The 72,089-nt window shown below is 36.0% G+C and overlaps 2 protein-coding genes across 2 annotated transcripts; both read right to left on the reverse strand.

Annotated features, from left to right (window-relative positions):
• Positions 1 to 4,431: 4,431 nt before the first annotated feature.
• LOC109010369 (aspartyl protease family protein 2-like) lies at positions 4,432 to 6,036 on the reverse strand. Its single transcript, XM_018991182.2, has one exon. It carries the CDS (start codon positions 5,957 to 5,959, stop codon positions 4,520 to 4,522), a length of 1,440 nt encoding a protein of 479 aa, XP_018846727.1. The 5' UTR covers positions 5,960 to 6,036; the 3' UTR covers positions 4,432 to 4,519.
• An 18,405-nt stretch (positions 6,037 to 24,441) lies between these two features.
• Positions 24,442 to 29,266, reverse strand: LOC109010370 (protein DEFECTIVE IN MERISTEM SILENCING 3-like). Its single transcript, XM_035683246.1, has 6 exons — positions 29,174 to 29,266; positions 27,898 to 28,003; positions 27,487 to 27,712; positions 26,872 to 27,063; positions 26,478 to 26,798; positions 24,442 to 24,950 (listed from the first exon to the last, which is right to left on the reverse strand). Exons 1-6 carry the CDS (start codon positions 29,195 to 29,197, stop codon positions 24,755 to 24,757), a joined length of 1,065 nt encoding a protein of 354 aa, XP_035539139.1. The 5' UTR covers positions 29,198 to 29,266; the 3' UTR covers positions 24,442 to 24,754.
• Between the last annotated feature and the right edge of the window lie 42,823 nt (positions 29,267 to 72,089).

Raw genomic sequence — 72,089 nt, forward strand, 5'->3', positions numbered from 1 at the left:
AAGCGAGGTTCCTCTACTAGATTTGCATAAAAAGAAAATGAACTGAGATTGATTTGTAAAAATGTGTATGTTGTGTTTAGAAAGGAAAATGTGACAACAACCTTAGTTATGTGTTTTTTCTTGTATGCACATTCGGGATTCCTAAAATGAATAAAGGGAAGTTTCACAATATGATACTGCCTGGTTTGGTCACCGAGGATAGCACAACCCTATCATGGGGGGTTAAATATGGTATATGATATGATATGATACGATATGATAAGATGAATATGTTCAGTTATGTTATGCCAAAACGTTTTTGAATATAAAAATGGTCTTTGAATATGAATATGATCTTTGAATATGACTAATTGGTTTTTGAGTATGAAAGGATTGAAAAGTTACTCTGATTTTCTAATAACACGTTTTTGAGATCTGCATATGAAAATGAAATGTTTTATTTCTGCATACCGAACTTTCTGAAAAGGCTCATGTTTACATACTAGTATATGTTCTCTACTTATTGAGTTGTTGATAACTCACCCCTTATTTCTATAACGTTTTCGGATAATTTTAATGGTACAGCTGGAGATCAAGATAAGAAATCATGTATAAGGCTACGTGAGTATAGTGGATTAAGTACAAAGATAGTACAAATAAATCATGTTTTGCTCTGTTGACTTGGTATCTTGGAAGGTTGATGTTAAATTTGAGGTTTTTTGTGGTGTTTAGATTAATCTTGTTAGAGTAGTTTATCTTAAACAGTGAGTTGTACGTGTCATTGAAAACTTTGGAATCCATAACTATATGGTTGAAAAATGATTTTGAGTGACATTGAGTAACTCTCCAATCCATCCGGGACCGGGGTGTTACATTTGGCCAAAAGAATCTTTCATTTAGTTTTGAGTACTGTTTATTGTTTAGACCTCCATAACACAGTTTTTGTGCCTTCTATGAGGCGTAATTTAATTTCCTTATCCAGACTAGACACTGATGGTTATTCATTTTCATTCCATAATGATAGTTTCAATTTGTTTAGAGACACCTTATCTATTGGTTCTGGGTTTCTTACCAATGGCCTTTATCAATTTTGCCTCAATAATACATTTGTTAAAAATACCTATACCCATCATCATGAAATATGATGAATGAAAATTCTTATGACTTGTGGCATAAAAGATTGAGGCATATCTCCAAAGAAAGGTTACAAAGATTAGTAAAAGAAGGGATACTTCTGCATTTAGATTTTACTAATCGTGAAGTGTGTGTGGATTGTATTAAAGAAAAGCAAACCAAACATACTAAGAAAGGTGCCACAAGAAGTAAGGAATTTCTTGAAATAATCCACACAGATATATGTGGACCATTCTCCACTGAATGTTTTGGTGGAGAAAAGTATTTTATCACCTTTATAAATGATTTTTCACAGTTTGGATATATCTATTTGCTACATGAGAAATCTCAAATTGTTTCAGTACTTGAGGTATTTCTCATGGAGGTGGAAAGACAATTAGGTAGAAATGTGAAAATCATCAGGTCAGATTGAGGTGTAGAATACTATGGAAATTATGACGACTCGGGTTGTAACCTTGACCCATTCGCCAAACTTCTTGAACATCATAGCATTGTTGCACAATACACGATGCTAGGGACGCCACAGCAGAATGGTGTTGCTGTAAGGCGTAATCGCACCTTGTTGGATATGGTCAGAAGTATGGTAAGTAATTCCATCTTACCAAAATCATTGTGGGGTGCAGCCATTAAGACGACAATTTATATCTTAAACTGAGTTCCTAGTAAGTTAGCTCCAAAAACTCATTTTGAGCTATGGACTACACCAAGTTTAAGGCACATGCATGTTTGGGATTGCCCACCCAAAACGAGACTTTACAATCCACGTGAAAGGAAATTGGATCTTAGAACAGTAAACGGATACTTTATTGGGTACCCATATAGATCCAAAGGGTATAGGTTTTACGTGTCATTGAAAACTTTGGAGTCTATAACCTACTATTTCGACAGACTATGTGGTGTATCTCCAGGAATTTGAATTTGACATTGGAACAAGTAAAGATCCACTAACGTTTTCATAAGTCATGAAAGAAGAGTTGAAATCTATGGATCAGAATCAAGTATGAGATGTTGTTGAATTGCCTGAAGGGAGTAAAAGAGTCGGGTGTATATGGGTCTTTAAGACCAAATGCGACTCAAAAGGCAATGTTGAACGATATAAGCCCAGACTTGTTGCCAAGGGTTTCACTCAGAAAGAAGGCCATTGATTACAAATAAACTTTTTTTCCAATATCTAAAAATGATCAGGATCATTATGGCATTGGTGGTTCATTATGATTTCGAGTTACACTAAATGGATGTGAAAATGACATTTTTTAATGGAAGTTTGGATGAAGAAGTCTACATGGAGCAACTAGAAGGCTACTCAGAAAAGGGCAAAGATCACCTAGTATATAGGCTCAAAAAATCAATCTATGAGTTTAAACAAGCATCCCGACAATGATACTTAAAGTTTAATGACACCATTACTGCTTTTGGATTTAAGGAAAATATTGTCAATCGATGTATATATCTAAAGGTAAGTGGGAGTAAGTTTATAATTTTGATCCTGTATGTTGATGATATCTTGTTGGCTAGTAGTGATCTTGGTCTACTTTATGAAATCAATGATTTTCTCTCCAAAAACTTTGAAATGAAAGATATGGGTGAAGCATCCTTTGTGATCAGAATCGAAATTTTTTGAGATCGAAAACAAGGACTTTGGGGATGGTTTCAAAAAAGTTATATAGAAAGTGTTCTTGAGAGATTTGGCATGGAAAGTAGTTTATCACTGGATACGTCTATATTAAAAAGTGATAAGTTTAGCCTATCACAATGTCCTAAAATTGAGTAAGAGCGTAAATAGATGAAAAAAATTCCCTATGCTTCAATTGTGGGGAGCTTGATATATGCACATATTTGCACGAGGCTAGACATTAGTTTTGCAGTTGACATACTTGAGCGCTACCAAAATAACCCAGGGATGTCTCATTGGAAAGCAGCGAAGAGGGTATTGTGATATCATTTGCAAGGAACTAAGGATTACCAGCTTACCTTTAGAAGAACTGACAGTTAGGAGGTATTAGATACTTAGACTCTAATTTTGCTAGTTGCTCCGATAGCAGGAAATATACTTTAGGTTATGTTTTCCTATTGGTTGGTGGAGCGATCTCATGGAGAAGTATGTAGCAAATAATCACTGCTTTATTTACAATAGAGGCTGAGTTTGTGGCATGCTTTGAGGCCATAATGCATGGTTTATGGCTGATGAGCTTTATCTCAAGACTTTAAGTTGTCGACTCTATTGGCAAGCCACTGAAAATTTATTGTGATAATTCCTCTGCATTATTTTTCTCCAAAAACGATAGGTATTCTAAAGGTGTTAAGCACATGAAGCTCAAATACCTAAGCGTTAATGAGGAAGTACATAAACAAACAGTGTCCATATAACATATTAGTACTATGCTTATGATAGCAGACCCATTGACTAAGGGTCTAGTAGCGAAGCAGTTTAAAGAAAATGTTGATAGAATGTGTCTTATGATGTGAACACATTCATGAGCTCATAGATGCTTTTGAATTCTATTTGGATACTTAATGATATATATTATAGTTGTTTTGTTTCTATTTTCTTGTCTTTCCATTTTATATGTATATTAAATGGTGTAGATGAATGATGACAAGATAATGTCTACAATAGACATGAATTAGAACCCAAATCATTACAATATTAGCCTTAATTATCTCAATTGAAGATCATGTTAAATTAAGTTACTGATATTGTGGTATATGGAAGAGAATTTGTTAATTATATAATAGATGACTACCATGACTCGCATTAGTAGCTGGTTTGATATTGATATTACGGAACTCATGTAATGTATTTTGAGCTATGAAAGTTTTCTGGAAATAAATTTGCACAGTATGGTTAATTTCCTGTAATAAATCCATGAACAAAAAATGTTATGGACGTATGAGCCAAGTGAGAGAATGTAAGAGTTTTATTTAAACTATATATCCCAGACACCTATATCTTGATAGGCTTAAGATAGCTCAATAGTTATCACTTCATTGATGAGTCACACTGGGATAAGAACAACCTTATTTCTAATCACAGTGGGACACTAAGTTCATACATTTCTTAATGATCAGAAGTCTATAAATGGTGCTGAGAGGTTAAGGGTTCTCACCTAAAACATTATTGTGCACTAGCCATTGGAAGACACTTGTGAGACTAAGTTGCTAGAGTAATCATTTTCTCATAATCAGATCAGATTCTTCATCAAACTGTGATGAAAAAATGTATATTTTTTAACTATTATTATTTTATTATAATAGATTATAGAATATCAAAGATCTGATTATTAATATTTATGTTAGAATAATTAACGCATGTCAATTTAAAAGTCTTTCTTTTTCTATTTATTTTTGCAGTTAAACCATTTCTAAAGAAAAATAATTTATTTTTCATTAAATAAGGCTTTTCCAATCATTCACACCCACGCGGAGTAAACCCGATCCTTGAACCCGCCAAATCATAGACGACACGGAATCCTTGCTGCTGGATATTACCAACGATCGACAAACCGCTCGTGGTACCTGCAAACGCGAAACAAAAGCTCCCATCGGTATCCACCGGAATCAGATAATTAGTCGCCGGCAACGACACGTCGGCGCCTCGAAAATGCAACACTACTGTTGGTACCTTCACCTCTGCCTTCCCGGACAAGTCATAACAAGTGTCGAACAACGAGAATTCCGGTGCCCGCTTCAGGCTGGATGTTCCGGCCCGGAAAGCGTTTCTCAAGGCTATGTATGCGGGTCTGGTTAAGCGGGTTACGGACGTGCCCGAGTCAATGATGACACCGCCGTTCCCAATCGAGTCCAGTTTGAACAACGAAGCTGTAATGCCGGTGACGCGCACTCCCCCCACACTGATCCCGAGGAGTTCGACGTAGTAGAAAGTGTCGAGCTTGGGGTTCACTATCAAAGGAGTGAACCGGGCTGTCCGAGAAACGGCTGCGTCGCCAAACACGATCGAAGACGTTCTGGACTCGGAGGAGCGGTCCACCAAGCAGTAAGAGAACTTCCGGTTAAACTGTCGACCGGTCTGCAAGGGAAACGATAACTTCCCCCGACCGAGGCCCAACAATCCCGCAGCACCGACGAACAAGCCCTCGTTATCGTGGCCACATCCGAGAGCCACGCGTCCCACTTTTTCGCCACGGAACGTCAGCGTTTCTGTGGAGAACTCGCCCAGTGTGAAGGATCCATCGCCGTAGGAAACTTGATAGAGACACCTGTCGCGTGAGTTGCAGCCCGGAGAGTCGAGCTTCCGGCACAAGGGGGAGCCACAGGATATGCCGACGAAGGATCTGGATTTGGTGGGGTCGAAGACCGGGTCGACCTGGGAGTAGCATTTTCTACATGGAGCACACTGGATCCAGATTACATCGCTCCCGGTGTCCAGCACCATGTACACGTACTTTGGAGGAGTGCCCACGCCGATGCGTGTGAAGTACTCCCCGCTGCCCTGGGACAGGCCGGATATGATGGAGCTGCTGAACCCGCCGACAGTGCCGGCCGCACGACTCCCGTTTCCAACAGCTGCTAGTGAGGTTAGGGCCTTGACTCTGAGAGCGTCGCGTTGGAGCCTGAGGTGGAAGAGTTGCTCCGGACTTTTGTCGAGGGACAACGAGTCTAAATGGCGCAATTGGAGGGTGGTGGTGGAGGCGGCATCTGGGTCGTGCACGGTGGATTCGGGAAGCAGGGAATCTGATTCCGGCCATGAGAGGGTGTGTGTGTTGGAAGAAAGTGGGTTGAGGACAAGGTTTTGGTACTGAAGTGGGGCTGAGGAAGAGGTTGAGAGAAAGAAGAAGAGAATGGTGAGTGGAAAAAGGAAAGTATTCGTCTTTGGGATGGGCTCCATTTCGAAGACACAGTCGAAGAGGAAGGAGGGCGTCTTGCGAGAGAGTGCATGAATGTGGTGGTGAGAGAGGATATAAATAAATAATGGAGAGATAGTGGTCGGTGTCGAGTTATTAGTATGTTAATATTTTTTTTTTTCCTTTTTCTTATTAATTTAATGCAGATAAGAGGACGCAGCTACCGTCAAATCTCGCTTGGATTTGGTAAAAAGCTGCTTTAGTTCAGTTTAACTTTCATAGATAAGAGTTTTGCAAGCAAGTGAATCCAAATCAAGCCTCTATCTATCATATTCCTAACTCCATGAACCAAATAAGAGAGAGTGTTTTGGTGTATTCGTTGGCATTTTCTTCTTCCGGCACCTTCAGTTCCTCGTTATTAAAGAACATCAATATGGCGAGAAAGCCAAGATCGAAGAGTCTAAAGTCTAAAGTACTAGAACAACATCCAAATAATACACGATTGTGCCGGCACATGTGCATCATGTGCAAGTCGAGAGGGAGGATTGGATCTTGAAAAGCTGAAATCGAGGAAGTCGACATGCGGTCACTGGATTTATGGTTTTATGGTACTGACGCTAAGGTTCTATACATAGTTTGGATAGTGCGGGTGCCCCACTTGTTGGTAACATGACGAGAATTTTAGGTACAATATCTAAAAGATCAGCAAGTGAGGAATGTTGTGGTGCATTTTGTTTGGTTGCTAAAAGAACGGCTTCGGAGTTTTCCAACCTGGCCAGAGGAGTAAAAAAGACAAAAAATGCACACAAAAACCTGTGAACACGAAGAGACGGATGGGAGAGGGGAAAAAGGGATATTGAGGGAGGAAAAGAGAAGCCCCAATTGGGTTTTGACTTGGAGTTTTATTATAAAACTATTTTACAATTTATGTTATAATCCATTATATTTATAACTGTGCCACTTCATTACAAATAATTTTAGTTTTATATAACTACGTACTCTCTTTTTCATAGGTCTTATTTGATAGAGATATTGGACATGAAATTCCATTATCCGATACATGATAGTAGGCACTTTGAGTTCGGGTTAATTTCTCCAAAATTTAAGTGACTTTTTATAAATCTTTGGGGAAAGGAACGGAAGTTGGGGGTTGTAGTGTATGACAGCGTGATAGTTGAGAGACAAAGATGCGTAATTTTTCTTCTTTTGTCGGTGGAAGTTGTGTCCGCATTGACTAATATTATATTCAAAGTGATTGGAGGTTTGGCCTTTCTAGAAGGACACGTGAAAGGCACTTTGCCCAACTCTCTCTATAAAAATTATTTGAAATTTGAAAAAAAATAAAAATAAAACAAAAAGTAATGTTTTCAAAATACCATGGGAGGTAAGTGCTCATACCCAAGGACGAGCAAATAATGCTGGGACCTAGGGCGAGCAAACAATGCTCAGACCTAAGTGATAGGTTTGAGCAAGCGCTATGAAAAATGAGGTTACCATGAAAAAATGGAGGTAGGACTGAAAAATGGATGCTCATCACCATAATGAAATATGAGATCTTGTTCCACTACCACCTGGTAAATAACCTATTGGTTGTAAATGGGTGTATACAATTAAATTCCATCCTGATAGCTTTGTGAAATGTCTGTAAGCCCGCTTGGTTTCCAAGGGTTACACTCAAATTTATGACATTGACTATGAGGAGACATTCTCATCGATTGCCAAAATCTCTTTTGTTAGAGTGTTGATTTCTCTTGCCGCTAATTTAGACTGACTCTTATTTCAGCTGGATGTTAAAAATGCATTTATATATGGCGACTTGCATGAGGAAGTTTATATGCATCAATCATCATCTGGGTTTGTTGCTCAGGGGGGTATCGAGGTGCTATATGCAAGTTAAAAAAGACATTATATGGTTTGAAGCAATCCCCTCCAGCATAGTTTGGAAATTTTTTGGATGTCAGCTTCAAATAGACCATTCGGTATTTCACCTACACTGTGAGGTATGTCATATTTTGTTGGTTGTATATGTGAATGACATTGTAATTTCTGAGAATGACAACTGGGATTTGCAGGCTGAAACAATTTTTGCATAATCAGTTTCAGGCAAAGGATTTGGGCAAGCTTTGAGATTTCCTTGGGATTGAAGCTGACAGATCTAAATAGGGGATTAGCCTATCTTAGAGAAAATATGTACTTGACCTTTTGGAAGAAACTAGCTTGCTGGGTGCATGACCTCTTGATACTCTTATGGATCCAAATCGTAAACTCTTGAAGGAAGAATATAAATTGTTTGAAGATCTTGGTAGGTATTGGTGACTTGTTGGAAAACGAATTATATCTTACTATCACTAGACCTGACATATTTTATGTAGTGAGTGTAGTGAGTCAATTTCAAGAAACACCCAGGGTCACATTGGGATGTTGTACTCCATATTCTTCATTATCTTAAGTGAGCTCCTGGTCTTAGATTGTTGTATAGGCCAAATGGACACCTTAGAGTGTCGATTGAGCAGGTTCTCCTTCAGATAGAAGATCTACTATTGGATATCGTAAGAAATAAACAGTAGTAACTTGTTATAGTGTAGAAGCTGAATATAGGACAATAGCTCACACTACTAGTGAGTTGACATGGTTACAACACTTCATTCAAAAGATTGGATTTCCAACTCTTATTCCGTTTCACTTATTTTGTGATAATCAAGTTGCAGTGCATATTGCCTCTAAACCTGTCTTCCATGAGAGGACTAAACATATAGAGATTGATTGTCACTTTATTCGAGATAAGATACTGAGTGGTAACATTTCTATACCTTTAGTGAAGTCTACTAATAAACTTATAGATGTGTTTACTAAGTCCATGTGTCATAGTCGGTTAAAGTTTATTTGTTCCAAGTTGAGTTTATATGATATATAGGCCCCAACTTGTGGGAGAGTGTTAGAGGGCATTATTGTAACATGTATAACTTATGAGCGTATAACCGTCATTATATGCTTAGTGTGTGTGTCTATATATATATATATATACTTGGAACAATAGTGAATCAAAAGCAATCAAAGGGTTTTTTTTCCCTTTGGTGTGGGTTTTCTCCATGTTCCATAACAATGATAAAATCATCGCCTATGCAAAAACTTGAAGCATGTAGGGAAAAAATAAGCTTGGTGGAGCTCTTCACATATTTGGGAGGAGGAGATTTGTTGGGTGGGTCCCTCTATGTGAGGGAAGCCTATTGATCCACCTAGTGGCAATCTGGTAATTTTTGAATAAGTAGGGTTTTGTTTAAAAATGTTATGTGCCATGTGTGTGGTGCGGGAGAGAGAAAAAAAAAGATAGCCGACCACCTTGAGAGAGTAAATTAAATTTCCAACTCGTTACCTTATTTCTGGTTTTGGTCACTAAAGGTTCCAAATCCCCAACAGTAAGTCGGCCCACAATAATTGGAATGCCAAGATAAATCACCTGGAAGCTTCCCTCCCCAAAACTTGACAATCTCTTCAAACAAACTCTTCAACCCAAAGAGATATGTTTAGAAAATTAAATAGCTGACTTTTCCTTACTAATCAACTGTCCTGACCACCTCTCATATATCCCCAACACCTCTATAAGTCTTCTCAGCGGCCGCTTTTTCCCATTCAAAAAAACCAATAGATCATCCGCATAAAGAAGATGGGATATCAAAGGAGCCCTCGATGGATGAGAAAAAGCCTTATTCTAACCCTTATTCTTCTAAGGCATGTTTTGACAAGCATGTAGATGCACCTACTTACTGTTCTGAATATCCTGAAAGTTATTCATCAGAAGATTAATTCTATTTTGGCTTCATTCTTTTGGGGTGGTTCGAATGGAAGGCATAAGAGGAAATTGAGAGCTTGTGGGCACTTTTGCAAGCCGACTAAAGAAGGGGGATTGAGTCTGAGAAATTCTCTTGAGGTACAAAGAGCTCTTCATATGAAGTTTACATGGTGTTTGTTGTCCATTGAAAATTTATTAACTAATTGTTTTAGAGCCAAATATTTGAAAAGGGGCCATGTGGCTTTGAGTAGTCTGAATTCTAATGGATATCGTTTATGGAAATCATTTATGTGAGTAATGCCTTAGGTTTTGGATAGTACAAGGATGAAGGTTAAGGTTGGAGGAGGCTCTTTCTGGCACTACCGCTGGCTCTCTAGTGGGCCACTTAGTCATTATGCTATCTTGAATGTGAACCACAGTTTGCGCATAAAAGATTTGTGGGTTGAGAATTCTTGGGATTATGATCATTTGGTGGAATTAGTAGGGGTTGTCAAGGTAGACGAAATCTATCAAAATGTTGTTGCAGGCCGAGAGGGTGATGATATGTTGGTATGGATGTTGAGTCGTGATGGAAGTTTTTCGTTTGCAAGTGCATGGGATGTCATTAGAGTGAAAGCTCCTTCTGTGCAGGGTATGAACTGGATTTGGTAGTGTTAGGTACCTAAGAAAATGTCAGTTTGTGTATGGAAAGCGAAATACAATTGTTTGTTGTTTGATGAGAAAACTTGATAAGTGAGTATATCGATTGTTTCTAAATGTGACTATTGTTCTTCAGGTCACTATGAAACATTGGACCATGTCTTGAACTCTGGTGAGTTTGTGGATAATGTCTGGAATCAAGCAGAGTTGGCCTTGGGTATTCCGAAATTACGGCATACGACTTGGTGGTCTAGGGTCTTTCATTGGTTCTCTTTTGCTAAAAAATCCTCCAGGCGTGGGTTACTTATTGGTATTCTTCCATGTGTAATTAAATGGAGGCTGTGGTTCCGTAGATGCAAGGCTTGCATGGAGGGGAAACAAATTATAGTGGAGAGTGCATGGTTAGCGGTGAAGGTTTGGCTAAAATGCATCTTGGATAAATTGAGAATTAGTGGCTTCAGCTTTGGCTTCGGCTTCGGCTTCGGATGTGATTATGTTGGGGGCACTTGATATTGCTACCATGGCATCTCCTGTACCACGTCCTCACTTGGTTTATTAGTAGAAGCTGAGTTCAGGCAGGTTCAAGTTAAATATTGATGGCAGCTGCAGGGAGAGTTATTCAGGATTGCCATGGTAGGTTCCGAGGCGCTTTCATGAAGCATTTTGGTTATGGTACCAATAATGAAGCCGAACTAAGAGCATTAACGGAAGGGGTAAAGTTGTGTAAAGCTTTCGGTTTTTTGCATGTTGATATTGAATGTGATTCCAAAGTTGTGATAGATTGGGTTTTGGCTCGGCGTTGCACGGTTTGGTACTTGTGGGATTTTTGAGAAAATTTTGTTGAGGTGTCATCTGGGTTTTCTTTCTCTATTGCTCATCAATATAGGGAAGGGAACATGGTAGCTGATTTTTTGGCTAGGCGTGGTGGGGAAGGTTGTAATGGTTTGATTGAGGATTATGAGTTGCTTCAGAAAGAATTGAAGGGCCTGTTGCGTTTGGAGAGATTGGGTTTGCCTTATATTCATTGGTAATTTGTGGAGGGCTATATTTTTTCTTTTATTTTGTCGGGTTTGGCGGTTTGTGGTTTTTTCTGTTTGTTGGTTTATTGGTTGTTTTGTTTTTCCATGGTATTCCTTCGCCATAAGTAAATGTTTTATTTCAATAAAGCTTGGACGTGCCATCCTCCTTCACTAAAAAAAGAAATTCTCTCCATTCTAATTGCCTCCCCTTTTTTGTCTTTTAATTTTTTTAGATAAATACAGACTCGGCTTTCATTGATTCACATAAGACATTACAAGAGTTTGGATACAATCTAGAACATTTTTCATGATAAACAAAGTTCATCTTTTGGTAGAAGATGAGCCACATGATTAAGATCTCTTTTCACATAACAATACTCCCATACAGAGAAATTTGAAAGCAAAAAGGCTTAGTTTGGATACACAAACCTTCTTATCTCATCTCATTTCATCATTACAAACCCAACCATATAAAAATATTAAACAATTCAACTTTTTCAAATTCTGAAATAAAAATAATACTAAAAAATATATTCTAATAATACGTTATTCAACTACTATTCAGAACATATCATCTCATCTCATCTGAACTGTCTATCCATACCCAACCTAAGTATCCTGTAAGAGATGACCACAATTGTTATAAAAGCTTTTAGGTTTTTGAATGAAGTCCACCACATTTTTAGCATCACCTTCAAAGATAACTTTGTCAAAACTCAGCTCCAAACAAAAAGCCGCAGCCATGAAAGCTCCATAACTTTAAGCAATCTGCGATTTAGGTGTTCCATGTTTTGGGATTTGCTTTATAGCTATCACACATCGATTTCCACCACATAATATAATACCAATGCCCTGTTTCTTTATTTTACAGTCTAAAGCTATATCCCAATTGGCCTTAATACAATTTGTTGTTGGAGGATGCCAAGATTGAGCAGAAATTTGCTATTGAAGAGTAGTGGCGACCAAAGGTTGAGTAGTAGTCTAAAACTCCTCCAAAAAAAAGTGTAGCCATTTCAAACAATTGAGTAGGATGCTAAAAAATATCATCATACATAAATTTATCTATTTGGATCCATAACATCCTAGCAGTAACCTTCAACTCTTCTGAATAATCCAAAATTGTTAAGTTCGTCCATTAGAAGCTTCTATTCCAATTCCATGATCTGGACAATTGGGCCATGTTGCCTCTATTCTGCGGCCTCTGTTGTCACGCTTTCCTACTCCAACACTTTAGTTTATTCAAGCCTAAATATCGCCAATTCAAGCCCAAAAAGAACATTGAAATTCTGGTACAACTCCTAGGGGCATGTGGGTTTAACCTAGAGACGTATTGCTTTAATGCTACCTATGACGCCCCTAGATTTTCTCTTGGGATCGGATAGATATTTGAAGAGTAGAAACATGCAATACAGGTTACTTGTCCTCGTTCATGACAATTAAAAAAGCAATGCACATAGCATATAACTAAGAATATGCAATATTTGCAGCGGATAATTTTTTTCTTTGAGCAATACTATGTACCAGAAGTAATGTATCTCAAAAACATAAACATACTTTATGACATTCACAATATAACTAATATCCAAAAAGTTACAATACTTGTCCAACAGGTCTGTATAACAGATCTCCCTAAGTATATGCAAAACTACGGTAACTGCTAGAAATCTTCAACTTCTAAACACCCCTCTAGATAAATAACTATTTCCATAAAAATTTTGCCAACAAGACTACATTTCTAGAACTTCTTACAACAAATACTCCAAACATTCTTGGTAGAAGAGCATTCCTAAATAATATGTTCCACAGTCTCCTCTACTATGACATAAATTGGGCAAAGAGTGTCTTGCACCATATGCTTGAGCTTAAGGCTGTTTTTGGTAGGAAGAATATTGCAACAAGCTTTCCGCATAAAAGTTTCAACCACTCGTGGTGTATTGGAATGAAAAATAGTCATCCAACATTTGTCATTAAAACTATCCTTAGAAGAAGTTCTTGAATTTCTGGTATTTAACTCAAGTTGAAGGTGGTAAGTACTTTTTACAGAAAACATCCCATCAATTGTACACCTCCATACCAATTTGTCATCAGCAGCCAAAGGACTAAGGCAGATATTATAGATCATGTCAGTTCATCTTCACTAAACACAGACTGCAACAAAGACTTATCCCATTCAGTTGTGCCTGGAAGAATAAGTACTGCAACCAAAGCATGTTCATCAAGTATTGAGATTTTTGATTGAATTCTATAATTGATAGGTTTTTGGATCCATTGGTCTTTCCAAATACTATAATACTTTTACCATTCCCTACTCTCCTCCACAGACCTTCAAGCAATAAATTTCTTGTTGGAAAAATACTTTTCCATGCATAAGAAGCGTGTTTAGGTAACACTGCCTCAAATAGTGAAGAATTCGAAAAATACTTGGCTTTAAGAATCTTAGTAGACAAAGATGAAGGTTGTTGTAACATTCTCCACAGTTGTTTTGCCAACATGGTTGTATTAAAACACTCTAAATCCATGAAGCCTTTCATTTGTCTCACTAATCTATTGGCACCACTTTTTTTCTCAAAAAAAAAAAAAAAAGGTTAAAATTTCATTAAAATCACCCGTTACAATCCAAGGTGAAGAAATCCCTCTGCTTAAGAATTTGAGTATGTCCCAAACTCTCTAACCTTTTTTTTGTGATTGGATGCTAATAAAACCAGTGAAAAACCAACATGATGAATTTCTTTGTTGTTTAACCAGAAGATGAACATGTCTTAGAGAAAAATTAATAAAACTTACATTAAGGCCTTGTTTGTTTTCCAAAAACATCTCATCTCATCTCATCTCATCTCATCTCACCTCATCATTACAACTTTCCCAAATCCCCGCACAAAATAAAATAAACAATTCAACTTTTTCAAATCCCAAAACAACAATAATATTAAAAAATATATTTTAACAATATTTTATTCAACTTTTTAACTTTAATCTCAACTCATCTCATCTCATCTCATCTCATCTCTGAAAACAAACGGGCCCTAAGAGAATTATCCCAAAATAAAGCTAATCCACCACCAAAACCCACACTATCAACAGTTATCAAATTTTCATAACCCTACTTCAATTTTAAAGGCTGTATGCGAATACCAATCAATTCAGTCTCCATTTAAAAAAAAAAAAAAGCAACTTTGGCTTATATTTCTTTACCAGATGGTAAAGATTGCCAAGCCCTCGACAGTTTCAACTTCTTAGGTTCATTTTTTTATGGCGGGGCTGAGAATTAGCCTCAACTGATAACACAACAGAAGATCCATGATCACCTGTATTAAATACATAGGATTTTTTTTGTAACACCTTTGGAAGAAACTGTCAAGGGCAAAGACAGATCAAGATGGGTCTTATTTTTCCTTTTTGTAGGAAACAAAGATTAGCTTCTCGAATTGGATGCATGGTGTGGAAACTTGTGCCCTATGCTTTCATCTCTTATTACTTTCCTGCTGGGGAGAAACTTCACAATTAGCAAAAGCCACTGTAATGCTCAAAGAATCATTGACATCCACAACATCCATTTCAATAGGGGAAGGTTTAGCATAGACCATAGGAAAATGCTTCAGAGAAGGGACAAAAACAAACTTCTTAGTATAATTTGAAATATTCTTATTTGTCGTAGATAACCTAACTGAAAGACCGCCCAACTTACCAGTAATTGTTTTGTGACAATCACTCTTATCCACAGAAGGAATAACTGCCACTTCATCAGCAAACTGCTCCTTTGACTTTGCAAACTGAATCTCATCAGAATCTTGAAAGATGACTGATTTTTCTACTACCATAGATGGAGCCTAATTTGTAGCCCTCAACCATGTCCCATATTGAGACTGAGAACCAGCACCATGTAAGGTGTTAGCATTTGGAACTTTACATCCTTTATCGGCATGTTTAATAACCCTACATTGAAAATAGAATCGTGGCAATCTCTCGTATTATAAAGGAATTCATGTTGATCTCCTTTGTGTGATCACAATCCTTCCACGAGATAATGGTTGGGTAACATCCAGAAGAACCTTGACACGCAAATACTTACCCCATCCAATGCCACAATCATCAACATCAACTTGTTGTACAAGACCAATCATTGAGCCATTTTGTTCACCAACTGTCCTATTCATGCAACCCAAAGGCAGATTATGAGATTGCACACAGAAGGAAACCAAATTAAAGTCAACATCTTTTGATAACTAAATCCATCAAAATCTTAAGACTGAATAATAATCGATCAAAAAGCCAAGGACAATCCTGCATAACTTTATCTCGATCACTTTCTGTAGAAAGTTTAATAAGAGATTGGCTCCAATGACAATGAAGGAAAATCTCCAGAAAGCCTCCAAACTTTACTAATAATTGTCTGGAAGATATTCTTATTCATAATCTTATAAGAAAATAACTTTCCAACCAAACAACAACGACGCTTATTCAGAGTATCCTCAATTGCCAAATTAGTAATAAGAAGGCCACTCCTTTCCTCATATGTTAATGATAAATTTTCACACAAATGAGACAAATCTTTAGCCATCTTGACAGAAACTATCGTCTTCCCAGAAAGAATCCAGAAGAATAGTCTTGCCTAAATGCAAACAAGAAACCCCCACCCTTCCGTGAGAGAAGTTGCCCTTGGCAAATTGTTCCTCTCGCCTTAGATATCCAAGAGAGAGACTTTTTTTTTTCCCTAAATAACCGTTTCTTGAATTGCTAGAGCAAGACATTACTTTTTCTTTTATTTATTTTGTCTTATTTTGTTAGTTTTGTACTTTTTTATATTAATAAAAATTTTAATGTAGCAATAATAGTACACGTGTCACAATTGTACACAATTTGACTTGGCTTTATAACTTCATACACATTACGCAATGCACCTTTCATCATCACTATTATTATTTCTTTATACCACATATATTTGAAAGCACTGTTTTGGTAAACCCCTTTCGAAATTTTTACAAATCCCTTAGAGTTATTTGTTTATATAGAATAAAAATCTAATACCAATTAAATATTTTTTTATAAGTTATACACTGTAGTATAAAAATTATTTGAAATTTGAAGAAAACAAAACAAGAAGTGATGTTTTCCAAATACCATGGGAACTAGATGCTTGTATCCAGGTATGAGCAAACATTTCTCACACCTAGGTGCGAGCAAAACCGCGTGAATCCATGGCAAGTAAGGAGTGCTCGCATGGATGTATCGGCATCCCAAACGAGTAAAGAGTGCTTGAATCCCGGGGTGAGCAATTGATGGCAGGGAAAAAAAATGTTGGCGAGCATTGCGTTGATCAAAATTGCTTGTTACCCTTATGGATGATCAAAGCTTTCGTCCCACACACCAGTGGCGATCAAAGCATGCTCATACCCAATGCTTGCGTCGGGTGAGTAACTATTGCTCGTAGCCTAAGTAAGCAAATAGTACTTGCCCGATGAGGTGAGAAAAAGTGATCGTTTCTGGGGCCACCAGAAGTGCTCGATTTGGATGATGAATATGTTGATCTAAAGTTCATGTTACTCTTGTGGGCAAGCACTATATTAATCAACAACACCCAATGTAATAGAGGGCAAGCAAAGCTCTCATCCCAGAGAGTGAGAGAAGCGCTCGAACTCCAAGCAAGTGACAACACTAAAGAAGTGCATGTCCCTTAGTGGCTAGCAAGACACTTTTCCTTGTGCCCCAACAAGGCTAATGCTCACACCCCGAGGCGAGCAAAAGTATCCTAACCCTATGGGAGCTAGGGGAAATTGTACCAACTTCACAGGAAGTGCTCATCTAAGAGCAAACATTCAAGAAAATAAATGATGTGATGTTTATAAAAGTGTTAGCCACCCAGAGCGAGCAACAACATCCCTCTCCCGAGGGCGAGCACTTTGCTCGCATTACATGTTCGAGAATTGTGCCCAATGCATATGGGAGCTCGAAAAAATCGTACCAGCTTGACTAGATCTTATGCTTATGTGGAAGCTTAGCTCTTAAGCATGTAAAGCATACTCGATCTTCAAAAGTATCCGACTCTCAGTCAAATTGGTCGGTTAACATGGAAGCTTGGCTCTTGAGCATGTAAAGTGCACCTGATCGTCAATAGTATCCGACCTTCGATCAAATTGGTTGGATGACTTGGGTTATTAGACTCTCAATCAAATTGGTTGGATTATGTGGCGAGCAACAACATATCATTGGAAATCTTCATCTTAGAACCCATCTTAGAATCATCAAGCCCACAACATAAATACTGCAAAAAATATCCATATAAGAATCATCAAGCCGACCACAAAAATATCAACTAGAAACATCCATCTTGGACCCACGACAATGGTAGCGCCATGGGTCTCTAGTGCGAAAATTAAGATATTTATGGTTGCTCTATATTTCCATCTCTGCTATGGCCATGGGTTGCATCGTAGTTAGATTCGGTCATGTTGACGCGGTCATCCATTTCTATAATTTCTCTAGAGAAGAAGAAGTTTGAAGTAGAAGGAGAAGAGAAAGAACAGATGAATGAAGAATAAGAAGAGGGTAGATGGAGAATGGCTATGCAAGATTAGATGAAGATGAAGCTGATTTTGGAGATTTTTGGTTGTTAGCTAGTTTGATTTGGATTAGGGTTGTTTCTATCTAATTTGATTTGTTATAGGGCATTTTAGTCAGTTTGGACATGCGGCAGGGGCATTCAGTTTGAATATGCGGCAGGGGCATTTGAGCCTAACTCGGGTTGCTTGTAGGGGCACATTGGTTGGATCACTATATGTAGTAAGGGTATTTTAGTCCAACATGGGATCTGTAGAGGGAAATTTTGACCCAAGTGATCGGTAGAGGGACATTTCAGTTGGATCAAAATGTAGCAAGTCAAGACATTTTGATCCATGTCTTATGGGGTACGGTAGGGTCTACACTCGTTCTTTTATTAGAGATAGATACTAATTGTTTTTGAATAATTAAATAATCAACCTTCCAAATAAAGAATCCAACCTTTTGAATGAAAGGATACTCAACAATTTATCAATCATGGACAAGTGATTAATTTTAGAGTGTCCGTGATTGATTAATTTTAGAGTGCAAGTTGAAGAAAGAAAAATACAAAACAAACAAAACTTGAGAGTACATGTTGTCTCGTGTGCAGTAAATTACTATATATAATTGACTTATAGTCATTTAGGTCTCTCATTTTTTAACGAGGCAACAAACATATTGACATCCTCAAAGCATGTTCACTTTGAAAGCATGAAAATCTCCATCTTTCTCAACCATAAGAAAGTCATTGATTGAAGAAAGTTTTCATGTTCTCAGTTCCCAACCACAACTCCTCAATCTATCCAAAGGACGTTTATGTTCTTTCTATACATTGTGTTGTCTATATAGTGGCTTTTTGTTCGGGGTGTTCCACATTCTCTCCTCTTGCATCCTTTATTTTATTTTAATAATGTTTCCTTGTTACAATAACAGTAAGGAAAAGAGCTAATTGAAATCATACTCTTTCCATGCAATAATGATGCTGTTTCCTCGTGACTCTTCGTGCCTAATGAGTAATGCTATACACTATATTCTCGTCTTATTTTAATTATATTAAATAATCTATGACATATTTATTATTATTAAATAATAAATAAGTATATAATAAATAATTATTTAATAATAATAAATATGCCACATCATATTTAGTGATATATGGTGTATAAAATTTTTAATTAATTATTGTGTAACATTTTTTATTCCTATGTGCTTATTATTGGTGTTAGATATTTAAGAGGGGAGAGACTATTTATTGCAAGTTAGTGCTCACGGGATTAACTTTTGTCTGAGACCGAATTCACAACTGCTCATTTTGTGGACCAGATTCACACAATGTTTGGTCGCTTTTCCTCGCAAGTCAATGAATGGTACGCATCTGATCAAACTCCCGTGCAAATTTGATGACAATAGCTAAGTCAAAGAAAACATAGTTTTATAGACATGCATGCTTGTAAAGCCCCCCACCCTCGTGAAATTAAGATTGGACAGCGAGATGGGATGAAATGATTTTAGATGAGTTAAATAAAATATTATTATTTTAATATTTTAAAAAATTAAATTATTTATTATATTTTATATAAAATTTTAAAAAAATTATAATAATAAAATAAGATGTAATGAAACTATCTCAATATCTAAACAAGATCTAAACAGACATGCATGACAGAGTGCTAATTCATGTCACTAAAATGGTGTTGGAGAAATTAATAAAATAAACGAAAAGGTTTGTAATAAAAAAATAAATTAAAATAAACTAACTATTAGTTCTGCAGATTTATTAGTCTTTGGCGAGGCCTACAAGGCTACAACCTCATGCCTAGGTGGACCCAACCTTTTCATCTCGCGCCCCCAATGTAAATATTATAGACATCATTAAATTAAACGAGTAATAAATTAATAATTAATTTTATGTAAGAGATTTAATTTTTAAGAAAATATTATTTAATATATTATATTTAGCATATAAAATTATAAGTTCCTAAAATTATATTTCTTAATTTAAACTCAAATCATTAGATAGATTTCTTAAAACAGATCATCAGATAAGGTTGTTTGCTAAGTACTGTAGCACATTATGACCAATTATACACAACGTCCGTCTCTACAAAAGTGTTATTGAATAAGGGTGATAATATATGACACGATTTATAAATCTATTATGAAATAAGTGAGTTTGAATTTGATATTAAAGAATTTGGATTAAAATAAATTGATTCGAAAAGACAAGATTAATATTGGTCAATTCTTAAAACCCACAATCAAACTGTATGATACAAATAAATTTTATTTTCAAATTCTATAAATGTTTAATTTTATATATTTTTATAGTTGTTAATGTGTAATATAAATATTAATATTTGATTACATGAGTAATTGCATAGCAGTTGAGAAAAAAAAAAAAAACGAAAGGAAAAGAAGAAAAGAGATTAAGAGAAGACCTTGTGAGAGGGTGAAATTTTTTTGAATTTTTATCCGAACTTGAGTGTTTCGAGTAGATAAGAGATAAATTATGAAGTAGGTCTTACAATATTTATTATCTGCTCACGTATATTTTTTGAACATCATTAAATGTTTAATAAATATTATAAAGTTCATTCTATATTTCCATCTTTCTCTTGGATAATGAAAAATTTTAGATATAAGCTTCACATTTTATACACCATTTAAAAAACATATGATTTTATTTATTATCCTCAGAAATATAAAATATGAGAATAAAAAAATAAAATCATATGTCTTTTAAGTGGTGCGTAAAGTGTAAAGATTTTGTGCATCACATCTCTTTACAATATTATCTAAATTTGAGGGGTTATTTTACTTTTCTTGTGAGAGCACAGCCTACAATTCTTAGGAGGAAGGAAGAGCCTTGTAAGGAAGTTTTGCTACACAACCTCCATCACACTCCACACTATACATTTTTTTAAATTTTTTTTAAATTTTTTTTTAAGTTTATTTTTTTAAAATTATTTTAAATTTTCTATTCATTATTCATATAATAAATATTTGATAAAAGAAAATAATAATAAAAATTAAAAAAATGTAGAGTGTGGAATGTGATGAGGTTGTGAAAACTTATTTATGAGTAATGCTACATACAGTTGTGGAATGCGCAAACGCCGTGCAGTCGCTTTGAAAAAAGAGTTGAGTCTACTATTAAAAAATTAATTTCTTTTCATATGGATTTCATATTTATTCATTTTTTTCAAACCGACTGCACGGTGTTTACGCACTCACGACTGTAAGTATCATTTCTCTTTATTCTTATCATAATGGCCGGGTAATAAAATCGCATGTATCTATCTTACACCCTTTCAAAGATGACAATGGAACCTCGTGTTCCAACTATAAGTGACCCACGTTGTTTTATATGGAGAATGGCCTCCCAAAAATTTATAATCTTTGTATGCTCTCTAAAATTCTCAAAATTTCAATATACCTAGAAATGCTTCTATCCAAATTTTTTTTTTCCTATAGTTCCAAAATTTTATATAATTTCTATATGTTATCTATTTTCAATTACGTGGTTTCACTAAAATTAGTATAGGAGAAATGCTAAATTTATTAACATGGATCCAAAATTTTTTTGTTATACAATATTAGGCTTCTTAATATGGAATCCAAAGTGAAAATACAAGAAGAATCATTTAAAATTGATGATCTATATAAAAAATAGTTGAGAGGTTTTATTTTCTAAACTTCATTGAGCAAGAAAAAAATTATTTAAGATCTCAATTATATCATTATATATTTATTGTGACACAAAAATATCTGGATTTTACATGAAATTTAATAAACTAACTTATGCACTAGAATGAGAGATGACCTTCTAAAAAATCACTTGATAGTTTCTATAAAAAAATAAATAAATTCTAAATATTTAATAACAAAAATAATTATGGATGAATATTATAAAATGAAACATTATTATCATCAAACTGAAACATATATTAAGTTATATTTTTAGAATTTTATTTTTACATTTATGTAGCAAATTATCGAGATATACTTTATATAGTTATGTATTTTTATTCTCTTATTTATTTTATATAAATGTGTCACACTATATAAAAGTTGACCCCCTCAACAATTGTTGGTTCCACCACTGGTTCCAACTAGATAATATGGTGTTTCAAAGTTGACTTTTGAGACAACTTAGAGAAAGGTCATAAATATATCATTATTTCTATGATAGAGTTTTTAGACTATTAATAGTAATTTTTAAACTTCCAAACTCAAAACCAAATAGGCACTTAAAAAAGAAACAAGTTATTTGCTTGATCGATATCTCTGTCTAAGAACTTAAAAGTGACAAGCTCTTTGTTACCTCCTTTACCATAATAGCTTCATTGTAGAGCTATTTAAGAGAACTCCATTCTCTTTTCTCCTCTTCAACTTCTCGAAAGGGTAAGCTAAAACATATTTTTCTCATTTTTCATGTCATCCTCTCAAATAAATTCACATTCTCCAGCCTTCAATCTGGCCTAATTCTAAGAGTGCATAGACTCTCAGTTAGTAGTTTTTCACAAGCGAGCCTCGAGTAATTTAAGAAAAAATTCTCCTAATTTGATGGTTCCTAAAAATTATTTACATCAAAAGGTTCAAACCATAGAACCAAGCAAACCATAGAACCATAGAAATTATTTTTGTAGCCTTTTTGTGCACTGTTTTTCTCTTTTTACAGTGTTTTCTTAATGTAGTTTATTTATGTACTGTCTTTATTTTTAAGAAAACAAATAATCCAAAAATATTGTCCCTTCGAACTTAGGTCCGAAGGGTGTTGTCCCCGCTCCGCTTAGGCGGTATTGATGGGGTTGGTTTCTCCATACTCCGTCTAGTCGGGTATGGAGTTTTGTTATTTGGTTACTGCAAACTTTGTTGTGGACAGAGTTGTGCTATCTCTTAGACTTCGGTCTTTAGAGATTAGCCGTCTAGACTAGACTATGTTAGTCACGAAAGTGTACTGAAAAACTACTAACATTTGTAATTAACTTATTATTTAAGTCAATTTTATATGTTCCCCTCTAATGAATGGAATGAGATCCGTTGTTACTTAAAAAAAAAAAAACTTCTCATGAGGCCTCATTCCGCTCCCTTTTACCCTCACACCCGTTTCCTTTGTACCCCAGTTCATACTAAATATATCTATACTCGTAATATATGAAAACATGTTGACCTTGGCGTGCAAGTGTTGTAGCAGAACGGAGAAACATAGATGGTATCAAACTGGAACTGAATGAAACTACAATTAATAACCTTTGGGAGGTTTACCCGTGGGCAGATGAAACATTACCTAATGAATTAGGGGATTTCTTAGGAGACGTTTGGATTCGAAGATGACTTAAGATGATTTGAGATGAGCTGAGATGAGCTGAGATGGATTATGAATAGTAATGAGATGAGTTGTGAATAGTAGTGAGATTTATGAGTTAAAATTGCTGAATAGTAGTGAGATGAGTTGAGATGAGCTGAGATGAGCTGAGATGAGCTGAGATCACTTACGAGTTCTTAGTTGCTTATCGGCATGGATGTCAGCAGCCAGATTAACTAACAGACTTTGACAGCTTATCCATTTAATATTTCATCTGCATGAACAGGTGTCAACCCAATGAGATCAAAGTTTCAGAATTTGTTCATAGAAGTGAAGCAGTTCATAAGAAATGCAACAAGCAAGGCCCCCCAAAAAAGAAAGAAAATACAAAATAGAAGGTAAAATGTGTTGTCTGAAAACTATAAATAGCAGAGGTTCCGACCTTCACAAGAGAAAAGAAACCGAAGAATGAAAACCTGAATAGACAATGTTTCCCACATGGCTAACCAAAGGATAAGTGGGAAATAGACTTGCCATGCTGCACAAGATGATGCCAATTGACAACAGGGCTGCGAGACTGAATAGCATCCCAAGCAAGCTTGATAGAGAACTTATCGCTAGGATCATTCAACCGAACGACCTTGTCTCCATTGCAATATTGGACTTTAAAATTTTAAATCACTAGTCATGAGTCATGACACTTACAATCTCCTGCCATTCAGAGGATCCACTAGGCCAGTTCCAATCACCTGCCCCAACTTTAGCTTCCTCTCCAAAATCAGTAGTTGATATAAACCATTCCCAAACTTGCTAACAAAGGGACCAAGAGGGTGCTAATTGTCATATTTTCATTTCACAATACACACTTTTATCATGTCTCATGCAAGGGATCTCAGTTTCAATATTTTCTTCCACATCCAGGAGCAATCTCCTCGGAACTTTAACTACCAAGACTTTCTGTCTCTGACATGGTAGGATCTAACCCAACACAACCAGATGGACCAATTCTAACATATACTAATAATTATAACAAGCTTCCAATAATAAGACGAGTTAATCAGAACCCAACATGGAAATCTATAACAAAAGCAAGAAGAACAGTCCAGCAGGACTCTTACTCTAAAAATACAAAATTTCATCTCATAGAGAGTCGTAGATAAAACAGCCATACAATCAAATTGTCACAATATAAATGCAAGTATGCACAGAACTAAACGAGGCAGCATATCATCTGCTAGAAAAAGTAAAGAGCTTCACAATTAAAACAAAACGCACTCTGCGGAGCTCTATTCAACAGCAAAGTTACAAAATTACATACATGATGATCAAAAAACATAAACTTCCTCTGAAACGAAATCATGTTAATAATTCCAAATCTCCAAGTTTGAGAGAGACCAGCTAAAGTCAAATAAACTAATTTAAGTTTAGCTTACAAGAGGTTCCAGTAATATCCCCTCTAGTCAACAAACAAAACTATGCCAATAATAGAGGCAAATCTCATGACTTCATTCTACTTTGCCAAGATGCCATGAAAGGTGTAAGCGCATCACATTGGCTCAACTTTCTGCGGGAAAATTATAACAGAGGACATTGTATTGTACAATTGTTCTTCTCTTTCCATGTCCTCAGCAATTTTAGATCTTTCCCATTCTAGCATCCTGATCATATCTTCAGTTTGGATGTAGTTCGCAGGTGCATTAGATCTCACAGAGGCTATAGGAAACTTTACCTCTATATCTTTCCTAAAATCAGATAAGTTGTTCATTATCATGCTTAAAGTGGTACAATGACACCAGATATCAATAACAAAGGTGTCATTTCTGAACAATCTGAAAATGGACTATATATAATGGCAAAATAAAGAACGACATAGATCAGATGGCACAATGCCATTCATGCAAATTTTCAGATTAGAGAAAAAAAAATTGATTTGAAGAAAAAGAATCATAACTGAAAGTATATGGGGCTCAAATTTATAACATATCCAAGTACCCAATACTGCTCAAGAACTAAAGCAGAGTTTCACGCATTTCTATTATAACAAAACAACCCGTCATTCTCCTGGAGAGAGCTTTGCTCATATTTAGCTACACCATCCACTCCCATTATGTCTTCAATTTCACATTAAATAATATATAATTAAAATCAACATTATTAAATGAGAATAATATATCTATATCAGTAATTTTCATTTGAGAGTCAGTTTTCCTAACGCATGTATCTTTCCGAACTCATGACTTTTTAATTCGTAAATACACTTATAGAAGAAATTAAAGAAGTCTGAATGATTATCTTTTTTTTTTTTTTTGATAAGTAAAAAAAGAGATAATCTTTCAGACTTTTTTAACTTCTTCAATTAAGTGTAGTCTATGAATGATTATCTTGATGATCGGAGTTACCTTCGTACACTATAAAGAGCTCATGGCCCCTCCATTCATTCAAGTAAAGTTTGTGGAATTTCCTATCATTTAAATAAAAACAAAGAAGAGAGAGAGAAGATCAAGATGCTCAACCAGATTTTGAAAATCAAGGTGCTGATATTGCTACTCTTTTAGACTATTTCTATCAATAAAATTGTTTCCTGATTAATAATATTGATAGTCTTTTAAAGATGCCACAAGTATACTTAAGGGCATGTTTGGACACTGAGAATTCTCCAAACTTCTCATAATTTCATTCCCAAGCATCACTCAAACACAAAACACTTTTCAATTTCAAATTTTCAACTAATCATTACCTAATCAAAAGTCAAACATAAAAATCAATACAACTTCTACAAACGTAAAAAAAAAAATATTTAAATAATTTTTTTAACTGAATAATATTTTTATTCAAGTTTTTTTCTCTCCTTTCTCAAAACCCAATAAAACGTCTTTACTCAAACCATATCACTACTATTCATACAATTATGAGATACTCCAAGTGTCCAAACATACCCTTAGTTATTCCTATGCATTGCGCAGGTTTACGACTAGTATGTTAAGAAAGAAACATCAATTTATAAAAGATGCTCAGATTGTAACACATAAATCTTGCTGTCCTGTTTTTTGGGGAAGCATATAAATCTGGTTTTCTGATAAATTAACATTTGATTCTCTAAGAAGTTCACAATAATAAAAAAAGGAGTGCAACTTTTCTATTCCTTGCAAGAGCATCACAAGAAAAATACATAACATTAGAATATAATTGCCAATTTTTAGAGGGGAAAATAAAAGACTACTAACAAATGCCTTAAAAAGGATAACACTTGCATTTAATTTGATACGAACCTGCTACCAAGGGCAAATACACCAGATTTCTTGATCATCCCACCATCTAAAGATAGTGCTCCATCAGTTATGCATGAGAGAGCAAGTAGCATCTCACTTCGGGTTCTGTATATTTGCAGACGAGAAAAGAGTCCATAGAATAATGTCTCTCGTAAACCATATCCACTGGCAGTGAGATAAGATAAATTTCTCCCTTCCAAATTGATCATGTTTACTGCATAATCAAGAAATCCAGATGGGCACTGCCCGTTTGGTAATTTTGGTTTTGGAAGAGCAAGTTTCCTTTGTTGGTCATCCTCTACAAACCCACCAGCATATGATCTAAGAACAAACAATAATTAGAATCTTTACATACCAATAATTACTCAAACATAACAGGGTAGGAGACTCTTGCCTTATATCTTCAAGACATATGACAAGGAATCTGCCATTTATCCTCCTTCCGATAGATGATCCAAGCCCATGTAGACCAGTTTTGCTATTTACTGAGCCTTCCCCATCATAATTCTCCAAAGCCTTTACTCCTCCATATGTCTTGCAAACTATCGCAAGCATGGCATCCAATCCCAAGTACTCTGAGAGAAGTCTGTGGAACAACACCAGAGGAAAGATTAAAAGACTTATAAAAATTAATCTTTCTATCTACCATTCTTGAAACTATTCTATGATTATCCTTGTTAAAATTAAATCATAAAAGTGGGGAATCTTAATATCATGTAGAACCCCATGAAGAGTACACACGTCTGGACTCCAGCCAATGATGAATTTTGGAATGGCTAGCAACAAAACCAATGGTCTATATTTGTTTGGGTAAAGTACATGAACTAAAGAATCACTGACAGCGGCGAAAACCAAGAGTGTGGAGAAAAAAAAAAGTTTGACATAACCACAGATAATCAAGAAAACAAATTTCACTAATAAAAAACTCGGAATAAACAGTAGCTCAATTATCTGCCTTTTTCAACAGTCAGATGACAAAGGGAACAGATGGAGGGTGAAAACTGCTGACCTGCTAAGGTTCTCGTCATCCACTCTCGCAAGACTAGCTACAACACCCAGAACATCCTTGGTTAATGCCAAATCCAATGCCCGGCTTAAACGATTAGCTTTCAACCAGCAAAGTATGCCAGCTGCAGAGTTTTCTTGCTGTAATATCTTTGTTTCCACCTCAGTGTGCAAAGAACTATCACTTACTGTCTCAGCCACATTTTCTGAATGATACCTTCCAAGACTCCCTAAATTCTTTGTCAGCAGAGCAAAGACATGGCAGTATCATATAAAAAATAATTTCAAAAAAATAATGTACCGTAAAGGCAGCATTGGACAACTTTCTATTGTCAAGCTTGATTTGTATAAGTATCCTCCCCTACTCTCTCCCGAAAAAAGAAAAGAAAAAAAAAAAAAAAACGAAATAACATACCTTTTAAACCGTGTATAGATTCATCTAAGTGCTTTATCCGACTCTTAAGAAATGCAAGATTATCTTCATGCCTCTTGAATCTTTTGTCCAAGCTCTCTAAATTTTCCTGAAGAGTATGTGAAACGAATTTATTAGAAATTTGTTGTGGTTGAGCAAAGATTATGGTATCAGTATGCATCAATAACTCTGCACGATCAGGCAGAGCAGATGTCACAACTTACTTTTCTAAGTTTTTTGATTGCAGATACAAAAATCGCATTCCAACAAATCAATGACCGTGGAATACTTGCCACAAAAACTGACTAAAATCAAGAGTCCAATGCAAACATGATATACTCATGATTTATGTTCATTTCTATGACTTTGCTGAAGCATTATGGAGACAAAAATGCTATAAGAGTAAGAAAGGCAAAGAGTTAATAAGAAAAAAGTGTCCTAGAAAGCATATCCTATCTGGGGAAAAAAACCCAAGCTTCCTGATATAACATTTTCCACGTAGCACGATCAAATGGAAAGAAAATAGAAAAAATACAAACCTAAAGATACAAAAATGGATATGGCGATTTCCCTTCGCAAGAATATTTTTATGGTAATAAAAAGTATCCGATAGGACTCCGATACCTTTTGGAAAGACTTCATACGGGTACTTTGATCAAGGAAACCTGTCTACAATGAATGCCTAAAGGTATTGAACTACTTTTCATTACATTCCAAATACATGCAACCAAGAAAAAATCACTTTTAATATTTATATATATAAGCAACAGAACCTATAAATGATAATAATTTTGAAAAGTCATTTCCAATTCAGTGCTACAAAAAATCAAACAGTTTACTCCGTAACATTGTTAATTTCCTCTGCCAAAAACTATAAATTTATATGAATAAAAACATTGTACAGGTTGGATCCAATTGAGAATTTAGATGACACCCTTGTACATGTTGAATTTACCGATTCGTATAAAAGTGGCAGTTTTTCCCTCTTTTTTTTTTTCAAAATTGGGATTGATTGTTTCTTTTTCAATAAACGCGCTATCTGCACAGCTTTCCTTTCTTACCCAAAAAGAAGAAGGAGAAGAGAAAGGAGGAGAATATGAGAAAAACTGGAAGCTCAAAAACGAAACGCGCCCTAAGATTTTGAGCAACAAGAACGTTCTTTTACATTTTGTAGTTCGGTCCACTTCAACCAGAGGGTAAAGAAGACAACAAGAGGTGAAAGAGAAGTAAGTGGCAATGTTAATAATACGAGAAAGAAAGTGGGCGGAAGAGAGTAGACCTGGCCGGTAGCTGGCTGATGCATGGCTGAGACGAAGATGACTCTCAGAGGGCCAATCTCTGAGTCCTATGTGGGCAGCACTCGCTGAAAAAGAAAAATTGTACGCTCTCCGGTTTTACTTTCATCTCATCAAATCATTTCAATTTAATTTAATTTAATTTAATTTTTATAAAATTTTTACATAAAATATAATAAATAATTTAACTTTATTAAATTTTAAAATAATAATAATATTAAAAAATATATTTTAAAAATATTTTATTTAATTTTTAATTTTTATCTAAAATAATCTTATTTCATCTCAGTATCTAAATGAAAACTTATTGACATCTAATATATTAAATAATTTTTTATTAAATAATTTTTGATCATTTAAAATTAATAAATATGTTATATTTTATATAATAAAATAAAAATATGATGTATGATATTATTCATATTAAAATTATGATAAACATAGCAGTAACATTATCCCACAATTTTTTTGATAATAATTTATATGATTATGTTTTAAAATATTATATAAAATAATAATATTTTTATAAATGATTTTATAATTTTTTTTAATTTAAAATATAATTATATAAAAGATTGTAAAAAAATAATTGTGTCCGAAATTTTTTTATATATTTGTAATGAGCATTGCTACACAACCTCCACCACACTCTACACTCCACACTTTTTTAAATTTTTTAAATTTTTAATATTTTTTTTAAATTTTTTTTTGAGTTTATTTTTTTTAAATTATTTCAAATTTTTTATTTATTATTCATATAATAAATATTTAATAAAAGAAAAAAATAATAAAAATTAAAAATAATGTAGAGTATGGAGTGTTAGGAGGTTGTGAAAATTTTTTGATTTGTAATACTGCCACGTTAGCTGGCATGGTACTGCCACGTCGGTTTGATGAATGGTCATCCTTGATTAGTCAACATTGACATGTACATAAAAAATGCGAAGGGTGTCACAGTAACTTCTCACGTGGAATTCAAAAGATACATTGAACACTAGCAACACGATGGAGCTGGCAATACATAAAGAGAGAGCAACCATGCAGAACAAAGGGATTTTCGACCAACTCGTGAGATGGTCAATCCTAAGAATCGGGAGTACTGTTGGGGATAAAATGTGTGGAGAATGATAAGTTAATCAAGAAATAAAGTTTTTTTTTTTTTGATAAATCAAGAAATAAAGTTGATGGTACAAGACAATGATAAAAAGAAAAAAAGATAAAAGATATAAACTTGACAAGAGTGAAAGACAAATAATAGAGAACCAAGAAGTTAAAAAGAGGAGTAATGCTACGTGTTGTAAAGTATACAAGTATCGTATAATTATTTTAAAAAAGAGTAGAATCCATCATTAAAAAATTAAAGTGATTATACAGCACTTGTACACTCACTGCAACTATCATTTCTCTAAAATGAGAGATTCAACTTTTAAAAGAAGAGATAACCATAATGCTTCTCATCTCCTTCTCCATCTCCACAAGGACAATTGTAGAGGGCTTAGATAGGACTTGGGAGATTGTATTTAATTCCATTTATATTGAATATTTCCATATAAGATCCATGGACATAGGTTATAGTACCAAACCACATAAATTTATCTGTCATTTGTATTTACTACCATTTATTTATATTAAATAAGTTAGGTTTCAAAAACTTAAGGCTCTTCAATATGGCTCTTTTTGCTAAATAGGGGTGGAGAATTCTACAAAATGAAGACTCTTTATTGCATAAAGTTTATAAGGTCAGGAATTTTCCTAATACAACATTGTTTGAGGCTAAAATGGGTTATAACTCTTTCTATGCTTGGAAAAGTATCTGTGAAGTTTTAACCTTCCTGAAGAAAGGTTGTATGTGGAGAGTGGGTGATGGCAAATTTGTGAAAGTGTTAAAAGACTCATGGATACCAGGCCTTCGAGTTAAGCAACTCCTTGAATAGATTCAGGTGCAATATTGGGATTTAAAACTAAACTCTTTGATTGATGATGACACTCGATGGTGGAATGTGAAAAGGGTGAGAACTCTATTCAATCTAAATATATTAGCAAAGATCTTGAAGATAAGAGTTTGTACTAGTTCAAATGATACATGGTTCAGGTCTCGAGAGAAGAATGGTCTTTATTTAGTTAGAAGTGCGTACAAGTATTTCCAGCAATTATCAACTCAACTGATGGGTGAAAGCTCTATGGAGAGAAGATACATATCCTTTTAGAAATGTTTATGGCAGCTGAAATTATCTTATAAGATGAAGATTTTTTTGCATGGAGACCATGTAGAGACAGCCTGCCAACTTTTTATAATTTAAAAAAAAAAAAAAACATGTTATGGTGGCAGATAAGTGTGATTATTTTTGCTTATAACAACAAGAAGATCTTGCACATGCTTTATTTCATTGCTATGATGTAAGACATCATTGTCCAGTCCATCTTCCTATGATGCACAATACAGGTTTAGGTTTGTCTTTCTGGGATTTAGCAAACACTATGAAGGATAAAGGTTCAGAGGAAGTTTTGACAACTTTTGTTTCTATTGCTTGGGGCTTTTGGTATTGAAGGAACAAATTTATTTATGAGCAAGTTTCCCATAATCCTAGATATGTGATTAATTATGCTTTGTCCTTGCAGCAAGAATATAAAAATGTTCAAGTGTTTGATGTTGATAGTAAGGAGATAAAAAAGGTATGCTGTTGGAACCCTCCCTCATCTTGATTTTTGAAGCTAACTGTGGATCATGGAGCTATATTTTTTGATCAACAAAAAGCTAGTGTGTGTGTGATTCTCAAATATCATAAAGGTGAGGTACTTTTTGCTTGCAGCAGAGTGGAGGCAGAGGTGATATCTTCTGATTTTATTGAAGCTATAGCTATGTTAAAAAGATTGCAATTTTGTGCTCAATGGGGTGTCCTGAGATTGATGTTGGAAAGTGATTGCCTAGTTTTAGTCAATGAACTACTGCATTCAATTGATAATTTTATTTCTCTAGAGTTTATAATGCAAGATTTTCGAAGATTATTGAATGGTTTTCAAGAGGTTAGGGTATTACACGTTAATAGGACGGGGAATGAAGCTGCTCACCAATTGGCTTGGCATGCTTGGAATGTTTTAGACACTGAAATGTGTTGGGATTTTATACCATCTTTTGTATCTCAAGCTATTTGGCTTGATAAGAAGAACATTTTGTAGGCTATTTTCAATGATATGGCAGTTTTTCAATAATAATAAAAAAAAACTATGGATATTCACCACCAAACACCATACTATAGAGAATAGAGGGTTATCCAACCATATTGTAAGCTTCTATAACTGGAAAATCCGCAAACATATAGAAAGAGAAATAAGAATCTATCTTCTTGTTCGATACAGTTGCTAGAATTGAATATGACAATTATGAAGGTAATTATTGGGAAATATCTTAGACCTTTTTCCCCACTTCAAATCAATGAAAGAATCGTAAACAACATTCTCATGAAAAAAAAAAAAAAACTCAGATATGCTACCAAAAACTACTTAACTCTTTTGTCCCCCCCCCCCGATGGTCATATTTCCTAGAAGAGATCATTTGAACAACAATTCTCATGCAAAATATGTAACCAAAACCAATTCTGATTATACATTTAAGCAAACTAACCATCAACGTAATTACAGAAGTAGTTATGGCGAGTGACACAAGTATATAAGTATGACGAGGAATCACCCTTTGAGTAAATCTCATGTATGCATAGTTATCATCAAGGTGAGGAACCACCCTATCATGAAAACACATAAAATCATCATATAAGTACCAACTAGGGAACCAATCCACCGTTCAACTCGGAGAATCACTCTATTCTGTCAACGTGCACACTGACTCACCAATTTCAAATTATCTGACATGGGAAATCACTCAACCCGACCAATACATTGGAAGACAACACACATGATTAACCCAAGAAATCTTTCTACTCATTTATCAAGTGTGGCTAATACGAAGACGTTCCACCCTGGGCATCATTAGGAATCACTTTACCTATATAAAACTTGTGGAAACATGCTGTAAGAATGGCTAAGGGACTCCTCAACCCGTCCATGATGATTGACACACGGCAAGACTCCATACACACAAAAATCAAGATTATCACAATTTCACATTATTCAAACTCATTATCTCAAATCACATCATAAAGATAGTTCATAAACATAATGAATAAAATGTATTGTTTTTCATGTAGAAGAGGGGAAGATTTATAGAATATGAAAAACCTAATATTACAACATACTCACAAACATTTATCCCACATTCTCTGTCCCATTTGAACTCTGTAGTCTTCCTAGTCAACGTCATGGGGAGGGCATGATAATTTGGAGAATCTTTCCACGAATCTCTTGTAGTAACTAGCTAAACCTAAGAAATGCCTAACTTCGTATATCATGGTAGGATGTTGTCAATCCACAATTGCTTCAATCTTATTTAGATCTATGGTTACTCTTTCCCTATATATCACATAACCAAAGAACTTAACTTTCTCCAACTGGAACTCACATTTGTTGAGTTGGGCGAACAACCTATGTTGCTTAAGTTTCCCCAATTCCAACCTTAGGGGGTTTACATGATTTTCTACATTCTTGGAGTACCCTAGGATATCATCTATGAATACTACCATAAACATATCCAAGAATGGCATGAACACCCTCTTCATGAGATCCATGAATGCCGCTAGGGCATTAGCTAATCCAAATGGCATTACCATAAATTTGAAATGGACATACCTTGTCCGGAATATGATTTTTGGTATGTCGTCCTCCTTAATCCTTAATTGGTGATAACAAGATCTAAGATTAATTTTAAAAAAATATTGCGGTATTGCGGCTCCTTGTAATTAATCAAACAAGTCATCCATGCAAGGAATACATATTCTTTACGATCACCTTAGTCAATGCACAACCTTTGTGTCCCATATTTCCTTTTAACAAATAGTATTGGTGCTTATTCCCTATATTTCCTTAGGCTCTTTCACTTTAAGCACCAAGTGAACTAAATAAGCTTCGGCTCCACTAGCCAAATCCTTCTTGACTTGCTGTGAGGTAATTATACCTAATATTGACCTTAACTTATTGCCTCAAAATGCTTTTTCTTCCATTCTAGGCACTTAGAATGCTACCGTCAGTTGTCAGCAGTTAATACTCGCAAAATGTCAAAACACCAGTTGTTCACCACTTACATGCAAGTACAATGAACTGAACATGGTTTGTCGCTTGACTAAGAAGTACATCTTAACAAAAACAAATAACTAATAACAGAGATAGGCCTCCATTTCTACGATTCGGGCGAGATCAATCCTTATTCCTCGAGAAACTCCCCTTGGGCAATATGCTCATGTTTACATGCTAGTATATGCTCTCTACTTATTGAGTTGTTGATAACTCACCCCTTATCTCCACAATATTTTTCAGATATTTTGATGTTTCAGCTAAGGATTAAGATTTTGAGGCTTTGGGTGAGATGATTTAAGTATAGTGGTTTGAATCAAATTTTCTATATAATATTGAGAATTTGGAATATTTTTTTTATATTGTTAAAATGTGAATTTAAATGTTAGGAAGTAACTCTCTGACCCGTGTGGGATCGGGGCATCACACCAAATTACGATGATTACGATATGAGGACTTTTGAATCCTCACTTCTAAAGAGAAAAATATTATACTTTTAAATAGTCTTTTTACCTAAAAAGCAACTAAATAATCGCAATATTTGATTAGACCTCAGCAAAGTTTCTAAGTTAACTTACACTGAAAGTCCGCATACTGTTTAAAATAAAGTTTTGGTTTTTTCACCTTCATTTGAGTACAACTGATACGATTAAATAGGTTATTAAACTTCTAAAGCCTTTAATGATCTTTTCTATTCATAGCTTATTATATGAATCTCCCAAAATAATTAACGCCTTAAGAAATTGTATATCTCTTAAAAACTCTCTTTTGTTTTTGTTTTTGTTTTTTTTAAATTTTTCTTCAAACGGCACTTACAGTCTCATTGTAAAATATTAAGGACATATATTCCTCTTTATCTTCAACACAATATATTTTTCTGCAGCACGTATATATCACCCGTGGTTATTGTATCCATGACTTTTCAATGAAAACTATATATTAAAACTCATATCAATGTGATTGCAAATGAGAGGGTCAGATATCTGTTTTTGTTAACGTGACACTGATTTCTTGCCCAAAAATCAGTGTTAGCTTGCCTCTCTTACCCTCACATTAAGATAGAGCAGAGGTTGATGCATGTCTCAAGTGCAATCACTAGTGTTTGTATACCTTCTCCACCTTTTTTATTTTTAAAACTTTGTACCTACTTGACAGAAGATGGATGCTTTTTTAATTGGAAAATAATGTTTATTACATCCTTAATGATCCTAAGATGATAAGCTACATAGATGGGAAGAATGAAAAGGTGGGAAGCTGTGGAAAAAAAAAAAACTGTACAGTAGCCACTTGAATTGCAGAAACTTCAAAATGTGCTTAGGATTTATCTGAACAACTGATCATGGGCTTTTAGGCTATTATATATATATATATTTATATGCAGTTGTCTCTTTCTTCGCAGCAAAAAAATTAGTCCATTTCTGATGGGCATGAGCTAGTCTAGCGTTTTGTCAAGCACGGCCATTGCCAGCCGCATGTGGTGGCTGGCTGGCCATGCTTTTGTTAACCAAAGGTGGTGGCCCGCCACCATACAAAATTATTTAAAAAAATATATATTTTGTAATATCTGCTACAGTAATTAATCACTAATGAAATAAATATGATTTATTAAATAAGTATATATATATATATATAGAGAGAGAGAGAGAGAGAGAGAGAGAGAGAGAGAGAGAGAGCCGTAATGCCGCCCAAGATTCGTGGGGCGGGGCAGGGCGGGGGCGGGGGTTTGGTTATTATATTGGAGGAGAGAGACGGTTTTGAGAAATGGGACTTTGGGCTCTACAGACTAATCCACTTAAGAATTTATCAGAAATGCCCTACAAAATTATTTTTCTTGAAAAATGATACCAACTTTTCATAAAATTCTTATATAAAGAAAAAGAAACTCTTAAAAAAATGAACTTTAATGTTAGGCAACGTTTTATTTTCTTTAACTTTGACCTCTGTGAATATTTAGGTGATTTGTTACTTTTTAGTATGAATCTGTAGTTGTTTATATATATATATATATATATTGGCATTTGTCAATGATTTTTTCTTATTCATCTATTAAGATATATAATTTTGAAAATAAATTCTTTGCATCATCTTCCTATGAATTGAATAATTTATTCATTAACCTTAAATTATTTTCGAAATTTTAAGTTAATTTACAATTTGAATTATATTACAATTTATTTTTTTTTCTTAGTGTAAGGATGGGGCTTTACATTATAATTATATAGTCAAATTATTTAACACTTAGTACTATACTATAGTTTATATTATTTAAATTGATACATTACATATTTATTCTACAAATAAATAATATATAATATTCCCATTCTATTCTAGCGGTTAAGAGTAATAATAATAGGTGAAGTAGTATAATTATAAATTTTCAGAAAGAAATAAATTATAACTTTTTGATAATTTAAATATATAATATGTCATTATTAATATTTTACCTTTAGAAGTGTGAGAATATTGTAAAATCAATTAATGTTTTGCATTTTTATTATTTGTTATAGACTTATAGTGTCTTTGAAAAATGAAATAAATTAATAAAATCTTTTCTCTTCTATGAGACATTATATAGCTTTTGCTTTTGATTATTTTACATGTGAATAGTTATAAATTTGGAATTAAAAATTGTTCGTATTTTGTTAATGTTTAAAAAGAAGGTTATGAAAATTTTTGAACCAAGTTGAAATGATATGGTTTGGATTCTCAAACTATAAAAGTTAAATGCCTTTCGAGTGGTGCAGTGATGAAATCATTGATGAAAACTATAAACATCAATATATCCAAAACATCTGGTTTAAACACATTTGTTCACCAATTTATGGCTAAACTTCATATTATTTGTAAGTTTATTTTATTTTTCTATAATTCATTATGTCTATTTACTACAAGAAAATTGTTTATTTACGATCAGTTAATTCCAGCAAAATGACTATTTATAACTAAAATTAGTTGCGAATAGTCTTTTGGTTGCAATAAATTAATCACAAAAATCCGTTTTTCTTGTAGTGACTTTCTAAACTAACTTGTTCATTTAAAAAATAAAAAGTTTTGTAAAATCAAAAATCGTTTATTATACCCATAGATCTATTTAAGAAAAAAGCTTTATCTATTCCATTTAATTAATTCAAAAGAATTTACTTAGTTTAACAAATAATTTGTTTATACCTTTTTATTAATTCATGCAGGATCGTGATCTACTAGATTTTCAAAATATTGCAGCACAGGCTTTAGAAAATGAATGGATCATCCATCTTGATACATATTAAATCAACTTAGACAATATCGTCAAGAAAGAAAGAACAGAAGAAAATACTTTCCATAAAAGTAAGTGGAAACTGAACCATTTCTATGAACAAATTTGTGGATTCTTTGTTCATTTATTAGTTATTATTATCATGGATCTAACTAACTATTTATTTGGATTCATGACTAATTATTTAAATAATATTTGTTTATTTGATGTTTAATTAATTATTATTTGTCATTCCAACATTTGTATGCTATCTATTCAATTAACTGAAAATGATTAAAATTGGAAAACTTGTGCCCCTTTTTCCATCACTCGTTAAGTTGCACATGCTCACACAAATGACGTTACTTTAAGCATGTCCTTATAATAAGCTTATGGAATTATGGAGACTGGTCAATTTTTATGATTGAAAGATCCAACTAAAGATGTTACAGTCCTGAGAATGGTACCATATTCTGATTATGGAACATTGCAATACATCTAATGGCGGATGCAGTCTTTGGGGGAATGCATACCCCGTGGCAAGAGATCGCTAAGTCATATGCAATGACGATGTTTTGGAGTCCCTTGCTTCTTTGAAGGTAAGGGTGAGGGTCTTTGCTTAGGTAAAGAGTTTTTTTATCTCTAGGACTTCAACCTATAGAGGTGTGAGTTATATGCAGGAAGAATTATCCAGATTATGGAAGGGATTCAAGCTCACGGATGAAGAGAAATAAGAATTCAATATATCGGATGCAGCACTACATGGAACTGTAACATGAGGAAGCTTATGCCTCTTAGCCTTGATTGTTGCCGATAAGGATATCATGAACAGGGAAGCTTTTCGATCAACGATGTCGAAGTTATGGAGCCAGAACGTTGTATTACTTTCAACGAAATAGGGGGAATCTTTTTCTCTTGGAGTTTCAGAAAGAAATAGATCGGGAACAAGTAATGTAGGGAAGACCCTGGACTTTTGACAGGTTCCTCGTCTGTCTGCATGAGTTTGATGACAGCTTTCTTCCAGGAACGTTTCTGGGTTTGATTGCACAACATGCCTTTTGCTGGAATGACAAAGGATATCAGTGAAAAAATTGGTTCAGCCATTGGAAAGGTAGTAATGGTAGATGTTGACGATAAAGAATTCGGAAGGGGAAAATATTTAAGAGTTAAGAGTGATTGTAGACATAACAAAACCGCCTGTACAAGGTAGGCTACTGACAATTGGCGAGAGGCAAATGTGGATCCCCTTCAAGTATGAGTGTCTTTCGACTTTTTGCTTGCACTATGGCGTTCTAAAGCGTAACGAAAGAGGCTGCTCAAGGATGGGACACGGCAGGCGATTGGTAGAGGCTATGCAGAATTAGTATGGACCATGGCTTCGAGCGAGCAACTTAACTCCAAATGTGAATGGGACCAGGAAGTATGGTGGTGGGCCAGAACCAGAACACAGCAATGAATGACGTCAAAGGAGCTCTGATGATGTGGCACCCATTGGTTTTGGAAAAGGCAAGGAATACCAAGAGGCCAGAATTACAAAGAATACCAAAGAATCGACAACAATATCAGGAGCTGGGGGGGAATTCGAGATTCCTACTGGCAACCAATTCCATGGAGACAATCAGGGGGAAGATAGCAAGGGATCATGTCAATCAATTTTTAGAAGGGGAGGTAATCACGGATCACTTGCCTATCCAGGATGATGAGCTGTCTCCGAAAGGACATGTTTCAAAGAGTGCTAGTCAAACAGTTCTAGACGAGACTAGATCTTTGTAGATGCAAGTATCAGAGGAAAAATAAGTTATAGACAATATGGAGCCTGTGGGACAATGACACATGAATAAATATGACTAGGGAACCCATTGTACACCGAGGGGATTCCATTCAAGATGATAGCCATCCACGTACTCCAGTGGCTCACTCATAGCCCTACGAACCAAGTCGAAAAAGCTTTCAAATTGGAAGAGGAGAGCTAGAGCAGGACCTATTATAAAACCATATGGATTGATTAATTCAATGCCATTAAACTCAATGGGAGAATAAAAAAGAGGGGAAGTTTTGACTTGGGGACTGATCAATAACTCCAATCTTAAAAAGAAAATCAAAGGTGTCCTTTCACGGCCTATAAGGAGCTTAAAGCAGGAAAAATTGGTGGTGGTTGTCCAGCAGCACCGCCAGTAGTGAATCTCTTAAGTTGGAACTACAAAGGGCTTGTAAACCCTCAGACAGCTCAAGCGCTTTACCATCTGGTGAAAGTAAAGAGCTCAACTTTTGTTTTTCTCATAAAGAAAAAATGTAACAGGGGGAAAGTAGAAAAGGTAAATAACTTGTTGGGGGTATGAGCATAACTTTGTGGTGGACAACGAGGGATGAAGTGGAGGGCTAACCTTTTTGTGGAAGAACAATATGAGAGTCGAATTAGATTCTTTCACTTAGAGATATAAATCTCTTATGGTTGCTTATCATGATAACGGTTGACAATGGCTACTAACAGGTTTCTTTGGTAACTTGATAAAAAGGAAGAGAGTTGGAGATTGCTTAGGCACCAAATGCCACTTGCTAATGTGGTATGGATGTGTATGGGTGAATTTAATGAATTCCTTAACCTAGATGAGAAGTTTGGAGCTGCTAAAAGACCATAATGACAAATGGAAGGATTTAGGGAAGCAATTGAAGGTTGCAGTGGGCTTCCAAGGTGCCAAGTCCAGATGGTGCAATAATACAAAAGGAATTGGCTTTACAAAAGAAAGATTAGATAAAGCCTTGGGCAATAGTGAATTGCACTATTTATACTAACCAACTAATGTGAATGTTCTTGCAGCTCAAAGCTCAGATCACTGCCCAATTTTAATATCAACATTCAATCAAATTGATGAAGGTAAACCTAGGAGAAGAATCTTCATATATGAAGCAAGTTGGGCCAAAAGAGATGAATCTCATGATTTAATCAAAGAATCTTGAGGTAGCTCTTAACCTTCTAATAACAAACTTGAGGCTACAAAAGAAGGATTATACCTCTGTAGAACTGGATTGGCTAGATGGAGCAAAGAAGTCATTGGAAGGCAATAGGATCTTATAAAACACAAGATGAACTGATTAATAATATGCAGAGGTCAAACATTGTTCAATCCATATGGAGCATCAAATAACTACAAAAGGAAGTGGAATTCCTGCTTGAAGAAGAAGATATCAGATGGAAACAATGAGCAAAATAAACATGGTTGCAGGAAGGTGATAGAAATACAAGATTTATTCATATGTGAGCAAACCAAAGGAGAAAGATCAACACTATCAACAGAATATCAGAAGGGGAGGGGGGTTTTGCTACAAATCCAGATGACATCAGTTGATTATTTCATACATTTTTCCAAGGCTTGTTCTCATCATCCAACTAGTTGGAATAGAAGACTGTTTAAACTTACGGAATACCAGAGTTACAACTGAGATGAATACAGGGTTGACAAAGTAATTCACAACGAATGAAATTGAACAAGCTATTTTTCAGATGAGTCATTTGAGCTCACCAAGCCTTGATAGTTATCCAGCAACTTTTTACCAAGATCACTAGAATATAATTGGCCAAGATGTCTGTGCAATAGTTCTTGATTTTCTAAACATAAATGAGATCAAAGCCCTAATCCCTAAGATCAAAGCCCCTACCAAAGTCTCAGATTTTAGATCCATAAGCCTATGCAATGTGCTCTATAAAATCAAAGCAAGAGTTTTAGCTAACAGATTGAAGTTAATTCTCCTTGAGATTATCGTGCTACCCAAAACGCATTTGTTGCTAGAAGATTGATATCGGACAACATCATTATGGCATATGAATCAATGCACACGATGAACAACATAATGAGTGGAAATTCTGGGTTCCTGGCCTTTAAACTTGACATGAACAAGGTATACGACAATATATAATGAAGCTTTCTAAGAGCAGTTATGCATAAGATGGGCTTTGATGGAAAATGAATTAAACTTATCATGAGATGTGTTAGCACAATATCTTAATCTATCCTCATTAATGGCACCCCTCAAGGAGCTTTCAAACCCACAAGAAGAATTAGATAGGGTGGCCCTTTATCACATTATCTATTCATTATATGCTCAGAAGTCTTAAGTTGCCTTCTAAACAATGCAGAAACCTTAGGCCATATTACTAGAATTCCTATCCATCGAGGTTAATTACACATAAGTACTTGTTTTTTGCAGAGGACAACTTACCTTTCTATAAGGTAAATTCCTTGGATTGGAGTAGATTATTGAGATTGTTGGGACTTTATGAGAAGCCATTAGGTCAAAGGCTTAAGAAGGAAAATGCTTTGGTTTTCTTCAACAAGAATACTAAGAAAGAAGTCAAAGACATCATTTTGGATATAGCAAGAATTCCATCCTCCCATTCTTATGAAAAGTACTTGGGACTACCTACTCTTATTGGAAGATCTCGATCAAAGTCCTTCAAGTGCATTATAGATAATGTGAGGAATAAAGTTAGCAACTAGAAGGTGAAGTTTCTCTCTCAAGCTGGAAAGGAAATCCTATTCAAATCTATTATACAACCTCTTCCAACCTATTGCAGGAAATTAGAAGAATGATGCAGAACTTCTAGGGGGGACAAAGAGAGGATGAAGGGAAGATTCACTAGGTCACTTAGAGGCAAATGGGAAAAGAAAAGATTATAGAAGGCCTCGATTAAGAGATTTGGAAAACTTCAATATTGCTATGTTAGCCAAGCAAGGATGGAGACTAGTGTAGAACCCACACTCTTTGGCAGCAAAGGTGCTAAAAGCCAAATATTTCCCTTATGAAGACTTCTTTCTGGCTAAATTAGGAAGTAACCCCTCTTTTATATGGATAATTTTCCTAGAGGCAAGACACATTGTTGAAGAAGGAATGATGTGGAGAATTGAGAATGGAGAATCTATTTAAATTTTGGAAAGATAAGTGGTTCCCATAACCAGTAACTTTCAGAATCCAATATGTAGTGAGGGTTTTATATGAAGATGAAAAAGTTGCTGCTTTTATAGATAGTGATAGAAAATAGGGGAAACCCATATGTTGTTGGCCAGTTGCTCCTTCTAAGGAAACTTAAAAAAGTAACTGGGATGCAGCAATAGACAAAACTCATTGCAAAATTGGGATTGGGGTGATAGTTCAAGACTAGGAAGGCAAAGTATTGGCAGCACCGAGACCTATGAGGGATCTTTATCCAAACGCTTTTCTTGATGAGACTGGTTGCAATTTAGGCTATAAATTTTGGCTCTGAACTAGGCTTAAGGAAAGTCATCTTAGAGGGAGATGCCTTAAAAGCGGCCGATGCTATTAAAAGCATTGAGGTGAAATGGAAAGGTGCAGGTATGCTGGTAGTCGACATAAGAAAACTCTAGCAAAGTTTGATAAGTGGATTATTCAACATTTTAATAGGGAAGTAAGTATAGTGGCTCATGTACTAGCAAAAAATGCTATAAAGTATATTTGAGTATATTATTGATATGGATGTTGAACCATCTTGTATTCACTCCTTGTTATAAAGGAGCTTTACTATTAAAATTTCTTTTCTAAAAAAAAGGCTCAAAACATGCATATATTTTTCATTTATATTATATGGTGGAAATGAAGTCTTTAATATTGAACACTATTCTAAATTTGGGTGATGTATGTCTTTGTCATGTTCATAAAATATATATGACATTGAAAGTTTGAAAGATATATGTCTTTGTTAATGTGACATTGATTTCTTTTCCAAAATTAAGTGTTAAACACGCCTCTCTTACTTCCCCCACATTATTTACTTACCTAAACAAAAAACACCGATTTCTTTTTTAATGTATCAAAAACATGTTTGCTTCTTTTGTGGTTTCTTCCAATATATATAATCCATCTTTGATACTTTCTCCAAACCAGTGAGGCACTAGTCTTTACTAACAGCTCAATGGTCCTAGAGTACGTTTACACTTTTCCTTTTTGCCATGTAGTAAAGTACTATAACTTTGTTGTGATTGTTAGAGCATAAATAGTAGAATACATCTTTTATGAGAAAATCCTTTCACAACTTTCACTTTTGGTAGCTAGGTCATAGTTATTTTGTTAGCATGTCTCAGGTGTAATCACTAGTGTTTGTATACTTTCTCCACCTTTTTCTCCTTTTTTAAAACTTGGTACCCACTTCATAGAAAATGCATTTGAAGGTGCCACCAGCGTAAGGGTACAGACTACGACTGTAGTTGAGTGGAAAGAAACATGAAGAACCACTCTATTCATTTGGTGAGAAATAGTTGCTAGTGCTGCAGAGTGCAGCTAGTCCACCACATGGGCGAGCAAGCACCTTGTCAGAAGGTTTGGCAGACACATCCCAGCACGAGGTGGAGATGGACATCTCGCCTTATGATAGGCAAGCTAGAAAATAAGCCTACTGTGAAGGCAAGAACAAGGAGCTAAAGAGGTCGATGGCTTTGATGAGACAATAATTACCTGCCTAGAGTGAGCAAAGGTTGATGAGACAAGTTACCCACCTAAAGTGAGCAAAGGTTAATGACATAAGAGTTACCTGCCTAAAGTGAGCAAAGGTTGATGAGACAAGAGTTACCCACCCAAGGCAAACAACAGTCTAGGAAAGGTTGGAGCATGTATGAGAGCTTTCTGAGGCGACACAAAAGTGCTCAGAAGAGTGGTATTGTCTTACGCAGAAGCCCACACTTCTACTAAAGAGTCATGTCTGGAGTGGGTCTACAAAAAAGGTTACAACTCGACAGATCATATCATCTGAAGTATAGCCTAGCGCCACATACAAGGCCCTTATTCTAGGAAGAACTGAGGATTGGGCATGCAGACTATGCCCTAACCATCTATATACGTCATCCAGTAGTATGATAGTTGAGGCTAAATGACTCCTAACCAAGCAAACCTAGAGTCAGAAGTATGCTAGAAGGACAACTGACTGTCCTACCCTATAAATGGATTTGGACATAGGAGAAAATCTCACTTTTGAGATCTTAAACACCTGAATACTTGTGGAGCCAAATTCTTCAGAAGAAACAAGGAATGTCGTAGTGACGTAGCGATCCCAACACTGAGAGGTTAGTTAGCTTCTAAGGCAGTACTGGAGAATGTGGGGTGAATGTTGTATATAAGAGGCATTTTCATATTCTATAACCTTTCCCCTTTTGATCATGAATAAATTTAATTTTAGTCATTATGTTTATTCTTATATTTACCCCTAATTTTTGATGCTTTGAATGTGTTTACTGTTTTCAATGATCCATTATCTCTGTGTGAGAAACCATTGTATGTGTGTGTGAAATCATGTCTCTTTGTGAGAAATCTATAATGTGTATTGATCATCATGGGACAAGATGGAGAATCCCTTGAACCATTCATGCATAATGTTGCCACAAGTTTCATACGGAAAAAAGAATTTCCCGTGATGATTGGGGTGGAGCGGCATTGTGTTGGCCTCACCTGATAGGGGGAAGGAAAATCTCCTGGACATATCACATGTGTTGTCCTTGAGTTGGTTGGCCAGGAAGATGTTTTTCCGGTGCAACATGTTATCTTTGTGTGAGACATTTGTGTAATGACTATTATATCTATGTGGTGAACATCTGTACGATGAAAATTGTGCGTATGAAATTATTATCCATGTGATGATCTTATGAACATTACCTATCTAGTAGAGCTGAGGTAGATTCCTCGCCTTGGTAATATTAATGCTTTTAACTACATTGCATAGAGGGTAACTTCTTACAGGGTTATTCCTCGTCGTGCTTATATGTATATATGTGTGTGTATGTGTGTGTGTGTGTGTGTGTGTGTTTAAAAAAAAATGTGATTCCTCACCATGTTTAGGGATCTATGTGTCTATGCCAGAGATGGTGATTCCTCACCAAGCATACATATATGTGTCCTTTCTTTGTTACATGAAATTGTTCATTGCATCTTCAAGAGCATTATCTCTCATTAGCAGTTAGTCATAGCTGTCTAACCTACCTATGGTTTTATCCTTTGAACCATAGAGTTTGATGCAGAGCTAGAACCATCGGTGATGCCTGGGGAGGAAGAGCTGATCCCGGCCGAACCCTGAGTAAGGAGGCTCGTCTTTGCCATAGGAGCCATGCATTATTATGGGTTGTACATATTCATTTTTAGAATGGGTGACCAATTGTATTCAGTTTGCCGCCCTTTAGGCGATGAATAAAGTATTCAGGTTGTATGTATTTCTCTAAATGGAATGAATGAGGAATGATGTTATTTGCTTTTATAATGTGATATAGACTTTTGGTACTACAAGGTCTAACTTACCAACTAAACCTCTATCTTTTCTATTGCGATTTTACATTTGTAACCTCACACGTTCACTTCAATCTGGATGAGCTATGCCTAACCTGAACCAACCCTGGGTGTTGACCGATAGGCTTCCACCCTTGGCACCACGGATCCTTGCCAGGTCCTTTACCGAGGAACGGGGCGCTATAACTTGGTATCAAAGCCCGCTTATACGCGACTCTGATTAAACCTATGTTATGTAGGATAGAACCAAAAATGTAGGAATTGATTTTAGTATTATAAGCTTGAAATCTTAAGTATCCTAGGTTTTATCTGCATTTAGATATGACTGATGGGATAGAAAGTGATTGGCTTGGGTTATGTGGCAAGATTTGAGTATGGTGCAACCGAGAGTCTTGCGAGGAGAGCAACCCTTGAGTGGTCATGAGGGAGCAGCCCAGTGTCCCTTAAACACTTATGTCAAGGACAGGTGGATGACCGAACTACTCCAGGAGTACGCATGGGAGTAAGGATACCAATTTGTGGAAGTTTCCATAGAGTTCCTGAGGGGGATTGTCTACAGGTCCCGAACTCATGTTATCGCTATAAACAAACATGACATTTTGCTAAGGATTGCCCTCAGGCACCACTAGTGCAACGAGCCAGATAGGGCTGAAGACGTGGAGATCATAGACAGGTTGTGCAAGCTAGGGTGTACGCCATCACCCTAGTAGAAGTTGATGAGGGTATTCCAAAGACCCATGAGGCTGGTGTCATCATAGGTACAGAACCGTAACTTACAATTAATTGTCTGTGTTCATAAGAACTCAGTATAAGTAGTGAGTCAGAGTTAGTTGTTTAGGGACGAGTTAGGATATCACACTTCTACCCGAGTACACTAATTGACTTGGGAGATTTCTACTCCTTTGTGTCTACTACATTCATTAGGACGATTGATTTGCAAAACCAATGCGTCAAGGATTCTTAGTAGCACTACCCAACGGAGGAGTAGAATTTTGTACTAAGGTGGTTAAAGAATGCCTTTTGGACTATGCCTATTGATTTTACATCATGGCACCAACCGAGTTAAAGGAACTGAAAAGTCAACTATAGGAATTGTTGACGAAAGGATTTATCAGGCCTAGCATCTCACCTTGGGGAGCACCGATACTATTCATGAGAAAGATAAATGGAGCCCTTTGGATGTGTATTGACTATCGAGAACTGAATAAGGTAACTGTAAGTAATAGATAGTCATTGCCAAGGATAGACAACTTGTTTGACCAGCTACAAGGAGCTTTAGTATTTTCAAAGTTTGATCTTAGGTCAAGATATCAACAATTGAGGATCAAGGACGGTGACATACCAAAGACAGCCTTCCGAACTAGGCATGGCATTATGAGTTTACAATGATGGTTTCCTGGTTAGCTAATGCCCCAGCTGCATTTATGGACATTTTGAATAAAATGTTTTGGCTAATTTTGGACTTGTTTGTAGTAGTGGTCGTAGACGACATCTTGGTGTATTATGGATGTACTAAGGATGATGAGGATCACTTGAGATTAGTGTTGGGAATACTCAAGGACTATCAGTTATTTGCCAAACGCCACAAGTGCAAATTCTGGTTAGAGGATGTGAAGTTCCTTAGTCATGTGATATCCAAGGAAAGAGTCAAAGTTGACCACAGTAAGATTGAGGTTGTCGTAGAATGGCAGTGACTGACCTCTGTGCAAGAGTTAAGGAGTTTATTGGGCTTGGTCGGTTACTATCGATGGTTTGTAGAACGACTGTTGAGTCCTCTCACAATGTTAACGAAGAAGAATGTTAAATTCGTTTGGACCAATGTGACGTCCCCAAATTTTGCTTGAGATTTGACGGAACCTACCCCCATTTATGATAGATAAAGATGTAATGCTCCTAACATGCATATTGCAATATGAAATATTTGCAGCGAATAATTTTTTTTCTTTGAGTAATACTATGTACCAAGAGTAATATATCCCAGAACATAAACATGTTTTATAAAAGTCACGTGATAACTGGAATCCAAAAGGTTATAGTACTTGTCCAACAAGTTTGTAACATAAAGAGTATTGGAGATAGTGCTTCATAACTATAGTCTGAAAATAAAAACTATTATACTAATTCGCTGAGCCTTCCATGCAGCTTAACTATGATATCCACACTGGCGTCTAGAAAATGGGGGATCGGCTCCATCAACTCTTTGTCTGTGCTCAACATTCTTTTTGATCTAGTCCAATCTCCCATGCGTGGGTTCTCCAGATCCTGACATATAATGACTACTATAATGAGATTTGATTACAAATCTTAATAAGTTAACAAACAACTTAAACTAACAGTTTAAGGATGCATACATGACAATAAAAGAATAAATGCAAAATGTGATAATAACTAAGCTTGACGTGACTTGAAAAATAACATGACATGTGCTGATATGACTTGAACTGACATGAGAAGAACTGGACTGATGTGAAATAAACATGACATAAAGCTAGATGTGAAACTGAACATGATTTGAACTAAACTGAGACTGAATAGAACTATACGAGAACGGAACTAAACTAAACGTGAACTGAATTGAGATTGAACATGAACTGAACTGAACTAAACATGAATTGAATTGGAAATCCTAGCTCATGTAACTGAAATTATGCATTCTGATTAAGAAAAATGGAGTACTTAGGTAACTCTTACACCTTCACCATGAGTATCCTTTTTGTATTTATGGCAGATTATATTCCTTCAGCATAGTACCGGGCAGTGCATATGCCTTGACTGTAGTACCAGGTAGATCATATATTCCTTGACCGCAGTATAAACTAACCGATCATAAGAATTTGAATTGAACGTGAATTAATATTGCAAGAAACTAAAACTTGAAATTGACTTGATTGATGTGAAATATTGTTTTGAGACATACTTGGTACTCGAGACATGACGTGATATGAAGCGAAATGACAGATGACCTAACGCATTGTAATGTGACATGCAAGTGATATGAATGAGATGATATAACATGAAACATATAGACATTTTGTGACATGACGTAACATGTAACAGATAACATTTCATGATAAGATATAACAAATAACAAATGAACATTTTGTAACATGGCATAATGTGTAACAAATAAATATTTTGTGACTTAGCATAACATGAAATAGACAAAAATCTCTTGAAATGGCATAAAATGAAACAAACAAACATTTCGTAATATGGCATAACATGAAATATATAAACATTACGTGGCAGAATATATTGTGTGACAAATAATTATTTCTTGACTAAATATAATGTGCATAACAGACATACATGACGTAACATGACATATAATATAACATAGTACATAAACAATAGTTCTCTTACCCATCACTCATACATATTAATCAAACCATAAGTTAGAAGCTAACTTACAGTGATTGTCGCATTACGAGAGATTAAGCACGAAACAAGAGAAACTGTAAGTAGGGATTCTAAAAGTTAGAAACTTTATCACCAATAACTTAGTAACATAACAAATGTTAAGTTAGAGTAAAATGACCATTTTGCCCTCTATATGTGGGAAAATGATCATTTTACCTCTAACTTAATTCATATCCTAATTCTAAAAATCACCAAAATTTACATTCCTCATGTAAATTCTATCCTAAACTTAAATATCAACTTAGAAAAAATTTTAAAAAATTCACAACCATAAAAATCACACCAAGGTCGAAACTCCCTTAGGCCATTTTTCTTTGATTTTTGTTGCAATTTTATCCAACTTCAACACTCCTACTTAAACCCAAATATTGCAACATAGACCATCACATCCTATACTTAGATATACTTAGAAGCATGCTTAAAACAACCAACAAAATCCACTTCACATAAACATAAAACTTTTTAGTAAAAAGATCCAAACTTTTAAACTAAAATACAAACTCTTAAATCTCAAGGCTTTGACTCTTTTTAAAACATCTCAAAGAACTCCAAAAATTCAAAAGTCTCTTCCAACATGTCCACAGCACACTCCTAAGAAGTAAAATGTTTTGAATCATCAAGTACAAATCACCAAACGGTAGAAAAATCCAACTTGAGGCACTCGGCTCCAACACTTCATTAAAACAAAATTTTCTCAACTTCAGTTTTGATCAAACCACTTGATCCGAGACATACCATGACAAAAATCACAAACTATAAACATCATATGGTTTAAAAATATTTCCTAAAGTAGATGCAAGCACTAAACTTAAAATGACATGTCTAAAAATAAAGCAAAACATGGATCTAGCCAAAATCATCAAGCTTTTGATCCAACCAAGTAGTCTCTTGCATAAAAATTATATCTTTGCAATTCAACTCCTAAAACCTTCAAACCAACATTCTAACATGTATATAAAAGACTTAGAATCATCAAATAAAAATATCAACATCATTGGAGTAAGATTAAACTACAAAAGATCCAAACTTTCTTAAAACAGAAACTGTTGTTCTACTTCTAGTTTTTAAGTTTCTAGATATGAGAAAATATTTCATCAAAAGCTTTTATCAAGCAACGAATCCTTAACAAAAATTTATATAAACATGTTAGCAACACTCTATAAAATTTCGGATCAAGATCTGTCTATTAGCTTGGTAAAAAATTTCAAAATACAACACGCTATCCAGTTTGTTGCCCAGATTGAGTTTGCCGTGAGTAAATAACTTTTGACCAATCAAATGGACATGAAATCAAACCCCAAAGGTACCAAACGAAACTAGACTCAAAGAGAAACAACTTTGATGGAAGCTTAGTGAGATAATACTTACAAGGGCTTCGAAAACTGAAGGCAAGAAAGCTCTAAAAACTACCCAAGAGATGACTCTAAGGCCTCGTTTGTATTCACAGTCCATCTCAACTCATCTCACTACTATTCACTTCTATTCAGCAACTTTAACTCACAAATCTCACTACTATTCACAACTCATCTCACTACTATTCACAACCCATTTCAACTCATCTCAACTCATTTTTGAATCCAAAGGACACCTAAGTGTTGTTTCCAAGAACGGAAATTACAAGGGTGAAATGAGTGAAAGGATGAATTGCACGCCTAATACACTTCTGAAACATGAAGTATGGGCTTGAGTGATACATTGATGGATGGTTATTAGGTCATAAAAAGGTGGAAATAGTGAGTGAGAATGGGCTGTTGCTACTGCCGTGTAGAAAAGAGGTGGTGAGGTGGATTTCCCTCTCACATCAAGTGACTATTTGGAGCTCTCATGGACCGAGGTTGGTCTGCCATGAGTGGGAGGAAACTTCTTCAAGAAGTTTTGCCAAGGTGGCCAAAACTCGTGGGCCTTAAACAAGTAGGCTTCATTTTGGGATTTAAAGAGGTTTTGGGTAGAGTTTGAGATGTTATCAAGCCCAAATCCAATTTTTCTTGATCCAATCAAACTTCCAAAGTCTAAAGGGTGGAATAATGAGGTCATAACATCAATTTGAGAAATTAATTGCATGTGTAAGTGATTTAATCAAGTGATTAAAGACAATACTAGAAATCAGTTCGGTTTATGGTTTGGAGTCAAATTTTAGGGTTTGGGGAAACCGTTTAGGGTTTTGGTTTCAACCAAGTTTTTGGGGTTTCAATTGGATTCTAAGTATTTAAGGTTTTCACTAGAGTTGAAACCCTTTTTGGTTTGGCAGAAATTGGTTGATTCGACGGAATAGGGTTTTGCTTAGGTGGCATGATATGATACCTTGATTTCCTTCACATTTCCATCTCATGGTTCCTCTTGGTGCCAAGTGTCCAATCTTCTCTAATTAAATTTGGACATTCCACACTGTGATTTTGAAAACATTGCTCGTAGTGCTACTATCGAGATTACTATTAACTCTGAAAAAGTGAAAAATAAAATTTGTACTAAAAACTTCTAAATAAACATACTAACATCATAGTGAAAATCGTTTATCAAAAAATAACTCCAAAGTGCCTTGAAATAATGAAAATGTGTTTTCGAACGGACGTTTCGTCCTAAAACTATAAATGAGTTTATTGTGCCATAAAATCCTTAATATTCCTTTGAGTCCAATGGCGCAGACCGTATCTCATTTTGACACTTCTAACTATCTCCAATAGATAAAATATTATTTGTTACTTCATAGTGAGTGGTAGTACTGACTATGTTGATAGAACAAAACATACGTGATTGGTCGATTCGTGAAAACTTATAGAGTTTTCACAAGGTTCGTAAAGTCTATAAAAAATTTACTATTGAATTTCTAGCAGGTTGTTACAATAGATAAGTGTGAATGGAATTTTGAGGAACTAAATAGGAGGTAGACTAAGACCCCTATTTTAGCTTTACCCAAGCCTGACAAGCCATCTGTGGTATTTACTGCCACGTCAAAGTATGGTCTAGGTTGCATCCTAATGTAAGAAGGCAAGGTGGTAGCTTATGCATCCTGCCCTCTTAAAAAAAAGATTTTTTCTTTGAAATCAATGCAAGTACTAACAATCAACAAAACTAAGGAGAATATGCTCCTCACCAAGCCTACTGTTCATCAAAACATATCATCGATGGTCAGTGCCGGTGGTGGTACATCAATATCCATCGGCCTGACGTGCTAGGGTAGGTAGTAGAATGCGTCGTTGTCTGAATCATACACCACGTTATGACCTAGGCCAGGCTGCTGCTCGACCTCTTCGTCATCGCTATCTGGTACTTGACCCTTTACTAGCAAACATTCGTGGTGAGTCGATGACATAGACGATCTTGACGTTGCGAGCTCAACGTTGGCGGCTATGGCACGCTCCTCTGCTGCTCGGCTGGACTTAGCTCCATCTTGTACCATCCTTGCTTTGAAGTTATCTCGATCCAACCACATGGATAGGTGAAGTGGTCGATAACGTTCTTCGCGAGGCAAAGCCTTCTTCTCCTGGCCTACACCATTCCTATCTATAACCATCACATGGGTGCACAAAATAATTGGTACCTTTTAAATGAGAACATAACACTTACAAAAGTTACTGCCTAAATTGAACAAATTCTAGGCTAACCGTCTAGGACACTAAATCCTTGCCTACGCAAAGCCACTACTTTCCTTGCTTCTTAAAGAGATATTTACCACATATATGTCTACCGTTGAGATTCTGCCATTCCTTAATTATCTCTCTCTAATCAACAATTTGTATTGGAATCCTTCCACGAAGTAGGTTGAGTCATACCGATATACTCTCTAAATCTAAAACCTCAAATGGCCTTGTTACTCAGTTGGAATATATATATATATATATATATATATATTAACCATACATAACGTAATCCACTTTCTCTATTTCCTCAAGGAATTCTATTTGCCTAGGCTTACTTCTTCATAACTAAAATGAATCGTTCCTCTTCCTAGGTGGTACCTTGATAATCTTTCAGGCATTAATCTAAAATCAAGGTTTTCTCTCTCTTATGGTTGGCATAGCTCTTCTATCCATCAAGAGTTGTTTCTAATTCTGACTCTAATCAAAAGGATCTGTTCCTACTATTCACATAAATCCTCAAGACCAAGATTTTACTCCCCACTTATTTGTCTCCAATATAAGGGTGATCTATGTTTCCACAAACATAGTGCTTCGCCAAAAACCATTTAATGGCGGCTAGGTAAAACTACTATCATAAGTGAATCCTACGAAGGCCAAAGCTTCTCCCAATCACTTTACTCTTCCAAATACAAACTCAATCGCATCCTCTATAGCTTGTTTTGTCTGTTCATCCTCAAAACCAAAGCGAACTCCTAGGCGCAGAATACTATTTAGTCGACTTCAATATGCAGAATACTTATTAATTGACCTTCAATATCCTTCCTCAAACTGCTAAAGGGTATTCTATATCTACACCAATATGAATAAGAATACTCCAAATGAGAAATGTTACTCTTACCACTTGGTAACAAATCGGATTTCGAATTGAACTCTCGTGTGATGCTACAATCACTAAAAAAAGCTAGTCGTTTGTGTTAAACAGTGTACAAGCTATGAACCCCAATGTCTTGGCGTTGCCTAACATCAATCACAAAACAGTACTACTACTAATCGTAGTTAAATAAATCTTAGCTAAGCTTAACAAACCTAGGTCTTAGAAAATACCAGTATCAACGTCAACTCCTTTAGTCTCTATAGCCTCAGTATCTGCGCCTCCCATAGAGATAGTGTACACTCTAACGGGTACTTGGTGCCGTTGTTGTTGTTGTTTGAGCTCCTCCCTTAGTAAATGAAGAGCTTCCGCTATCCTTCGTCCTCCATCTATTGGAGGATTCAATTCCTCCTGGTTGTTGCTTCCACCGGGGTTTCTCGGTACCCTTCTACTCAACATGTGTTACTTCCTGAAACACATGCTTACAATTATCAGATTGAGAATCCACTTCCAAATGCCAAAAAAAATTCAAGCTCATAAGACAATGCTAGTAGTCCTATCTTAGCTTGATCATATCCTATACCAATGAATAAAAACGTCATTCCTCTTGGCTAGCTAAATTTTTATTCAGAGATCTTCACTAGGGTTGAAACCCAATTTGGTTTGGCACAAATTGGTTGGTTGGATGGAATAGAGTTTTGCTTGGGTGGTATGATCTCACACATTGATTTGGTTCACATTTTCATATCATGGTTCCTCTTGGTGCCAAGTGTTCAATACTTCACCAACTGTGGCTAAGATTTTTGTCAAGTGTTCAAATAAAACTTGTTTAACTTAATTTGGACATTCCATATTGTGATTTTGAAAACACTTCACTTGGTGCTATTATTGAGGTTACTATTCACTCCAAGTGATATATAAATTTTGCACGGAAAGATCCTTAATAAACATACTAACCTCATAGTGCAAATCGTTTATTGAAAATCAACTCCAAAGTGCCTTGAAATAATCGAAATGCTTTTTCGAACAGACGTTTCGTTCGAAAACTAAAAATAGGTTTATTGAGTCATAAAATTCTAAATATTCCTCTCAGTCCAATGGCATAGATTGTATCTCATTCTGATACTTCCAGTTTTCTCAAATAAATAAAATCACATTTTGGGGCCCATAGTGAGTGGTAACATTGACTATACTGACAGATCTCTGTGATTGGTAGATTTGTGAAAACTTATGGAGTTTTTACGAGGTTCTTAAAGCTTATAGAAATTTCACCATTGAACTTCTAGTAGATTGTCACAACAGATAAGTGTGAATGGAGTTTTGAGGAATTGAAGAGAAGGAAGACTACGACCCTTGTTTTAGCTTTACCCAAGCCTGTCAAGCCATCTGTGGTATTTAGCGCCGCATCAAAGTATGGTCTAGGTTGCATCCGAATGCAACAAGGCCAGGTGGTAGCTTATGACATGGAATTGGAAGCGATAGTGTTTGCCTTAAAGATTTGACAGCACTACCAATACGGTGAAGAATGCGAAGTGTTCATCGAAATGCAAAGTGTTCATTGATCACAAGAGTCTAAGGCCTCTTTTATTTTCACAACCATTCTCATCTCATCTCATCTAATCATTACAACTTTCTCAAATTTCCATACAAAATAAAATAAAAAATTCACATTTTTCAAATCCCAAAACAAAAATAATATTAAAAAATATATTCTAATAATATTTTATACAACTTTTAGCTTTTATTTCAACTTATCTCATCTACGAAAATAAACGAGGCCTTAAACATCTCTTCACCCAGAAAAGTCTTAACATGAGACAACGAAGGTGTTGGAGGTCATTAGTGACTACTAATGCGAAATTAAGTATCACCTGAGAAAAGCTAATTTAGTTGTCGATGCCTTAAGTTACAAGTCGAAGATGAGAGATGTTGGAAAACTCTTGGAGGTGGATTAAGTTTTAGAAGGGATGAGACATATATTGGTAAAGCACTTGCCACCAAAGGAGATTCTCATTGCCCTACAGCAGTTTAGGGTAAGCGATTTCGACAAGCTGATGGACTAGCAAGAGAGGGATCTGAAATTGTTGGGGATTAGACGGAGTATGTATAAAGGAAAAGGACATATGCATTTTAGCATGGGCGGATGGAATCCTATTGTTTAGAGGATCGAAGGTGGTCCTAACTAATTTGGAAGTTTTAGAACGAATACTAGCCAAAGCCCATTCCTCGCCATACCCGATACACCATAGTGGAATGAAGATGTATCAAGACCTCAAGAAAGGATTATGGTGGGCAGGAATGAAGCGAGACATCGTCTGCTTCATCGAAACATGCACTATGTGTTAGAGGGTAAAGGCGGAGCACCAAAGGCCAGCAGGGAACTGGCAACCATTACCTATTTCTAAATGGAACTGGGAGGATATCACTATGGATTTTGTGGTTTGATTACCTTGAACCCCCAGTGGAAACAATGCCATATGGGCAATAATAAATCGACTGACCAAGAGTCCCAACTCCTTACCGGTCACCACCACAGACACATTAAGTAAACTCACTTAGTTGTACGTAAAGGAAATAATTAGATTATACGCAGTTATTAAGATGATAGTATCGGATCAAGATCTTCAGTTTACGTCCCACTTTTGGAAGAGTTTACAAAAGGCAATGGGCAGCAAGTTGAAGTTCAGTAGTTCTTACCATCCCCAAATTGCGGGCAATCGGATAGATCCATTCTTACATTGGAAGATGTAAAGCCTCAAAAGAAACTTGAAAGGAAAAAATTTCTTTTATTTAGACATTGCAGATGCCAAATTATGGATTTTTTTTGGATTTTAGGATCGTAATTAGATAAATGGGTTACATCGTTTGATTCGTATGACTTTTTAGAATTTTATGGTGCAGTACAAAATTTTGTGATTTTCGGGTGCCAAATGGACTAATCAAAGATCGCCACGTCATCAACTAGCTGTCACCTTGCCATATTGGGCGTCCAATTTAGCTAAAGAACACTAGGAAACCTCCTTGACACATGTCACCATCACAACCCTCTATTTGGGCCTCATTTACACATATCAAGTTTAGTACACATATGTAAGAAGGAAGAGTGAAACAAGTTGAACCCACGCTTTTCTCACATACCCATACTTTTCTTACACACACCATGCCCCTCCACTTACACCATTGTACCGCCTAAGTCCACTTACACCATTTACAAACATCATACCCCTCCACAAACAAGATTGCTTGTTCACTTCAACAAGCAATCTTCACATCACCCCATGCCTTGTGTGATGCCTGCAACCCTTGCTTTGGTTTTTGACAGAGCTTGAAGTGTTGGGACATGTAACACAAGGTTACATAGACCCGTTTATGATAATTAAGATGTAGTACACCTAACTTGCATCTATTAGTATAATATATTCGCATCAAATGATTTTTTTTCTTTGAGCATTACACATTCTGCCATAAGTACTATATCTGAAAAACATAAACATACAACATAAATCACATAATAATTGATATTCAAAATAGCACTTTTCCAATATGTCTGTAACAAAATAATTACTGGAGGCTGTGCTCCATAATTACCCGCTTGAAATAAAACTACAGTACTAAATTATTGAGCCGCTCACGCAAGTCAACTATGATATTTAAAATCACATCCAAAAAGTGGATAACCGAAACTTTCAATTCCTTTTCATTGTGTTGTGGAAGACTCGACCTCATCTAGTCTGTCGTGCATGGGTTCTTAAGATCCTAACATATTATCTATCATTCATCATCAGGAATGGTAGTTGAAACTACCAAGTGAGATTTGTTTACAAATCAAAGCAAGTAAGCTACTAAACTACAAATAGTATACATATACATGCGTGACAGTAAAATGGCATGGATGCGTCACGACATGGACATGAACATGGGTGACATGACTTGACAAATAATATGACATGTGCTTGACTGGAAAGGATAACATGACTGCACATGGGCATAACTTGACTTAACTGAATTGAATATGAGATAACTTGACATGAACGTGACATGAACTTGAGACCTTGTTAAACATATACAAGGTTGATTAAATATGAAACTATAGATGCTACATGGGTCCCCTTGAGTTGTGTGCTCCTGCTAGTACCGCATCACATCACAAGCATTTGCAGCAGCTGTGAGTACGTCATAATTACTGAATTGATTTAAAATTGAAAAACATGTAGTTGGCACCACCGGCATTGGGTGCTTAACTTTGCTCCAGAAATAAGTTACTTAAATCTCATTCGAAGCCTATTGATAGTACTTTATCAACCTAGGGAATTCCACAAGTAGTTTGAACACTTATGTGTAGACAAATGAGTTGCACTAGGATAATCCCCCTCGTAGCACTTGTGATAGTGATAAAAATAACTCCAAATGACTAGAAAATATTTCACGATATACTCAATGCATATGATATGGCATGACATATAACAAAATGAATGTGTGATAGATGATGTGGTATATCATGACATGTAACAGATAAGCATGAACTGTAATAAATTATATGTAATGACATATTATAACCATTTATAATAATCATAGGTGACCAGAATAAAACAATAAGAGTCTTACCACTGTACATATATAAATACACCAGAGTAAGTTAGAGGCTAATTTACTGTGATTAGTGTAACGTAAAAACATAAAGCATAGTGTGAAAAAACGTGAATTGAAATGAGATATTTCTCTAAGGTTCGAATATCTCACTAAATACTTAGAAACATAAAACTCACTAACGTAGGGCCAAAATTATAAAGTTATCCCTCCACTTATGGAAAATTATAATTTTGCCCCTAAAATAAGGATTTTGCATATTAACTCCAAATCCTACCAAAATTTACATTCATCATATAAACTTTGTCCTAAATCTAAATATTAAAATAGAAAAATTTGAAACAAAACACCACTATGAGAAGTACTCCTTGGCTGAATTAGATATAGGCCAAAAACATGATTTTTATTGCAAGTTGACTAACCATCAAACTAGTAGGCTTAAAACAATTTTCGCAACAATAAAAAATCACATCCTATGTTCCAAGATCATTCTAAGACATCAAAATATACATTTCATAAAAATCTTAAACTCAATACATCAACAAAAATGCCAAAACACCAAGTTTAGGTAAAGAAAGACCAACCCTTGATGTTCTTGGTCTAATACTTTCAAATCAACCACTACACAAAAATACAACCTACACAAATTGGTTTGTATGAAAACCTCAAAATGGAGTGTAGCATGCATTGGACTTAAAACAAAACCACTGGATCGTTTATTTCCATGCAATAAATCTTTAAACAACAAATTCATATACCTCACATTCAAGTTCTAACTTAATTTAAGCATTAAATATAGCATGACTTGCCAAACATTTCATCCAAACAACTACTCACACTCGAGAGACTCTAGATTGAGTTTTAAACAAACATATGCATGTAAAACATCCTTGCAACAAAGATCTAAAGCATAACTCTTAAAAAATAAACTCTTATCACATAAATAAATTCCTCAAGAGCATCATATATGAAGCTCGAAGCCATTATATCAAGTTTATAGAACAAGCAATCACAACTACTCCAAAACAGAAATTGTTTTGAGTCATTCAGTTTCTACCTCCAAGAAAACATGCAAAAAACTTTTATAAAAATGTTAAAATGCTATGAATACAAACCTAAGTTGCATATTAATATGTTGACACTTCACCATAGAAAGATCTACCCAAGATTTCACCAGAAATTTCACAAAATTTTCAAAGTTTCACCCAAACATCAAAGTTGTACCTTGACCTTTAAATCATCCAACCAAACTTTCACCAATCAAAACTCCATAAAATATTTCCAACATATACCCAAGTAAACTAGAGTCAAAATGGAACACAATACATGATGATTGTAAATTGAATTACAAAGGACTGGAAATGAAGGGCAAAAGTTGCCAGAAATATGCCTCAAGAGCTCTCTTTGTTTCTCTCTAGAAAAGTGATGGAAAAATGCTAAGTGTGCAATGAGAATGCCTGGGGCGTGTGATACAGAACGAGTGCCTAACACTAGAGTGGCTGAGTGACCCTTGGATGGAAGGGTGGCAGCCAAAATGAGGGGGGAAAAAGGGTCTGCATTGCTGCTATGTCCAGCTGCAGTCTGGCCGAGTGGATGAATAGGGTTTGTGTAGCCTTTTTTATTCCTATCAAGTAACTATTGGTGGCTAGCAAATGAGTGGTGTGTCACCCATAGCCTTGGCCTTGCGAGGGGTAAGAAACTTCCTTGAGAAGCTTAGCTTGGTGGTGGTTTTTTATGGGCTAAAGATGGGCCTAATCGAGTGGGCTTCAATTTAGGGTATAGATGGCATTTCATTTAGGGTTTCAATTGGATCAAGTCCAAATCAATATTTTCTTGGCTCAAAGTGATTGCCAAGATGTAGGAGAGTGGTTAAGGGTGTATGAGTGTATAATTGAGTTGTTAATTGCATATGAAAGTGATTAAACACTTAATCAAAATCGGCCACTTTAACGTTTGTAAATCAAGTTTAGGGTTTTCAGCCAACACATGAGATTTATGGTTTTGGTTGGATTCCAATGGTTGAGCTAGGGTTGAAACACTCTTCTGGTTGACCAAATAGTATTTTGATTGGTTGAAATGGTGTTTGGCATAGGTGGCATGATCACATAGCTTGAGTTACCCTCCATTCCATCACATTTCATTTTCAATGTGACAAGTGTTCTATTACTATTTCAATAAATGGCTAGGATTGTGCCATGTGTCCATCTAAAAAGTAATCCTTGTGATTCCAACTGGATTTGGACATTCTACATGGCAATCAAACAATCGTTTGAACCGGTTCCCACGTGGTGCTACTATTCATCCAAAGAATTACAAAATTTATTATTGCCCCATAAAATCCTAAATAATGATAGGAGTCCAGTGATGCAAATCATTTCTCAAAATTTGACTCCTAAGTACCTTAAATAAATAAAAAGGCACTCATAGTTACTATTCATATTCAAACCGTTTCTCAATCTAATACTCCTTACTACTCATAGTTGCATTGTAAAAATCCTAAATATTCACTCGAGGCTAATGGTGCACTTATTTTCACCAACATGAATTTCTAAGTGCCTTAAATAAATAGAAAGACAACTCTATCACCATAGTGGGTCAGGATCTGACTATGCTGATATAGTAAAACTTAATCGATCACTTGATTCATGAAATTTTTATGGGATTTCATGACGTTTTCTAAGGTCTAATGAAATTTATCCATTAAATTTCTTTTGGGTCGTTACACCTTGCTTCATGGAACCCAACAACCCTCTCTGTTGTTTCCCTTTTTCTTTTTGACGCCCACTATAGTTCCCCTCACTTGCACACAAGTTCACGCAACACACTTAGCACCTTTAAAAGCAAACCGAGGAAGTGAGAGAGAAGGAAGGAAAAGATAGAAAATTATTTTGGTGATTAGATTGGTAAGTCCCTTTTTCTGAACCTCTATTTTTCTAATTTGTGTTACTCTAAGTTAAGGACTTGATGGATTGGGTGTTTGAATGCTTTTCTTTGAGTTAAAGGATTGAATCTTGGTGATGATGGGGTATGATGATTTCAGCTTGCATGTGTTGTTTGTGTTGGGGTTTGGTCTTAAAATGCCATATAGTCTTAGGCCCTACTTGGTATTTAATGGAACTAGTGGCATGCATGGTGCATCAAATTTTGGCTTGAGTTTGTAAAACAAGAGCATTCACCCAAAAGTTTCACGAACCAATTTAGGGTTGGAGAAGCCAAAATACTAGTGTGATTTCTCTTAAAAGGTTGGTTTCTTTTGAACTCTAAACTGGGTTTGTTGACTAGACCTTTAAAACCCTTTTTGATAAGACTTAGATCTATGTGTTAAACTTTGTTTTGAACCATGAAACTAGGGTTTGAGTTGAGTCTTTGATGAATACTCATAGATGCCTGATTTTGGTGTAAGGTTTGAGCTTCTTGCCTATTGTTTGATTTAATCTTGAATCTTGGTTATGATATGATTAAAATAGTTTTAGGGTCTTGGATCTTCTAACAAGCATGGTTTTAGGGTTTTGTGTGTTATCTAAATTCTATCACTTTGATATTAGGAATTTGTTGCTTAGGATCATGTAATACCATCTAAAAATGAGTAGTTAGCATGTTAGAAATTAGGATGTGTGGTTCATTTAAGTTCTTAATATTCATTTGCAAGAGAAAAGCTAAGAACACCATGCAAGGGTTTCAGATTGCAAGGTTAGTGTTGTGTTTATGTTTGTTTGTTCATATGAAAAAAATATTATTAGTTACTAAGCTTGGGATTAGAATGTGATTAAGTGCTAAATTCGGATAAAGTCTTCAATCGCATGCAAATAGGCCTAAAATCACACTAGGTGAAATTTAAGGTTTGAAGGGTTTCGGCCATTGTGAGTTTCATATAGTCGATGCATGATTTCTTAATTTCTAAGTTAAAAATGGATTTAGAATAGAAAATATATGAGGTTTGTATAGTTTGGTGAAATTTAGAGCCCAATTGCAATTATTAAAAGTTTAGGGGCTTATCTGCAAATTCCAAAGAGTTAAGACACAATTGTGCAAATAGTGCTCTAGGAGTATTTGATTTTGATTTTTTTAGTTAATGAGATTTTCTAACCTTAGTATATCTCTCGTTTCAACCCGCTCAATTTTTAAACGTAATGATTTTGTAGGTTAGCTTCTAACATACGCTCAGTGTATGATAATAGGCTAGATAGTAAATTCCATCCAAAGTAATAAGGTTTTATCAAAATTCTTGTTATTTTGCAATAACTATGTTATGCTATGATGTCATTTGTCATAAGTTTGAATATCTGTCACATAGCACGAACATATGACATGAAGCATACGAGTATGTTACAAATTTTGAGTCAAGCATGAAAAGTTAAGTTTTTATAACGACCCTAATTGCTAGGAAGAGGATTATCCTAATGAAACTCTAATGTCCACTATGGAGTAAATAAAATGAAGTAAAATTCCCAGGGTTGACAAAGAATCATTAATGAGATTTGAATGAGATTAGGTCATCTCATCTCATATAATTTATTTCCCAAACATAATTCAAATACAAACTTTTTCAAACTAATCAATATAACTTTCCCAAACTATCAAACAAAAAATAAAAAACAATTCAACTTTTTAAAATTTTTAAACAAAAATAATATTATAAAACTATATTTTAACAATATTTGAACTTTATAATATTTTTTATTTAACTTTTTTTTCTCTCATTTTCCAAAACTCAAAAAACACTCAACTCAAACTATCTCACTACTATTCACAAACTATCTTACTACTATTCATAAAATTCTCATCTCATCTCACTCCCCAAACAGGCCCGCCCTAAAAGATTTTGGGAGTAGAGTCAAAAACACCTAACGCTTGTGAGTGCGTGAATGAATAAAATACTCATGACGTAAGCAATATGCTCTATCTGTCTAGCTCTAATAAATTGAATACATACTCATGGCGTAGGCATTCTACTCTATCTGAATATCTCTTATGAAATGAAGAAAATACTCATGGTATAGGCATTCTATAATAACCCGCCAGAAATTTAGTGGATGAAGATTTTTAGACTTTAGGAATGTTGTATAAACCCCAAAAAGGTTTCATGATTCGAGCAATCGTTTAGGTTTTAGTCTGTCAAAATAGTCTGTTTCTTACCCGCTATGATTACAGAAATGTTGTTTTATTTATTTGAGGTACTTAGGAGTATTAGATTGAGAAACGGTTTGCGTCATTGGTCTTAGATGAACATTTAAGATTTTACTGTGCAATAATAAGTTTTTTAATTTCTGGATGAAACATGTTTAAAAATGTCTTTTAATTTAATTGAGGCACTTAAGAGCTTAATATTGCAAAAAACATTGCACCCCTAGGTTTATATGATTATTTAGGATTTTATGGTGCAATATTTAGTATTGCCTTTTTCAGAGTGAATAGTAACATCCATGATAGCGCCATGTGTCTAGTCGATTTTTAAATGCATGGAGTGTCCAAATCAGTCTACAGAAGTTTTGTTTGGATACTTGACAAGATCTTAGTCACACTTGGTGAAAAGTATAGGACAATTGGCACTAAGAGAAACATGAGATGGAAATGTGAAGGAAATGAAGGAAAATCAAGCATTATGATCATGTCACCTACGCCAACCACTATTCATCCAACCAAACACTTAGTGCCAAACCAAAGAGAGTTTCAACCCTAGTGAAACCCCAAACCATTGAGATCTAATTGAAACCCCAAAACATTGGAAGAAGACGAAACCCTAAATGGTTTTCCAAACCCTATTTTTGACAAATTTTAGCTTAGTGATTAATCACTTCATTAAATCACTTCCCCAACCCTAGGTGTACTATGGCTACCATTGTCAGCAAATAAAGTGAGTGATTGGAGGCCAAACCGCGACCCAAAACCATCATGTCACATGAAAGTTTCAAGGCTGAATACCATGGGTTATTGCCAACGGTTTTGCCCCTAGCCCCTTCAAGATCTTTTTGCTTTCCATTCACTTTCTTGGAGAAGAACTCTAGTGGAAGTTTCTATTCGATTTGGTTTGAATTTTTGGAAGCCTTTGTGAGTAGATTCTCATGAAATGGCCTTCATATGAATTGTTCCTTTATAAGTCTAGTTTCCATTGATATATTTAATGTGATTTTCTGGAGAGCATTGATTGGAGAAAAGTGAGTTTTAACACATAGAGCTCATACTAGGCGACAATTTGGATGATGTTGTGAGATCTTGGTTCTTTGATGAACTTTTTGTTAAAGTTAGGACTTGATATTGATATGATGAAATACTAACACATTTTTATACATGTTAGCATTTTTATTAAAGAGTTATGCATATTTTCTTTGGAGTTGAAACTGGAACACAAAATAGTTTCCATTTTGGGGTTTTGATGATTTTTGGTTCTTAAAACCTAGTCCAATGGCTATAAAATTCGGGTTGCTTGGTATTTTGTAAAGTTTTTGCCATGTATTTTTGGATATAATGCTAGGATCATGTTTAGGACTTGATTATGAAGTATATGGTCTTGTTCTTTAAGGTTTACATGACGGATATTTTGGATTTAATGTGTTTGTTTTTAAGTCTAGAACACAAGATACTCGGTTTGAACCTTATGAGCATGTCGAGTGGTTTAATGCTGATTTTCTTTTTGTTTTTGGTTGATGTTTAAGCATGTTCATCGCTTAAGTCGAGTTTACAAACATGTATAGTGTGAGTTTATGGACTTTTGGAGTCCTTGGAGTTTATTGGAAGAGTTTTAGATCAAGTACATCAAGCAATTGTTCTATTTGTCTAAGTTTGGTGTTTGGACACTTTTCTTGGCATGAGGAGTTTATGATTTTTGTGGATTGTAAAGTATGTGGTCTTAGTATTAGTTTAAAACATGTGATTTTTACATGTCGCATAAATCGATTTAAGCATGATAGTTGAAGTTTGAATGAATTGCAACAAAAATCAAGAGTTTATAGTCTTAGTATAGTTTCAGCCAAGGCATGTTTTATGTAGTTGTACTTTATCTTAAATTTTTTCTGATTACATATTTGGAACTATGAAAAAATTTACATGAGGAATGTTAATATTGGTAGAATTTGGAGTTAGTATACAAAATCCTTAATTTATGGCTGACATGGTCTTTTTTCACATGTAGAGGGGTAGAATGGTATTTTTCTATATGTTAGTAGCTTTTATGCTTCTAAATATTTAGTAGGATATTCTAACCTTAGAATTATATAATTTTAGTGCATGCTATTTTAACGCTACTTTTACGTACATTATGCTACAGAAACTGTAAGTTAGTCACTACAGAAACTGGAGCTTGGTTTGGAAATCTAGGCGCAAGGTGCACTAGCTCTTGGCTTTTTCATTTACGTGAGGGTCCGGAAGTCAAGTGACTATCATCGCTCATTCCTAGGCGAGTCAAGTGATTCAGCTTTTGTTTGCACAAGGGCCAGGCAATCAAGAGACTGTCACATATTTTGTTCACGGTGACTCCAGTGACTCAATTTTATTGAACTTGTGGGGGGGGGAGGGGGGTTAAAGTAGTCAGGGGACTGTCATCGCCATTGTTCGAGATTCAACTTTAAGTTTGTTTGTATGGACGTTTTCCTGGTCAGTTGCATGAGACTGTTTATCATTAGCAATGAGTTAATATTCTTTCGACCTTTTTTGTTTTTGATGTCATTACCGGATTTTTTCCCCTTGGTGTGAATTGTTGTTGGTGTTTCCATTTTGGGCTTTGACGTTAGAGTTTCTTTTACATTAACACGGGCTAAGTGGTCAGGGAGCCGGTTGACCCCCTGGGTCCATCTTAGGCAGCTTTCAAACTCATTGACTAGTTGTCGTAGATAACCCGCACGGGGCAGTTGTGAAGCTCAGAAGCTTGTTCCCGAAGGTAACCCACTGGCGGTTGTGAAAGGAGTGTAACCACTCGGCGTTTGTTGGAGAAAACGCTAGGCGGGAGCTGGACTTGGGTTCATACACAAGAGTTGGGCAATCAAAGGACTTACACTGCCCATATTCGCGGGGAGTCTAGGAACCCGGGTCGTACACGATGGTCGGGCAGTCAAGAGACTTGTCCTGCCCATGTTCGCGGCTAGTCTAGGGACCTGGGCAGTCAAGGGGCTTGCAGTGCCCATAGTTAGTAGTAAGTCTAGGGACCTAGCTAGTACGCGAGGGTCGAGTAGTCAAAGGACTAGCGCCGCCCATGTTCTCGGTTATTCTAGGGACATGGCTTGGATATGAGGGTCGGGAATCATGTGAATTTTTGCGCCCGTGTTCGAAGCTCGTCAAAGGACCCAGCCTTGGGCGCGATGTCAAAGTAGTCAAGGGACTATCTTTATTGTTGTTCGCAGCGAGTCCATTGACTCAACTTTTGTTTGTGCATTGTTCGCGGTGAATCTAGTGACTCGGGTTTTGTTGATGTATATGATTGACCGCCTTTAAAATCCAAACCGGTTAGCTTGGATAATCCAAACCAATGTGAGAAATTTGAAAACCTCAATCTTTTTGCTAGAGCGTGTTGAAAGTTTGAGGTGTGCCAACGAGGCCTGCAATCAACCATGCTTTGGCAATGATCAAGGTCCGGGGTGCCCATGAGGGGCAATGTACCTGATGTTTCACACCACAGGATCCAATTTTGTTAGTAAAAAATTAAAATAAAAAATTTTGAAAGAGACAAACTTGAGTGATTTAGCCGCTGTAGTCAATTTTTGCTTGACTCAAATTGTCCCTTGGTGATTGTTGCCCTTTTTTTTTTCAGAAATTCGAGGTGCACCTAATAACTTGATCAGTAGATACTTTGTAGCTTTGACCACGTGGATTGACCGTTGCATGGGACATGCAACATGTGGCCGACCAAGCTGTGTCCGAGGAAGGCTGTGTGGCCAGGCAACTCACTTCGTGGTCAAGTAAGTCACTATTGTCGGGCAACTTGGGCCTAGGGAACTCCTGGTTGATCAACCTCCATGATCAGAGACCGACTCGACGGGGAGATAAAGTGCCGACGGCCCACGTGGTCTCTACTGAAACCTTCCCAGAGCCCGCAAGTCTCCTGAATGTATCGTGAGGTGCATCCGTCGCAAGCGTTGTGGAAGGCCTTAGTGGTTGGAGACTGGCACAGGGGGGACATAAAGTGCCAGCGGTCCACTTAGAGGCTGTCAAAACTTTCCCCGAGCTCACAGCTGGCTTTCGTGAGCCACATGGGTGTAAGATGACGTGTACCCAATGCTTGCATTATGCACAGCCTTTGTGAGTGGAGACTAGCACGACGGGGGCAGAAAGTGCCGACGGTCCACGTGGTGGCCGCAAGAACCTTCCCTAACCTCACGGCGGCCAGTGCATAGTGACATGCACTTGATGCCCGGACTGGACATAGCCTCCATGGGTGGAGATCGGCACAGTGGGAACAAAAAGTCCCAGCAATCCATGTGGTGGCCGGCGGCACCTTTGTTGGGCCCACGACCAATGGGTGAGGAATGCCCTGAGTGCACAATAACATGGACCACTCTTGCACTGTGTGGCACTGTGCATGCCATGCACGACCTTTTCCTCCACAGTGCACTGTAGCACTTAAATGGATAGTGCACAACCGGTCTGTACCATATGCAATGGAGTATGCATACTCCTGGTGCACATTACACTTACTCTAAGTGCAGAGTGCACATCCGGGTACTGGGTTCTCACCTCTTCATCTTCCTAGCAGTAGTATTAATAAAAAAGAAATAAGAGATGGAGAGTCGAGAATACTATATGATAGAAAAATTTTCTGCTCATTTGGAGACAATTTTGCAAGCCAAAAAATCATCATTCTCCCACTTCCGATGTAGAAAATAAGTCGATCCCATAGACGGCGCCAAATTTTAATGCCAAAAATTGCATAACAAGTTGGAATAAGAGAAAGAGTCGTTACTAGCCCACTAAGGTAGTCCAAGACTAGATGAGACGATTTGAAGCCCACGATGGCGATCTGAAGCGGTGGTACGGTGTCCGTACATACATCCAAAGTAATAAATATAAGAAATATAAATAGAGATGAAGGCACATATATTTACGTGATTTGATACAGAGCCTAAGTCCACAGGTCGCTTGGAGGCCAAATCCATTATAAATAGGATTGTTTTAATCTCTCATGATCTCTTATTTCTCTCTGTATAATGGAGGTCGGATACCTCTTTTCTAGAGAAGATAATATCTTGGAGCTCTCGTTTTGAGATTGACAAGAAGCGTCTTTTCTCGTAATAGTCGCTTAGCTGTCTGGTAGGTGAGGAAGTGCCTTTTCGGGAGAGAATAAGATCTTGGGGCTCTCGTTCTCATAATAGTCGCTTAGCCTTCTGGAAGTGTCTTTTCCTCATATCTGAAATCCCCTTTTACTGTGGCCTTGTCAGTAGTAGGTGAGGAAGTCAGCTTTATCCCACTACTTCTTTACGTGTTTGACTTACTTTTTCTCCTCTCTCTTTTTACTATTTTTTCTCTTTTATGTTGCCTTCCTCCTTTCCCTCTAACACTTGCTTTTCTTGTCCCTTCTTTGTCTTTTATTTACTTTCTGATGATGGCCCTTTGGACTGAGCCTGAGATGCCATATGCACCGGGCAGTTTTACCTAACACTGCCATTACTGTTTTACTATTTAAGAAGAAAAAGGATTATAACCATGAACGAAATTGAAACATGTGGTGGAATAGACTAAGGTCTTTTTCACCTTAAAGTGCCCGTGACAGAAACAACGAACCGATGCATGCATGCATGGTTGAAAGCCTCCCCTTTGTTTTGGATGCATATATCTATCCCCCCACAAAAGGTTAATTGGAGCTTATGTCACTTAGTTCCCTTGTGGACCTCTTCTTCTTCTTCGTATTTTAGCTTATCTAGTATCTACCATTGAATTAGGGCAATACTATCTTCGGTCCCTTTAACTTACAGATAAGATCTTCTTCTTCGAGTAGTCCTACTACTAAATCTTTGTAATGGTGTCCATTTTCTGTCTACATGAATCTCTCTGCCAAAAAAATAAAAGAACGAAAGGAACAAGCGAACAAAAGAAAACAAAAGGGAAAAGAAAGATTCTTGAGTCCGTGCAGCTGATCTTTCATTCTGCTGTGGCGAGGAATGTATATGTGTGTGGTTGTTAGGCCGTCGCTGCATGCAGACAAGGACTGTCGCTTTCCCTTCAATTTTTCCGTCACAACTCATAAAGCCCGAGCTATTATTAGATGCGTTTTGGACGGAATGACCAAATTTTGGCTATAATTTGATAATGGCGATCGAGCTTGGTACTGATACTATACAGCTTTACAAGCCTCACAAGCTTGGGGTAACAAGAGTTCAGCTAGAGCAGAAAAACTAACAAGTTTTTAATTTATTTACTGCAGATCAAGAAACTCACAGATTAATCATTATAAGGATTTGGTGTAGACTGATCAAGCTAGTTTGGCTGGGAAGTTCAGATTATGATTCTTTCTGCGTATCTATAAAAGCATCATGAACATGAAGACAAGATTGGAATTATTAATTAAGCCAATGTTTGAGTTTTTTAAGAGTATTTTTCGTAGAAGGACAATTCACTTGAAGTGGCCATGAAGGAGGAATTGGGTTCACTCGCAGCAACTCAGACCAATGCGCGCTCTTAAGAACTAGAAGCAATTATGCTCAATCACAAATATTTGTGACAAGTTATTTGCAAAGAGAATGACTAATTGTGACGAGAATGAACTTATTCTAGTATGAAATGATCATTTCCATTGAAAATAATTGGCCATAAATAAGTTTTTTTTTCTTGTAGCTAGACAAAAAGGTGAGACAAAGGCACATGTAAGACAAATATTCTACATTAAAGATTTAATGTGGCCCAAATATAATAAAATGTTTATTTAACATAAATATATGGGGTAATATATAAGGCACATGCTTGTGAAATGTTGTGTTTCATGAGACGTGGGGGGGGGTGTTTAGTATGGACTATATTTATGGTTCCATATATATATATATATATATATTGGACTATATTTAATATAAAAGCATTATACAAATTAATGATTCGAGATATAAAATAATAATATATTTATTGATATATGGATATAGAACACACATTTATAATAACCAAAAATAGGTAAGACATTTCCTTATTTAAAGAATACTTATATTGTTAAGGATGTGTTTCCACACCAACAATCGTGTTTGCGTTGGTTCCCGCTTGTACCTAAAATCAAAAAGTATGACAGGCTCGCCTCCGATGCCTAAGTCAATTACAACCAAAGATATTTTCTTGATCATCCAAAAGAGAGAGCATGTGCATACCTTTTTTTCTTCCCTACGTTCCTTATTTGTATTTTGTTTTCAGCGAGAGTCTCACCTACGACTATTAGCAGTTTGGCAGTTATACTTCTTTGAGGGAGCAAGCCGTTTCATTTAATGCGGTAATCCCTTTAGGCCTCAAGACCATTCTCGCCTATCTCGAACTTACCCTCTCGAGTGGACACATCAGAGTATTTAATGCAATATGCCCTCTGAAGTTCTCGGCAAGCCATTTCCTAACACGGACAGGTTCACTCAACAGGCTAGTCAACATGCTCTTTGAGATAGCTTCCTGTGAAGAGGTGGGCTATCGCTTTCCCCTAGTAGCTATGCCCTTATCTCTGAGTGACAGACATTTGGGATGCTCGCCCGGCCTTTCTATCTTGCATGCAGAGTCAAGTCCAGAGGACTAGCTCAATGAGCCCAACAGTTACCCAGCAAATTCTTACCGTGCACGCACAATGGGAATTTCATCAGTTTCCTTTTTCTCTTTTCTTTTTGTGTAGGCTCTATTGATCTACAGTCATGGATATCCTCCCTTGGGTGGAGTAACTTCCGTTAGTTCATTTTCCCCATTTCCCTTCTAGCCACTCGCTTCACGAGATTCGTACGCTAACTATGTGGTAAATGATATGTGTCGCCCTCGAGAAAGCATAGGTCTCCAACCGTCGCTTTTCTTTTTCAAAGAGTCACACTAGCTCCGTACATTCTCCCATTATACCTTTCCTTTGGTCCCACTAATCCTCGTGTAGATTTCCATTGCAGCTTTTCTCTCGTACTCTTTTGCAATCTTCTTCCTTGTACTCCCAACCTTGCATAACCCTAGATGGCTTCACATCGCACCTCTTTAGGTGGAGCCCGCGATGGCGCTCGTGATGGGGCTCCTGACGGAACTCACAATGCTCGCTCTACTCCAGCTCGTGAGTCCCCTGATCGCTCTGGCAGAATGAACTCTTTCGAGGAGGCGTGGTTTGCCAAGAACCTATGGTCCACCACTACCATTATGGCAAACCTTGACTCTGTGCAGGATCTACACGAGACCTCAGATTTCATTGAAATGATCCCACCAGGTCCTCATCAGGGCGTAGTTGATTCAAAAGGGTTCACCAGGCAAGTGGTCCTTTACATTGATATGTTCTCATTAGGACTACAGCTTCCCTTCTGTCGCCCTATTCACGAGGTCCTGACTTCCTAGGTCTGATGAAAGATCTATGTAGGGCGAAGGCTCGCAAAATCATGTATCTAGAGAGAGCCTTGCGGAGGCTCACTTTGTGACCTCTAATCAGAGTCGCAAGCCCACCGCAGTTTGGCCAGACTGAGAGTCAGCTTGAGGCCACCATAATGGAACTTATTGTTCATCAGGACAAGCGATCATGTATTGAGGTTGTATGACTTTTGCCCCAAGTCTTGGTAGCTCTCCATGTCTGAGCTAGCATCTTTGTTAGCTCTTGGTTGCTAGTTGCTAAGGAATCATTTGTT

This window comes from Juglans regia, chromosome 12 (assembly GCF_001411555.2).
Source record: "Juglans regia cultivar Chandler chromosome 12, Walnut 2.0, whole genome shotgun sequence".
In the NCBI taxonomy this organism is placed as follows: domain Eukaryota; kingdom Viridiplantae; phylum Streptophyta; class Magnoliopsida; order Fagales; family Juglandaceae; genus Juglans; species Juglans regia.

Bases quoted from the DNA above. Each gene is read 5' to 3' on its own strand.
- LOC109010369 (XM_018991182.2), bottom strand. From the start codon at position 5,959: ATGGAGCCCATCCCAAAGACGAATACTTTCCTTTTTCCACTCACCATT.
- LOC109010370 (XM_035683246.1), bottom strand. From the start codon at position 29,197: ATGCATCAGCCAGCTACCGGCCAG. The intron at 27,713-27,897 runs GTATGTTATTTC...CAAAGAATTTAG, and splicing joins ATCTATACACGGTTTAAAAG to GGAGTCTTGGAAGGTATCAT. The intron at 27,064-27,486 runs GTCAGCAGTTTT...GTTGTTCCACAG, and splicing joins GATGACGAGAACCTTAGCAG to ACTTCTCTCAGAGTACTTGG.